Source organism: Prenolepis imparis, unplaced genomic scaffold (assembly GCF_030444845.1).
Source record: "Prenolepis imparis isolate NDT839.2.m4 unplaced genomic scaffold, iyPreImpa1.0 SCAF_6, whole genome shotgun sequence".
Classification (NCBI taxonomy): Eukaryota; Metazoa; Arthropoda; class Insecta; order Hymenoptera; family Formicidae; genus Prenolepis; species Prenolepis imparis.
Genome location: NW_028141164.1, coordinates 8936346 through 9008434, shown reverse-complemented (window position 1 = coordinate 9008434; position 72089 = coordinate 8936346). Strand labels below are relative to the sequence as shown.

Sequence of the window (72089 nt, the reverse complement as noted above, 5' to 3'; positions counted from 1 at the left end):
GATTGGAGTGGCAATTCGAAGAATTCGACATTTAAAGATTTTTTGGAAATATATTGCATGTCTTCACACGCGTTTATTATGGAGAATTGTAAGCGTTGTGTTATATGAATTTATATACATTATAATCTGTTAATTAATAATTATTATTAATTTAAAAGTATTATTCACAAAAAATTATTTAATTATTCTAATCGCGTAAGTAAGAAATATATTTAATAATGAGTCTTAGATATTTAATCCGCGCATAAAAAATATTAAATCGTGAAATTTATTTTTCTTTAATAATAATTGCATTTAAATGACTTCTGTAAAATAAAATAATTGTAACTTATACTTTTTTCTGTAAGAATTTATCCTAAAATTGTTTGTTTTCATCTTTCTTTTCTTCTAGATTTGAAAAACTTTGAATACTTAAGAAATATTAAATTAATTTTTATTTTCAGTGAGTTACAACTTTGCACTCGGTATTTTTATTTTTATCATCAGCAAATTGGCAACTTTTACATGGAACTTTAGTGACGTTTTCATCATGTTGGTAATAAAATTTTTATTAATTAGAAAAAGTTTTTAATTTAATCGATTTGATCAATTTTATCATTTTCGATTTTATTTTTTTAATTTAATCTTTTGATCGGAGTCTTCAGGTGGCTACTGGCTTAGCCGAAAGATATAAGACGTTGAACAAGCAAGTAACAACTTCTACATTAAAGCATAGGACAATGGACTGGTGCGGACTTCGCGAAGATTATGCTGCTCTTAGTTGCATGGTGAAGAAGGTGGACAACGATATCTCACCTATAATCCTTTTGTCATTTGTGAACAATCTTTATTTCATCTGTTTGCAACTACTCAATGGATTGTCGTAAGTATATATGATTAAAGAAAGAGTAAAAATTATTATTAATTAAGAGCCACATGAAACACAACTATTGACATTATTAATAAATGCATTTACTTTTGTAAGAATTATATTTGCTCCTTTGTGTAATTCAGATAAAAATAATTATAACAACTAGAAACATTTTTTGTGGAGACATAAATTTGTGAATTTATTTTTTACATTTATTTATCGGTTGCAGCAGCAATATAATTAATATTGTAATAATAATATAATTTTCGGATCATCTTATTTAATAATAAATAATTCCAAGATGTATAAAATTGATACAATGCTATATATAATAATAAAAACATCAATTTCTGAATTTGTTTACTCGATTGTACAGTCAGCCTGCTGCGGGCATCGTGAATGATATCTATTTCTTTGGCTCTTTCTTCTTCTTAATCGGCAGAACAGTGGTCGTCACTTTGCTCACTGCAAGGATCAACGAGCAAAGTAAAATGGTATTGCCGACATTGTATACTTGTTCGAGTTCTACCTATAATGTAGAGGTAAATAACTAAAAAAAAAAAAAAAAAAAAATGATAAGAGAGAATACTCGCTATATTCCTTCAAAATTACCTTATTTTTACATTGGACAATTTATTTTGTTAATCTGTTGCTTAAAATTCTTTATTTATGATAATTTGTTTTACAGACAGAAAGGCTGATATATCAACTCAGTACTGACGATATCTCATTTACAGGAATGCACTTTTTTACTATTACACGAAATTTCATGTTAGCGGTAAGAACACAAATCATATTTTTCTGCTATATTCATATTCTGCTATATTTCATATATAATACACAGAATAAACTTTGCTAAACTTTAATAAAAAAAACTAATTTTATAATTTTGTGACATTTCCTTGTAAAAAGATAGATACAAAGAAGGTATATTATTTTCAAGTATTCTCTGTGTACATATTTATTTATATGTGTATATATTCAATTTAGCTATATACAAACGACAGAAGCAAAAAAATTATTAAAATTTTGTTATCATATATTTTATATTATACATATGTTATGTAATAGATATTTCAGTATCTCGTTATAATAATTATAATAATCACTAAATAATATTTATACCAAATTCACTTACAGGTGGCTGGTGCAATTGTAACATATGAAGTCGTATTACTGCAATTCAATGTCTCGAAAAATAAATGAATACATAATAGTGTAAAATTTTTCATTGAAAAACAAATTATTAACATTTTAAATTATTTTATTCATTAAAAAAAATTCATTAAAAAATATAAAATTGTCTAAACATGTTAATTAAAATATACTTTAGCATTACAAATCCTTGTTATAAAAATTTTTAAAATCTACATGTATATATAATTTATTATTTCTCTGCAATTGTATCTATTCTTCAGAAATATATTTTGTCAGAGAACATGTTTTATAATTCAAAAAGTCTACATTATCATTTATTATAATAACAATATATAAGGTTTTTTAACGTAAGAAATTTGTTGCTTGTTTGCATTATTTCAATAGATTTTATGATACACGTTTTATAATGTACATACATGATTAAAATTTTTCACACACACACACACACACACACATACAAATTACTTAAAAATAAAAGAAAAAAATGCGCTTCTCATCTCTTTTTTGTGTTAGCTTTTTCATTTATATTTAGATAAATTAACAATTAAATGTATACTTAAAATTTTTTAATAAAATCTTTTTACTCGAGTAATTATTTCTCTCTATATAAATATAATTATAAAAAATAATTTTTTATGCAGAAAATTATTTTATTCATACAATATTTGTCTTCATACAAGATTTTTTAATATTATACATATTTAAATATCGCTTTTATATTTATTGTTCATATGTAATGTTTAAAATATTTATTACAATGTAATATTAAACAGAAAATAATAATAATATAGGCAGTTGCTATATTGGATTTTATGGAACACATTAAAACATATTGCAAAATACATTGTATATGTGCTTTCTATCCATTTTTGTAAATGATATTAGTATTATCTCCGCATTTAGATATATATATGTGTGTAAATGTGTAACGACGTTACGTATTTTTTGTGATAACATGATTGAATATTATGATGAAATATCCAGTCCACTTTTCTCCTGTATCTCAGGTTAAAATTAGGAAAACTACAACAAAAAGTAAATTAGAAAATAAAATCATGCATAAATAATACTAACAATAAGTAAGAAATATATGTTGCGCGATATTACGCAGAAAATATCACTAGAAATAACATATTTACATAGAGAAAAATTTATTTGTCATAGTTCACATACTTATCTTACATAAAATGTTGTTGAAAAATTGCCAAAAGTAGAATAAAAATAGAAGATTAAAATATAGCAAAGATATTATTGTGCATATAAATAACTATTATATTATACATCATATATATACAGATTATAAAGTAGTAAAACTCCGTTATGCAAAAGAAAATCATAAAACATTAAAAAGAATATAAAACATATTTAAGAAAATTAATTTAAAAGAGTAAAAAAGAGGAAGAGGCAAAAAGTTATTGGATAAATTGCAACAATGTGTAATGCAGTTTAGGATTTATTTGCAAGATAGCGTTTATAATAGAATTATGCGATTTATATTTAATGCAATAATAGATTTGTCAATAAAATAGATCAGCAAATTTCAAAATAATTATCTGAAATCGTATTACAGTTTCCAAATAATATAAACTGTTTTACATATAATAATAATAAAAACTGTTTTATACTGTTTTACAAAATATAAGATTTAACAACAGTCAGATTTAATTTTTCATGAAACACACAAATTCCATTAAATTGACTATTAAACGTGAGAATATTGGAAGAGATTAAATATATAAATATAAGTGAAATATGTGTGATGTGTAAATGTGTAAATGAGTCAATAAATGTGAAGTCTAAAAATTGTGAAGTGTAAAAAGAGCGGGCTAAAACAGAGTTGTATTTACAAGACTCTATAAAATATGCCTATTGTATTCTTCACAAAACTTGCGTGATTTGCAGATGTAGAAGCAGATATAGGTAGTCGAAATCCTTAAAAATCTTTTCGAAAGCTCTCTACCTCACCTCGCAAATCGTAACATTCGATTGAACATCCACTTGCTGGACGGAGTTGAATTGTACCAGAACCAGTTCGTAAGTCACGATGGTTCCAGCAACCTAAATCATTATTTGTAATCGAATAAAGATACATTAAAAATATGTCCAATTATAATTTAGAAATAATCTAAATTGCTTCAATAATATTTTAAAAAGAGTTTTTATTTTTTTTTTTAATTAAATCTAAAATTATTATATTAAATAAAAATATTTTGGAATTATTTTAAGAAAATAAGATATAATAATTAAAATAGATATAAACATTAATGTCTCGATGTGAGATTACACTTACGGTTAGCACGAGGCTTCTCGTTACTGAGAAGAACTTCATTCCTGTCAAGCTTATATTATCTGTCGTTACTTGTGTCAAGAATCTCGAGACCTGCGCGACATTGTGCAAACTTATGTACGAGTAGAAAAAAGATGAAAAAAATTATATTTTAAATAACATGCTGCTATTTTCTTTCATTCGCTAATATCATTAATATCACACGTAATTTATTAAATCTTTCTAAATATTTTTTGACCATAAGCTAAAACTTTTATTTAATAAAATGTTTTTTTTAAATTTAATGTTTAAAGACTGCTGTCAATTATGAGATAATAATTAAAATTATAACAAACAATTATTTTATGACAAACCTCGCTGCTGTAACTAGAACCAGAGACGCTGTACAAAATCGGTGCTGGTAGAAGAGATTCATCATGAACAGAAGCCGCATATAAGGATACCGCCGTTGTTCTTGCTAGTAAAAAGCCGAAGGAGAAGCAAAAATAGATCTTCCGCACAAGACCCCGTATTGGGCTGTTAAAAAAATAAATGCACAACTTTATGCAAACTTATCCGAAATTTTTTTCCCCATAAGCCTCATTTTTTAAAGCTATCTTGCATTGAACAAAATTAATATCAGCACAGAAGCGATAACAATTATAAATAGACATAAACATAAGTAAAAAATTAGATTAGTTTTTAGGAAAGACTATCTGTTCAAATAAAAGGTTTATGAAAACGTAAAAGTATATTAGCAATATTAAAATGGTACATATATGTTAGATATATACTTGAAGGAAAACAGCAGTTGGATGCAGATGAAATATAAGTCGGTAGCAAAGGAGAGAAGCACGATGCTCGAAATGTGAGAATCCACCCTGCGTGTCAGAGTCGCCAAGTGATTATAGTCACTCCTTGCTTCAGCCCACCACCACTCCGGCATCGCCTTAACAACGATATGATGCTAAGTTGTTAATAGCGATGAGAATTATTAATAAAAGCAAACATTTTAAATTCGATTTTTCTCGTAAATATTTATAATATTGTACGTTATTTAAATTAATAAAAATATAATATACACGCGCGCATGCGACAATATATTATATATTTTTTGAATAAAAAATATAAATGTTAATAACTGTTTATTTTCACAAAAGAAACAAATATTGTTTATTATATTTCGCATGTATTTTACCTTTCCCCGTATCGAATAGAGACGACTATTCAGTTGCCTGAATTGATCTGTCAGAGCTATGCTAATAAGAATAAGAAATAAATCGACGAAGTTCCATGAAAATGTACTGAGAACATTTAAAGTTTCAACCAGGATTCCCTTCCAAAGACTGTAGGACATTCTTGTGAAGACCTATATAAAATTTATATGTAAAATATAAAAAAACCTGTACAAAATTAATAATCAATAATATTATACGTTAATTTTGTGATAATTGAATTCACACACGATAATCGCTTTTTATGCAGCTTTAAAGGATTTTTTTCAGTTTAGTGTAATATGCAAATAAAAATTAAGACTTTAATGCATTTAAAAAAAAATTTTTAATTATATAAAATGGAATATTAAAAGTATAAATCAAATAATCTATTGATTATATATCTATTTATTATATTACCTGAGGGAATTGCGATTGAAAGTAAGTACCGATGATATCTGTATCGCCACGATAGTTGGCACATTCTACTGCATTAATATATGCAGAAAGCACAGCAGCGCTGTGTTCCACTATTTATAAAAATATTCGATACAACATTCATTATATAATAAACACAATATTTATTTTAACTAATTTTGACGTCAAGTAAACACAAAAATGTATGAGTAATTTATTAATAAGATATTCGGCGATAAATGCATGTAACTTTATTTATAACAAATAAATTATCTTGATATCAATGATAATTAAAAGTGGCTGTAATCCTTATTTTATTTATTAGAATAGTACTCACCTAATGCAAGCAACATGACAACAACAGTTACGATTTTGAAACGAGTTGCGAGAGTGGTCTTTGAAATTTCTCGATATCTGGGAGTGAGTTCGCGCTCAAGTTTCTCCCAAGTTAACGCCAAGCAAGGCCATTGCCATGCCAATCGTACGAACATGACAGCAGTCACAATAGTTGTAGAGTAGAAAAGAAACGTCGCTGATATTCGAGACAAATGTCACTTTTAACACTAAGCTCGATAAAGGCAATGTGTATCAAAGTTTTTATCAAAATGACTTACTCATTTTGGTAGAATTTAGCCCTGTAGAGAACAATCGCAAAGTATTGTAAACCGACATGAGGAGAACTCCCAGGAAAACAATCAACGTGTAGAGAATCTTCGGACTTCGCCATGTAAATCTGCGAGAATTCGGAGCACGTGAGACACGCAAAGTTCACAACTGAGAGATCACCATATTAAAATCGAGAAAATTAACTCACACTGTTGTTTTGAAATAAATATTCTTTAAATAATTTAATTATACACTGGCAACGTTTATTTTTCTACCTACCGGAGATACGAAGCATCCGGTTTATTGACACCGCACACAGGAAACATAGAGAAACATTGGGCCAGCATGATGATTGGCCTTATCGATGCATATAAACTATCAGTAGAAGGATTGAAAGTCTGGGACGGTGGTACAACAGTCGCCAGCACTAAAAATCACGGTGGTTAATAAATTAATCCGCAAAAGTGCCAAAATAAATCACAAACAGTTAATGCAAAATAAATCCGAAATCGAACTTACTTTCGGGTGCTACCACGTCGGTTTTTATAGGATCAAACCTACGCAAGTTACTCTTGGGCGATCTGAAAAGAATTGCTCTTACACTTTGGACATATATCATCTAGCAAAATCAAATAATCCATATTCGAGATCATCCGAGTATTTTTTTTTTTTAAACAGATCGATTTCATGAATAAAAATAAAACACATTTTCTTCAATCTCTTTTGGTAGTGAATTAAGAGCGCGATCTCTTATTGTCTTTTCAGCTAAAAATCAGTATTAAAACTGACGTTTAAATCTGTAATTTAATGTTGAAACAAAATTATGCGGATAATTTATCCAGATCTGTTGTAAAACAATTTTCCAGCATTGCAACAGATTTAGACAAATATGAGTTCTGCTTCTTCTCCTCTGGTTTAACTTTATGCTTCATTCTGATATTCATACAGCACAATTTTTTAAAACTTCTTTCTTTCAGTTTAGGAATTTTTTATCACTCGTTCTCGAAGACGCACCTTACACAAGGCACGCTGCGACTAACGTTGTGTACGCTACACGATCGCATGACGGACAGAAGACAGAACTCGTTATTTCTAAGCTTTATCATGCAGCGAAGTGACAGGGCGGAGGGCGCTTTATAAACATCGGAGACTCAATAAATGTCCACTTCGGACAGCCAGTGGAAATTCGAGACTGCTGAGGCCTCATGCTCGACAACGAGGCAAGAAACTTGCGCACAAACGAGAAATAAATGTGCCTCCGAAAAAAGAATTTGACGTCATCGTGATACACGCGGTGATAAAAGGCAATTAAGTTTATAATTCGCTGTTCCAAAAATAAATTTAATTTTCAAGAATTTTGATGTTTAAAATTTCAAGAAAATTGACTTCTCTTTTGAATAAATTAAATTTATAGAACATTTTGAAAAATTTATCATAAAAAGTAATTTCTATTTACTCTTTTCCGATATCTTCAATAATTTCAAATTTATTAAAATAAATTCGTTTAAAGAAAATTTTAAGAAATCTTTCTATCTTTGAAAAGTTCAATTTTTAAAATCATTGTTAGAAGCAACGAAAGTTTTATAAATTTAAGTTTTATAAATTTACAATAAACTATATAATTTTATGTTATATAAAATTTTGGATGTGTTACTGAACATGCACTTCCGTTATTCAAATATTATATGACATATTTTGTTTACGTAATTATTATAAAGTCAAAGCGAAAAAATCTCGGCATGCAAAATGTGCGAAACAATTCAAGATAATTTATATCACGTAATGTTTATTCACTTGCACAAAATTGTAAAAAAGTAACATATATATATAATAATATTTATAAACTCTGCAGAAAAATGACAAAATTTTTAATTTATCTTTGTCAGGAGAGACTTCAAAAAATCTGTATAATGTTAAAATTAAAAAAAGAACAATTAATATTCACATGTAAAAAAGTCACATAAGATCTGTGCAATAAAAAGATTAGTTACAGCTAATTCCAGGACAAGTTTAGTCGCAAACTGCATGACTATTAGCCGAGAATGCCCTGTCATTATATTGAAATGTTTGCACGCAGCAGTCTTTGTTAGAGAAGGCGTTTATTTGAGAATCATAATTGGTAAATCGATTTATATTATATAGAGTGCTTGTTCGTTCAGTCTTGCCTTTCTTAAGCGTTTCATCATATATATTGCTTCGTTTTTCCTATTTATTAAATTAAATAAAATCGATTAAGGCACATCCAATTAAATAAAAGTATATATGTATATTAAATATCATACTTGAATGTCTAAGAGTTCAAGTGTTAAATGATGCATATATATTTCTTGTTTATTCTCCAGTGACATAACAAAATTTAATTCTGTTTTTATAGAAATATTTTTTTATAAATCTTAATATAAAATAAATGTATCAAGTGTTAACATTTGACTTACTGAACATTAATCATAACAGGATGCCAAGGTTTTACAGGGTTCCATCTTGAATAAGGCATTTCAGTGACACTTCTTTTATCTTTGCTCATTTCTGTTCTGTTATGTTATAATTTTCTTAACAATAAATCGCACGATTTCATCAGATGAGTTTCTTCGCATTTTTCAAAAGTTAAGTCAGCAAATATTTCTAGAAACTTCAAGAAATGTAGTTAAAAGAATGGTAAAAGTATATTCTTTCACATATAATTAAATAAAAAATAAAATCATGTATAAGTCGCGGGAAGCAATAAAAAAATATAGAAAAGAGAGATAAAATTGAAAAAAATCGGCATAAATTTGTTCTGCGAAATTGAGAATTCCCAACTTGTAAGAAAAATTAAAAAGTTTTTTAAACCAGTCTTCACATATTTCGAATTAAAGGCGTGCTATGTAAAAACGAAGTATATGTCAATTTTTAAAGACTGAATAATTATAAATTTTATAAGATTTATAGTTATATCATTTTTACGAATGCCTTAAATTTTGCCAAATAAAATCTTATCGATCACTTTTTTAATTCACACGTCTTTTGCAAGGCAGTAGCATGATACGTAACTGGAGAATACTTTAGTATGCAGAAGATTAAAACAATGAAGCATGCGTATGTCGCAAAACAATGTCGTCTGTCGCAGTACGCGTTTGGATGTACACTGACAGTTGTGGAGGAAACCACTATAACTTATGCGCTTATTGTTTCTATCCCGCGTCTAATCTTTGCTTGCATAGGCCGGAAAAATAACAGCTTTCCATGTGGTTATAACAATTCGCACCTGTGTGTGCGGCGATTTGACACACTTGACACGAACCGCATTCATTGTCATTCGTAATAAAGAGGTACTCAATTCGTGTGCTTGCACCATTTGCGATTTACATATCTGTAGTATTTTCTGTCTAAAATTTAAATATGCGACTAATATTTGTTTCATACAGCTATACCTGATTGTTATCATTTAAAATATATAACAAAATATTTTTTAGAAATAATTTACACATTTTAATAAGCAATAAATAGCAAATATAATAAATAGCAAATATAAATATTCTTATAACTAGATATATCTTTTATATTATTAATCTTATCTAATAAAATCGTAAGATTAATTTTGTTTTAAATGAGATTTATACGAAACAAATTTAGTGTCGAATAATTTTATTTAATGTTAAATATATGTGCATTGAGAACACGAGGTCTTAGATAAAAACTATTTATCATCGGCGATAATAACCGCTTCAAATGTGAAAGACATCACCTGCCAGCTCTCAGGATTAAATGCATATGAAACGCAAGTTTTTATGCTGTTTACTCAACGAGCCTAACGAGCTGTTTTATATGTATATATATATTTTATATATATATAATATACAATAAAAATATACATCTATCACTCCTTTTCATTCTCATTTATTAAGAATGTACGAGCTCGTGGAGCTGAGATAAGATCTATGTCGATACAAATGTCGACCGCAATTATGATACGCGAAATCTCTAAACAACTAATATATATTCAACAAATCTCGACTACAGGTGAAAATATGATTTGCAACATAACACATCAAATATATGATCACTTGCAAATTCTATTTATAACATTCAGAAATATACATCTAAAAACTGAATTTATAAATCACAATTATTAAGATCGGTATATAAGAAATAACTTTTATACTATAGTTATTTAATTAATAAATCTATAAATGGTATAAATAAATAGAAAAAAGAAAAAAATATTTAAAAAATTTGCCGGTTATTTATGTAAATGTTAAAAAATCAAGTTTAATCAAATTTATACGAGACTTCTTTTTATAAGAGATGCAGTCTGCGTTTAGTATGATTATAGATTCAGACTTTATAAATATGTTTAGAACATATTTATGCGAACAGCACGTGTTAATATTATAATAGTTCGCTGGGTAATGTTGAACTCGTATCATTATAAAATGAGTCACTCTGTGCTTTATATGTATACGTGTGATAGAGCCATTTCATCTTTATTCCAGTCTTTCATAGGCATTTTCCGGGACGATGCACGTGTGGACAGTCTTGTCTTCCTGACAAGCTGTGCAAACGGAATTTTTTCAATGTCACCACACACGCACATACATACATATATACACCTGCTGCTCTTTCTCTGATACGTACTTTTCGCATGTAAATGTATATTGCGACTTGTCTCGCATAAACTGGCGGCCTACTTTAATATCCTCCCTTTATATTATGCGCGCGTATTAATGACATCGAATCGAAAAGAGAATGGAACTATTTAATCTTCATTAGTCTATTGTAGGCTCTTTTAGAATTTTTATTTTCTTTTACTCAAATATTCGTTATGTTATGGAAATTTCGTCCTTTTTATATCGCGTATTAATTTTTCTGTAAAAAAATTATATAAATATTGCCATCCTTGGTGATCTAATGCAAACTTTTCGATTTTTATTTTATGTTTACATCAGATTTTATAAAAAGACACTCTGTTTTTACAAAAATAAATAAATAAATAGGAATATAAATGCAGCACAATAAAATAATAAACAATCTGTCACTAAATTTAATAATAACTTCATTTGAATAAACGAATAATTGAATTTCAAGATCGCAGTCAAATTTTAGACGAAAAAAAAAGTTAATTCTAATTTCACTATATAAAATTGCAAGAATTATAATTTTAACAAATTAAATGTTTGCGTGTACAATGAGCTTATAAGACACTAATACTCTCAATCTTTTCGGAAAGGAGATTACGACGATCGGGTTGTGTTGTAAGAAATTTGTACGTACGAATCAAAATTGTGTATTGTGTTCCCACAGGTAGAAGTAATGTACACATCGTTTTACAATCATGTCAATCTTCTTCGCGCGCACAAGTTCTCTACACAAGAGACACTATACCATTCACGCACAAAGGCCATGAGGATACGCGACTCAGCCATATTCTAATGTCGCGATCGATCTATTATTTTTTAACGATAATCGCAGCGGTATCATAGACTGTTTTATCGGAGCAATCGCGGGGGAACGATCTCATTATCGTATCAAATCGTTGATTTACATACTCTGAATCATTTTGCGTCGAAAAACACTAATCGCTTCGAATAAATCGAGTCCATTAAAACTCGCATTTATCTACAAATCCACAACAACCACCGTTATCTCGAAAGCGTAATTACCATTATTGACTATGAAAAACAGGTACGCGTGAAAAAAATATATGGTATATCATTGATGCTCGAATCCCTGTTTATGAAAACGCGGAGAAAAATAACGCGCACTTGACTTTTAAATTAAAGCGTCGTATGATGGAATAGCTCGGTACGAATTTCTGATTAGAGAGATCATTATCAATATTGTTGTCTATCACATGTGTCTCCACAATTCTTAACGTATTTATCGAGAGCTTTATCCGATAGTATGGCTGAAATATGAAAAGCGATAAAGCCACGCCACACGTATGTTCTCATTGTCAGATTTACCTTATCGAGAAAGAGATTACAGATAAATGTCGATTATTTAATTGTATCAACAATTTTGGTTAAAAAAGCGTTTTATAGTTATAATTATTTTCTCAACTGCTCTCAATAAATTCGTAAAGATGCTTTGACGTTTTCAAAGAATTGGTACATACAAGTCTAAAACCATTTTATTTCACTTAAACAGACCATATTCTCATCGCGCATATACTTTATGTTAAATTCCTAGCTCTTTCTAAAATCTAATTTTTTATCCTTAATTTTATCTCTCCAACATAAAAGTTATTATATTTGAGACACAACAAATGCGAGATGAGAATCAGACGGCCGTATTTAGTGTAAAATGTACCTTAAGAACACGGACTAAAATACGATTACAACGCAATACGTGCCTATTTACAGACTTAATCGTATCCTAAGAACATATCTTATTCATTGATTTAACTAGTCATGCTCGTGTTCGTAAAAATTGAGGACAACGCCGAAACGATATCGACTTGAAAGACGAGTGAAATATATCACCCTCAATATCTATACGTATGTACACATGTCCGCTATCATGCGCAATTACACGCTATTAATCACTTAATTCCATCTGTACAAATATCTAATCATGTGTTTCGGCCGCTAGAAACATCTCGGGGTTCGTATGTCGCTTCTATAGTTGTATTGTATAACGTTAATGAGAAGGGACACTCGTTAGATAACGAGTCTCAAGTTAAACGCGCAATGTTAATGAAATTATGCGACGATATTGTATTTCATAATTAAATGTTACAAGCGCTTTCGTAACAGTTTTCGCAATAAACGTATAAAAAAAGTTATGACCGTAACTCCTCGGAATTAATTTTACTCGAAATATCACGTGCAAAAATAACATTCTATATTCATCAAAATTGTGTCAAAAAAAATCACCTATCGGGACTCGAATATTTTCTCATTTTGCGAAAATCTTTGCGATAGAATTCACTAAAGGAGAGATGGACATTTAATTTCAAAAGCGTATAGAAATTCCGGCCACATTAAATTTTAAAATTCTCTTTGATATTTTGTCGATGGAAATTTCGAATGAGATCATCGTTCGTTAAAACCTAACTTCAACTAAATTAATGAATAAATCTGAATTTAATGCGATACAATACACTGCATATTGCAGCGATATTATACGTAAGATGAGTACATAAGTTTTAGGAGAAATGCACTTTCTATTATGTATTTCGTACTGATTTATAATTAATACTCGTATTATATCACGGATATTATATTAATAATAATGCCAATATCGATGCCGTTCTCAATTATTAAAAGCGTAGTTCTCTCGCTACATTATCCATATAGGGCGGAACTTGTAAAATTTAATAATAGCGCAAAGTTTAAACTGGTTCCAAGAGACCTTTTTGATGGCACATGTTTTTCATTGGCTCCTTTCTCACGGAATATTAATCGATAATGGCATATAAAATAAAAAGGCTTTAAAAAGTAGAAACTTTGTTAAAATTACGCTATATTATACATATATCACAATATTACTGTATTTTTTTTAAACGGTATCATTATTTAATAAAGCCAAAGCCGAGTCAAGCATTACGCATTTAGTGAATTTAACTGCCTCAATATATTTCGATTTTAATATATGCGCAATATATGCTCCAAGCACTGTGTAGAGAAATACATAATAAAAATTTTCAATTACTCAACAGAGAAAATATTTAATTGTTCAATATATAAAATGTGCAATATTTGAATTGATACTCAATTCAAACTCCTAGCTTAGTCATTTTTATATTTCAAAAAGAGAAAGGAAAAAAATTAAATCTTTTATATCATTTACTGTGAATCGAATCGTATCTTTTACTTTTATAATCTGAGATACTTATAATATCTGAGATAATTATAATATATCACACAAGCTGCTAGGATTTTCTCTGTTCAGCGAAACTAATTTTGCCAATATTTCGTTATCAAATTGTGAATCAATCTTACCTTAATAACGAAAATTACTGATTTCCTTCAACCAAAAAGTGTTTTGAAAAATTCACTGCAAGAGTAAAATAAATTTATAATTTGTAATATTTACTTACAAGCTAACAATTTATATAATAAAATAATAGAAATCGTATTAAAAAAAATTTTTAGACTTTAGATCTCTCCCGCAGTTAAAAGTGAAAAAAAATTACAATTTAGAATCTTACATTCTTGCGTTGAGCCCTTCAACTTTAATCTCCTGTCTTATGATTTTCTTTGAGTCCAAATTTTACTTTTTTCTAATTAAATTTTAACATGTTTTTGCAGAAACAACGAAAAGCGTGTTCCGTTTGTCGTTTACACGCGTTAGTCAATATATTCTATCGCTACAACGCGAGTGAAGAAGCATAAAAGAGAACTTTGTTCACAAAAAACCGTACGTGTTTTCATCATGTTCTCGTCGATGTCATCGATGATGATCGGGAAGGCTCAGTGTTGTCACGATAACGAAATTCGCTATGAAGCCTTATGGGCATGTCAACCATGCTGTTTCGAGGTACCTGGTATGCTCGGATCTTGTCCACTGTTATTAGAATGATCTGTAACATATGGGGGGATTCAAGTTTCCTCGGAACATACGTTCCGAACAATACAAATGTCTAAAAAATATGCAGACATCGAAAAATCTAAAACATTTTTTTGCGATATATATATATTAAAAGAATTGCGATGTGCGAAATATTGTATGTTACAATATTTTTGTAAATCATTAAAAGCATAGTACATAGCACGTAGAACCGAGAATGGTCCACGAGAAGCATAGTCACAAATATTTTATATATTTTTCTTAATCGTTATTTATTGTATACAACTATTTTACAGTCTTTGAGCGAGATCGTGAGCGGTTAAGGAGCGTGAATTGACACCTGTGTCAGTGGACATCTCCTCAAACCGATCAGACAGATCAGAGAGGCCGGTCTCGGCGTGTCGACCGAGGATGTCCGGTAACGCGTTTCTCCTGCCGGTTCTCCCAGTCGACAGAAACTCCTTAGAGTTATCGCCATTCTCGTAGGAACCGCCTGGAGTGACCGAGCCGCTCGTCACGTTGCTCGAACTCTTGTCGTCGGGCCCGTCTCCGATCTCTTCTGGACCCACCGGCCCCGCTCGTCTCGGTGTCAGCATCCTCAGCACTGAAAATAAATGGCAATCTTTTTTCACGCTTCGCAACTGTTGCTTTTAAGCTCAGTTAAATAACCCTTCAGCGCATATATGATACTCTACTAATTATTCAAAATCTTCAATAAAAAAAGTCATCTAACTTTTATTAACTTTTATTAATTCTATAACAGTTTATTATTTCTTTTAGAATTATATGCTGTATGTTTTAATATTTTAGGGATATATATGTGCATACGCATGAATAATTAAAAATGTTATTCTCACATATTCATTCGATGTTATTACCTTTTCCCTTTACATATATATTAACCTTTTCATTATATTTATATATTTATATATTTATTTATATATTTTATATAAAAATATAAAAATAATCATAAAACTATATCAATTAAGTAACATCATGCAACTAAATAAATAATTATAAACAACATTCAACAACGAAATAAAAACGAAAGAATAGAAAAAAGACAATTATAAACAGTTTTATAGATAAACAGGTTAAAAATTAATAATATATTGTTAATTAGAAAATATATTAATAATATATTGTTAATTAAAGATTTCAATATAACTTACCAATGTTAATTTTCACAGAATGTAGCAATTTATAATCCAGTGTGTTAATTATGTTTCACAGACTATAACAATCTACAATCTGATCGACATCGAAAAACTTGAAATATGATAACAGAGTCAATTGAGATTTGTAGCGCCAGTTATATGTATAGACATAAGAAATTTTAATGCATTCAGTGTGTGTATTAAAATGTACATGTACGTAATTAATTAATATTCTTTAGCAATTATGTGTTTACAAAACTTAACTATTCTATTCTACTCTCTACTATTCTATTCTCACAATTGTATTGAATAAATTATATATATTACATATAATTATATATATTATATATAAATTATATATACATATATATATATATATATATATATAATTATATTATATACATACATTAATTATAAGTTATATGCTGTGATATAAAGATTTTTTTATACGCGATACAATAATTTATTTTTAATTTTAAACTGTTGTGTAAATTATAATTTCGAAAACAAGTCGTTTTAGACTCTTATGAAGAATGTGCGCGTTGAAACGCGTCAAAATTAATTTAATATCGTTTCCAGGTCTTGTGTATTTTTTTTGCATTTTTCTCCTATTACATCAAAACATGAGCTTAGCTCGAGAATGTAAATTCTCAATTATCGACGCATTTTAATTACATTTCGTGCTTTATGGCACAAGTACACGCGAGATCGATCATGAGAAAACATAGTATTACACAAATAAAGAGTAGAATCTTGAATACTTTTATGTTATAGTTATTGTGTATTGAGTGATTGGCGATTAACAAGAAAAATATTTCAGTATCTTTACAATGTTTAAATCGATATTAAAGGAATATTAAAATTTAGAGATTTGTCAGAAACTGTAATTTCAAAATTATTAATTTATATTTTCTCATGCTTCGAAAAAAGGAGATCCAGGTTTTCATAATAAATTATTTTTGTAACAAAAATCTCCCTATACATAAACATACGAGAAAAATTAATTTTGAATGTCCTAATCTTTATGTTATAAAATTTTGTCGTGGTTTAAACAAGAGTTGAATAAAAGAAAATATAAAACGATATCGCGATGCATGAAATTGTGCGTCCTTATTTTATGGGGGTTTTATGGAGTGAATCAATTCTCTGCGAGCACTCACCCGTGTCTAAACTTTCCGTCCGAAAAGTTTCGCCGAAAGTTCGAGTGTATACACAGCAAACAACTAATAAAACGTTACCTTCTTCGTGAAACGACAGGTATCCGCTATCGAGAACTTTATCAGTCTTCTCACGAGGTTTACATATCGCAAGGTAACCCATATCTATGTGAGATTCGGAAACCGTGAGTCGCGATAAGCAGATTATGATAGGGCGATGGTGATCACGAAGTCCACTGCGCGAGACTATAATACTACTTCGAGAAGAAGCTCGATGCAAGAAAGACCCAAAGTGCTGACGTTTAATCATTAATGACAACGTCAGTATGTACACAGCTGACGATATATATAGAGTGTATCAAAACTATTGTCAAAATTATTTTAAACATATTAATTTGAAGTTGATTTAACGAAAATTTGATTGACAAAACATGTTCTTTCATCATCTTACATAATTTTCATTTTTTTTTAATATTAAATACTTCGATAATTAAACTATAAAGATTTTTCATTTAAATTTTTATTTACACTTAACTAAAATAAAAATAATAATATTAATATATAATAGTTTAAGAACTTCTAATTCTTAATTTCTAGATTTTTATAGACTCATGACTATATAAAATTATTAATATCTCGAAAAATTATTTTTTGAACTCGTCAAAAGTTTTCAAAATAAAAATAAAGCACAATATAATTCTAAAATGCTGTATGTATATGTAAAAATATACTGCATATATCTTCATATTTGTTGTTAAAATAAACTTTGGTGAAATGATATCGCGTATAAAGTCATCAAAGTCGTATTTGTTTCCCTGTTATTTTATTGCAACGTATGTAATTTTTATCTCAAGTGCGTAATTTTTACGTCATCAATACGCAAATATCTCACAATGCGCATGTATAATACAAGTAATTATAATTGAAATAGAAAGTATTGATAAAATGTGTCACGGATTTCAGAAAAAAATGTTAAAAAATAAGAAATATAAAAATAAAGTTTAAATTTAAATTTAATTTTTATTCTTTAATGCGTGCAAATTTTTTCCACATTTATAATTATAAATTTTAAAAGAAAATTTAATTAATTTGTTTAAATATGCTATGTTTGAAAAAAAACATGACAATCAATTTTATAAAGAAACAATAATGTTATGTGCTCTTAATGCACTGTTAGTCATTTTTTCGAACTATAATAAGCACTTCAATTTGTTTCTATATACATATATTCATATGCAGTTAGTTAACAGTAGATATAATGTATTTATATCGTAATAGCGGTGCAAAATAAATGATTTTATGAAGTACTTATGCGCGTTTTACCTAAAAGTGCGGCCATTTAATCTAATTGCTGGGAAAAATATGCTACTACTCAAGTAGATATAATTGCTGCAATTAAAACAATACATACGCTCGACTTGAAAATGCGCATGACGTAACAGGAATTTTACAAAGTTAATACAGATATAACATCGCATGAAAATCGATAAACCATCATCGCAGCCTCTCGTTTTATCATGAGCCTCGTCTTATCTTATTCCACCTATTTTAATAAAGATTACGCTGCGACAACATTATATTACGTAATGGTACTTTTGCACAAAAATACTAAAAAATATATATCCTATATATTGCATATAAAATTAATTTTATTTACAAATCACCATTTACTTGTAATCAAACCGACGTAGTTATTAGAAATTAGTAATTTATTTAGTAGCGTATTATATATCTCATATAATATCTTTATACACTACTTTTTTAAAGACACGCTATTAATTAGACTCAACTTGTGAGGTGTATTATCGATTCTGCCTCGAAATTATTTCCAGAGTTAATAGAGGATTTCGCTGCAGAATGAAGGTCTTCAGAGCGAAAAATTAGTCGAAACGTTAGTGCACGAGATGTCGAGAGAATTTAGTTAAATTAGTTATAAGGAGAACACGATGTGTGAGCAAACGGTACCTTGTACACGTGTAAGATGTTTTCTCCGATATCCTTTGCGCGACGTATAGCCGGAAATGGCAAGGCAATCTCCGGTCGCAGTGAAGAATCGCAGCCGCGAGGAACCGCTGCCATCATCAGGCACCACTTTGCGCAGCTTCACCTAATCGGACGTTTTTATCATGTTACAGACTACTCCTATCCAACGTCGGAGATGAATTAAATCTGAGCGATTTAACGTTCCATCGCGCGTACGAGCTCGGCTCGCGTGCCAAGATTTATCGAGTTTACGGAAAAATATTCTCTCGTTCTTTTCTGCGCAAAAGTAAGCCGTTTCCCGAAAGCTTCAATGAATTCCAATGGATGATTCATTTCCTGTGTGAATTTTCTTTTTATGTTTTGAAAAATACAAAGAGACCTTTTCGATTTAAAAGTTCTCTTATTTAAAAGTTTTGACTAAGATTAAAAAAAAAAAAATTATAATATTTTAAAATAAATATATATTTATAGAATGCCATATAATGTATGAGTTTAAATGAAACAATCTATATATAATGTATAAAAGATTTTTAGAAATCTAAACGTTTGAGAGTATACGAATAAAAAAGATACTTATCAAACTGATCCTCTCGCGTAGTTTAATCATATTCTTCAAACTTTTGTAGTTTTTTTTGCTGTTAATAATAAACTTACAAAATAATTACAATTGCAATTAGTTTGCGAATTTTTACGTAAATTAAATAAAATTAAGTTTTTATATCGTGAACGACAAAATATTTCCACGGACTTAATATAGTGTATATAGTCGTAGAATTTTTCATTTAATTGTAAGTCTTGAAAAAATTCATGATTAATTTTTTGTTTGTCTTTAAATTTCTCAAAGTTTAAAATACATTTTCAAATCATAAATTTGTACCTATGAACGCAGGATACATTTCCATAAACCGTCATATCCTCGTGATGCACATCCAACCTTGAAAGATAATACTAGTCGTAGCAATACACACATGTGGAACGAATGCAAGTGAAATACATAGACAATCGCACATTGGTGCTTTATGCTCATTCATGATTCATAGCACCCACACGAAGCGTTCAATATACATGATAAAACTGTTTATATTGTCAAAGCTCAGAACTCTGGCGGACCAATGACAGAGAGGAAGAAAAGAACAGAGTTGAGCAACACAAACGAAAGAGCTAAATACATTGTCATCTGCATCAAAAGATAATGATGCAATCATAAAAGGCAATGAACGATAAGTTGGACGCTTTTACAATAATTTCAGGTAAATTTCTTCGAAGAGAAAACTTCCAAGATGATAATTAGATAAAATAGATTTTTCGAGATATCCGAAATTATAAAAATTCTTTCTCGCAAGAAGCGAGAAATCGTCATAGTTATGTAAAAGATAATTACCTCGAGAATTTTAATATACAGAGATTCTCAATTAGCTAATTACCTTGAGAACTTTAATATACAGAGATTCTCAATTAAAAAAGTTCTGACACTTTGAAAAAATTATTTTTTAAATTTTTTTTACAAATTTATCATTTCTTCGACAAAATTCTTTCAATCAAAATTTTAATTTTCAAGATTTAAATTTAAATTTTCTTTTGTTTTTTTTCTCATACTTGACAAAGAATAGGCTTTAATAAAATATTGATCATTCATATAAACACATAAATTTTTAAAAGATTGGAAGGGAAATCATTATAGCATTAAATCATAATTTTGTAAGAAAAATTATCTGCACAGGAAATAATATATTATTTCCAATGCTCATAAAGCAAATATTTACGGATTAATATACGCACAATTTAAAACTATTGTACAATATATTGAGAATTTTGCGTACGCGAATGTATCTTCGCGCGTTCTATATTCAACTAATTAAATATACACTATATCCTAAAGAAGAAGCCTAATTCTAAGAATTACCTAAAAAAGAAAGAAGACAGCGCATCACCGGAAAAACCGGTGACGCAAATCAAACTTCCGCTTTCAATTTATAACAAGTATTTGCTTACATAAACAAATAGTGGTATTTCCGATATCTAAATACTTATTATACCACAGTGACAATGATAAAAAATACATTAAAGATATTTGTGCGAAAAATTTCGCTTTTATATTTCAGTAAATCTTATATAATCACGTAGATTTTTAATTATTTATGGATAAAATATCTATATTATTACGAAATTTAAATTTTGATAAAAATAAAATTCCGAACAGAAAAATGATAAAACCTAAAATATTTTTTTTTATTTTACACATAAAATATTGTTTTAAAAAAAAGATTCAGAAATATCTCTAAAATTACTTTGCGGTATTGTTAGGGAGATTAAATGCAAATCTGAAATTTTAATCGCATTGGTTTCCATATAAATTTACTGCCTCTAACGACATCTGGAAAAATTCGGCGATGAAGCAAAAAAATATATATATGCTTGCAGTGAAAATTTATCACAATAAAACAATCTGCTAGAATAAAGAATTACACGTGCATCTACGGTATATGTATATGCATCAATGTCGTTGATATTGCATGTCTTATTTAATCACCGATACAAAACCAAATTAAGATCTAATCATAGCAGAATCATTAGATATAATTGAGGGGTAAACCGCTGAGGGCATTGCGGTGTACAGATTTGGGGAATTAGTGGGCATTAGTGGGCATTGGTGGGCATTGGTATACATTAATGGGCATTACTAGCCGGGTTTTATTAGCTATTAATTAACGTCATTATTATTTTTTTAGAACAGAAATTGTTTTGTTCGAGCTTTTCGTCCAATGCGCCTCATAAATAATATATTTTTTATACTTGAAATTTAGAGAAATTTTCATGTTTATTATAAGCGGTTAGGGTTAGGTTAAGTTAGGCATTATTACGCATTACTAGGATACAGTAATGCCCAATAATTGGGCATTAGTAGGCATTGGTGTACACAATTTTGGTCAGCGGTTTAGCCCTCGGATATAATGTAGAAAAAAGAAAATAGAAAAAAGCGACGATTAAGTCTTAATTTTTTCTCACAATATATTCAGAAAAAAATAAGCTTTTTTTCGAATAACGCGTACAAAGCATTTTATTTAAGAGCTAAAAATTAATTATTGATATTTATCAGTTTTATAATTTTTTTATTGTTTCATGTATATTTCAATGTATACTACAAATGCATGTGATTTTCCGCATTTGACATCATAATTCGATATAATTTCAGAGACGAATTAAAATTTAGAGCTTCAACACAATAATAAAAAAAATCCAAAAGCTTATTTTTCAAATTAATTTTAATTATTTTAATTACCATCGATTTTGATACGAAATGTCTTTTAACATTTCTTCATTTCCCTACATTTTCGAAACAAGGTCTATCATTCGAACAAATGTAAAGAAAGACGCAAGTATATCGAAGTATTTTTAGCGGGTCAGGTAGGTCCTTCGAGTGATATATACGTATTTTCTTCGCGACGAGGGAGCACAGAGCGCAAGCACAAAGTGTCGTCACTCGAAAGAGAACCGTTGTATAGGTAATTGGCGAATCGACCCTTTATTTACGAATCGTATATGTAAAGTCACGTAACGAAGAAAACCCTTTTGTACTAATTGAAACCTTAGTGCGTAGGTGAAAAGTGAAGTCATTTATAATCGCTAATACGTATTACTATTTATAAGTAATGTAACAATAATACAGAGTGACTTAATTTTTTACATTTTTTATATCAAATTAATTTAATTAGCAGATTTATTTTTAATTCGCGTTAATAAGAGAGTTTCTTATAAACTCTATGTTGGTAAAAGAATGTGCTAATACAATGTTGAACAATTTTAAATTACATACGATATTGTATATAATTATTTAGGATTATATGCATACTTTTTTATTTTTGGGGAAAACTTTACTACTTATTATTAATTGCAATAAAATGTATGTAATTTTTCTTTCTTAATTATAAGCTTTTTAACTGTATTTAATTCATCGTGATGTTAAATTATTTCAGATAATATTCTGCGAAATAACATAATATCACGAGTGATATTCTATAAATAGATGTACGTAATAATATATGTGAAATTCGATCGAATACCATAATAGTGTTGTTTTAGATCAATATTATCCGTCGTTATATCACGGCAAAGCTAGTTAGTCCTCCATCTGGTATAAAATAGAAAAATTTTGTATCAAAATATCTCACGATATATATAAACGAGAATTTTCTGTGCTATTATAATACCAACTTTAATACTGTACTATTTTGATGCGAAGTAAATTTTATTTATTCGGTTATATAATCTGTGAGAGATCAAACCGAGGAGAAGAGCTTCAATTTCGACTACTAATAGCAATTCACAAGCAGGGAGATAATTGCAATCTATGTCACCGGAATAATCAATTCCTTCCTCTTTGACTTCTCGGAATCTTCGTTATTATCCGCATAACATGTACTTGCGTTTCAGTTGTTAATCGATACTCTGACAAAGCGAGAGAGAGATAAAATGAGAAAACTTACTTTAGATAATAAGATCTAATCTCGGGAAACTGGAGTATTTAGGACTAGTATATATCGATTGTGTCACGCGCGAGTATTTTTGAAACAAATGTTATTTTTGGCATTTTGGTCAAAGCTTTAGTTAACGTATTCTGTCATCTATTTATTCAATCTATTAAAAGTTCAGCAAATTGAGATGAAAATCTCTCTTAATTACTCGCATAATAATGACAAAACATGATAAGCAACATTCTGCATATATCATGATTTCTATGGAAATTATAATAATTGTATACATAGGTATATTGTAAAATCATGGGAAAAAATGGAAAAGACTGTAAAATATATTGACCGCGAAATTTAAAAAAATTCTAACTTATTTTAAATTGTTTTACAAGCTAATTTATAAAAATAAAAATTCGGTCACATAAATTTCGATCATATGATGAAATTCATCGATAGTCAAAATATTTTACGCATTTAGTTGTTTGACCTCGACATATATACGTTCACGTAATTTAATCTTTGCAAAATAATCAACCAATCAAGCCTGCAATATAGATCTGATTGACATCTTAAAATGAATTAGAAAAGGTTTCCCTTCTGATTTCTCAACCACTATGTCATACTTGCATTTCGATATGTCTAATAAATGGAAAAAAAAAACAGCAATTATTTTAGTATTATAAAGTATAAGCCCTTGCTCCAAAACTATCAAGTCATTTTTTTAATCCAATTTGGAGCCATTCTTTTCCGAAACGAAAAAGCATATTAAAAAATTAATAGTCTTGAAATTATAATATAAGTGATTAAAAAGCTTTTTCAAAAATTAAATTTTAGAAATGTAAACAAATAATAGAATATATTCAATTTTACCTAATTATTTTTAATTCGGAGATTAGTAACAAAGATATTAGTATAGAATAGAAAAAATTCTTTCGATTTAAGAAAAGATTAATCTTAAAAAAAATTCACAGATAAAAGACAATTTGTTAAACCTTATTGTTAGGTATCATGTATAATATTAAATAGAATCTCTAATATATTGTATATGTACATATAGTTTTGACACAGTTTTTTTTGTAATATGTATATTACTTTCCCATAAGATGTTCTCACAATCTCTTAAAAATGCATATAATTTTAGTTTCGAAACAACAAGAATTATACGCAAAGATAAAAATTCATTTATTAATTTAACACGTTCTGCATCATCAAGGGAAGCATGCATTTCTGATGTAAGAACACTGCTTGAAGGATTACAAGTTACAATAAAATTCCTGCTATAGAATTGCAAGCAAGATGGCGAATAGAAACTACGCCAGAAGTCTAAGAATTTCGATCGATTACAAACTCCAGTTCGAGCAGGATTGAGAATCAAATGTCTGGAGACATTTGGAGAAAGATAAAATGTGATATAAGGATACAACTCTTTCAATAAACTCTAAAATTAATGAATTATGTATCGATATTCTAATTGTAAGATAAAATGATTATGCAGATAAATTCTGCATAAATGTCTTGGGCAAAAGTCCATCAAATTGAAAAACTTATTTTTATAACACTATAACACAATAATAAAGAAAATAATTGAAAAGATAAACGAAAAAAGTGCAATAAAATATAAAATAATATTCTGTGTATTCTAAAAAAAAAGTGTATTGATATCACAAAATAATATATCAGATATTGAATTAATTCACCTTGTGTGTTACGATCACACATAATGGTATCACATATTGTATATAATTATATAAGATCATCAAGATGCATTGTCTAACAATAAGTTTATTTAATATCTACGTCTTATGTATTTCTCTTCTAATGAATATTTATTGATGAATATATTCATCTAAAATTTAATCAAATTGACACTATAGCGCGATAAATCATCGCTACAAATTACTGGAAAACTTTGATTTCTAATTTTTGCTCTCGATAAAATCTGATCCCAAAGAAATCCAAGTCCATTTCATTGGAAAACAATAAATCGTGATCGCCGCGGAGAATGCATTTCTCGTTAGGGAGGACTTTGTGGGAGGATGAAGCCATATCTAGTATATTGCGCATTTTGTATTCGAGTCACGATTTTCGTCTTCCGTCTCGCACTCGCGCTCTCACACGAGAACGGGGAAAAAAAATATATTAAAAAATTGAGAAGCCTTGAATGGGAGAAGAAAGAAAGAAAAGAATAAAAAAATAAATAAAAGAAAAAAATGAAAACGCAACGACCTTGCAAACTCCGAATCCGAGAAAGAGAAGACGGTCTTCCTTCCTTCCTTTCCCGACAGTTTATATATTACGCAAAGTCGTCGTCGCCCAAGGCCATAAATGAAAACGCGCGCAAGGGAGAGAGCGAGCGAGTCAGCCGTGCGTACTCGCGCCGTGACGCGCGCGTGACGTCGACGTCGATTCACAGACTCACCATCGAGATGTGACGTTGTCGTTGCGGTGTGTGTGCGTCTCTTCCGTGTGCGTTATCGCTGCGATCGTGCGTCAACAATCAGCTGTAGACGAGTAGTATGGGCCGCCGTCTCCTCGCCAGTTATCGCGGCGCGATCGGCGCGATGCCGCCGGCAGGCGGCGAGGAATACGTGTGTTTACGCGTTTAGCGAGGCTTCGTGCGTCGCGACGCGACGCGGCGCCGCGCAGAGCGACGCTTTCGCACACGACGCTCTCTTGCTCTAATAAGTCCCTTTCTCTTCTCCGTTCGCGCTCAAAAGAATCGATACCTCGTCACACCGACGGTGACGTGCACGTGCGAAGGATGAACGTCGCGCACGGCCGTCCTCAATCGGAGCAACACACCAGTTAAATCTCCCTTCCAATTTTACAAGGACGGCGAACACGGCGTCGTCGTTGTTGTCATCGTCAAAACACGACGAACGTAATAGACGGCCCGCGCACTTACTGCGGGCTCGCGACTGCTGGAGGAGGTAATGGTCGGCGACGCGCGCGAGAAAGACGGCGACATCGTGTCCCGATTGTCAACATCTGACTTTGATCCGCTCCGGTCGGCTGCCGACGGGTCACAGCGTTGGCGGTCGGCGGCGCACGCTTGTCGGCTGAGCCGCCGAATACTGCCGAGCGCCGCCGAAAATAGCCGAGCGCCGAACCGGCGTGTATCAAAAGCAAGAGAGAGAGAGAGAAATACAACATAACAAATATATTATATTTAATATAAAAAACAAACATTTATACGTAAACTATTTCTCCTGTTGGATTATAAACCATTAATGTAAAATAATATTTCAATCGTTAGATAAAATTCTATTTTATAAAATATTCAGCTGATTTATTATGAATCAAAAATAATAAGAGATTTTATATATATGTATCTCTCTCGGATGCATTAAATTTGACATTTGACGTAACACAGCGACGCACGTGTCACGCTCTTCGAATACAAAATTCTTGAGAAATTTCTTTTGAATTTACGTAAGATTTATGTAACACTCTAACAAGATTTGGCATATATCCACAAATAAACCAACTCGTGAGAGAGATCACAATGCGAAACAAAAGACATTTTGATTTGTTTATGCGACTTTGCCATCTCCAACAAAGTCCAAGAAATTCGTCGTAAAATAATGCTCGAGAAATAGGACACCTGCAGCCTCGCATATAGAAATGTAAAGAAAAGTTCGTGAAGAGAGCTCGTAAGTAATAGATCATAAACTATCAGTCACGGCGCGGTCATATTTGCGGTAATCGTGTGCTTACAGTATCCCATTGTTAACTCTTTTTTATCGTTGTCGACGCGACGCGAGAAAATAGATCGGTCAGGACATTAAACGCGTCGTCGAAGTTCAACAACACATGCGTCCCGTTTACATTCAATACAAAGCGAGACCACATCTCATTTAAATAAACGACATATCGCACGTGTGTCATGAGTTCACACAAGGCGTTGCGCTAATCCTCGATTAATTATTTTTATTTTTTTTTATCGCCGGGAAATCGATTCGTATTATATATATATATATATACATATGTATACATGAACATTGACGAGTAAGTATTTCTCTTTCATTCAAATGTTTTTTTTAAAAGAATGATCAAATAAAAATGGTTTTCAATCGTGTCATATTATTAATCCTCTGATGTCGATCTTTCCGCAAAATGATAAAAACGACATCTTTTAAATATAAAAATGTATATAAAAATATAGTAGATATTAGATATATTAAAAATATGTGTAATAAATTAAATATATATATATATATATATATATATATATATATACTCTTGTATTTTTTATATTATCTATAATTTATATTTAATTTTTACGACGATCGTTTATCGCATAATTGGGATGAAAATCTTTATTTAAAAAAAAGCACAGAGTAATCCTTGTTTAATTTCCTGTACTTCTTACTAATGGCATAATTGAATTGATAGTATAATGGACATGATATTACAATCAAGCTAATGTCTTTACCTCGAAAATAATATATGTTATAACAAGAATCTCGATGGAAGAAGTGAATTATCCGCTACCATAATGAAGTTCATTGTGTGATCCTTGATAAGATTATGATGCGCTCATTTGCGATGGAAATACATAGTATGCGATTTAGCAAACTCTATTTCGATCGTTGCATGCGCGATTTATTTACTAATTGTGAGCTACATTAGCTTCAAATTAATATTGTAACACATTACGCACAGTGTGCCCAAGCGAATAGTTGATTAATTACTTTTGCGCCTGCTATAATTAATACCCATACATATCTCTGTCTGTTGAATAAAATTGAAGTGTTTAGTCTCTAAAAATGTAATTTTAATCTGAATATATGTACATAAATGTCATTTAGAATAAAATCCACAATTCAATTATAAGATCCATTTTAAATATAATTTTATATTTAAAATAATTTATAGATAATGAATTTATTTCATACTTCTTAAAACAGAAGCAAAGATAAATGAAAAACCTAATGAAACTAAAATAAAATCTCGAGAATTTTCTTAAATTTTAAAAAGATTTTTCGAAGACATCTATCGATTCAATAAAAAATCGAGTGCCCTGATTATAACGCTAGAATATTTGCCAAATCGATACAGCCATCGAATAGACGAAATGATGCATATATCGATATAATTAAAAGTATACGACAACACAAACAAATTTGATAAGTAAAGGAGATTGCGATTCAAATTTGTCGACAACACTCATTGTCAACAAGTAAACGTGCACTATTCTTTAAAGAGAAAGACAGTGCGCGAAGAGTGTTGTTAATACTGTTGCAACAAGATTGTTGCTAAAGAATGCAACTCGCGGAAGTCCCCGACCCAGTGTCCCTCACGATTACGTATGTTTGTCTAGAAAAGTTTTCGAACAATTAGAATGTATTCATACAAGTAGAATGCATTCGATCTTTTAGAAATGTTTTGTACAAGAAAAATGCATCGAGAGACTCACGCAATATATTCATCAGCTTTGAATTGAGCTGATAAAGTTTTCTAAATAAGTTTTAGCAAGTTAATTCTGTCATTAGTTAAAATCAATTTGTTCTTTAAAAAAAAATTTAAGCTGTAAATTACACGCTTATATTGATTATATTGATGTATATATAGTATATCTGAGAAAATTGCACAAATATTAATATTATAAAATATAGAAATTCTTTTAATCTATTAATAATATAATAAAAATTATAATAAAAAAAAATATTAACTAATAATTCAGTTTATTAATTACTTATTGTAATAAATAAATTATTACATTATAAATAACAGTTTTTTAATGTTCAAAAATAGATAATATTTAATCTAGAATTCTATTCTATACAATCTATCGTTTAAAATATGTTATTTCACGAAAAATAAATCTATAACATTTCTGATATTTTCTAATATTCGTGATATAATTAACACATCAAATCATGACATGTAATGCAATACATTAAAGTCATAATTCTGCAATGATGATCAAGTTTCTGCAACTTGAATTAGGTTAGCATTTCGATTAGAGGATGTTTGTGCAAATATATGCATAGTGCAGTGATAGCACGTGTCGCGAGTCAATTCAAATCGTGCCAAAGCCTATATCTTTATATATAGAAGAAAATGGAGTACATGAATATATATGTATAATTTGTAAATGCAAATAAGATAATTAACCTATAGCAATAAAGGATTTGATTATTACCAACGAAAAGTTTTATGTATATTTCATGTACAAATTTTTTAAAGAAAAATCTCTCTTTATACCATGTGAAATATATTCATATATCGATATTCATTTTCGTAATCATTAAAATTATGTTGTAATCATTAAAAGACCGAACGTTGAAGTAACATATATAATGAATTCCGTATTTCCAGATAGAGATGGGTGAAAGTCCACTGACCTTAGTTAAAGGTGATCGAGAGTTGAACCGATTGACAGGTCGAACACCCAACATCCAAGGCTAAACAGTCGATTGCCTTCGAGAAATAATTTTCGGATTTAACTGGTACATATCTTTTTATAGGTATGATATGTTGTATACGATATTGTATGATTATTATTGAGCTTAAATGGAAATTTACATACAATAGTTTCTAATATTCTTATATATATATATTTTACGAAAATAAACGCATGTAACTTCAATGCTTTTTAATAAAGCGATATAATCATTTTAGTGATGATAATTCATTTCTCAATTGCGCGTCTCGAAAACATCCTATAGTCCTATATAATTGAATCATATACAATATTTCATATTTATCTTGAATTAATCGATTTGAATAAAAAGTAAAGAAATTCGAAAGAATCAAATATCATACGATGCTTGTCTATCGCGCCTATTTTTAAATCAAATATGGTTTATTATTTATTCAGTTATTCTCATATGCGTAAGCAGAATTTTTTCATTGTGACATTGTTGATTGTTCGATACAATAAAAAATATTTGAATAATATCAATTATATAACCAAAAATAAAGACTCATTCTCTGATCCTCTAATCTCATAAAAAATTTATTGTTTAGAAAATAATCAACTATTATATATATGATCCTTCTTTTTTAAAGATATTTTAACCTTTGAAATCGCCAATTTTAAACATAAAGTAAGAGGGGAGGATCTGTTTACATATGATTCACGGTTATACATTAATCTTTGTTTGACTTTGCGTTATTTCTTGAAAAAAAAAAAAAAAAATTGAAAATCTATTTTGAAAAAATAGCTTCTTATACAACATAATAGTTATACAAATTTTCTCAAAAAAATTACCTTTCTTTATCTATTTTCTCTAAATTTTATAACGTTATTATTTCAAAGTACAAATGTTAGTTACATAAAACTTTATTTTGATGGGCATTGAGAGACATTGAGAAGTATTTAATTTATTTGATCGGAAATGTTTCTTATACGAATCGAAGTTACATAATAATATATATATATATCTGCTCGTTTTTTTGTTTCTCAAAGACTACTTTGTGAAAAAAGCTCTTTTTCTTCTATGGTGCACCTTATATAATGAAATGATCAATCTTTGATGATACTCGCGGTTTTCCAAGGTCGCGACTGTTAATAGAAATTGTGGTCGGTTAACAAAGACGGTAACGGAATGCGCTTCAAGGATAATTTTAATTGTACGCTGATCTCGAGTCATCATCAGCACTGCTTCGCTTATGAATGACCACACTAAACCACCGTCGAATCTTAATCAATGGCTGTCGCGTAGAACAATATCGAATCTAGGCGCGTGTGCAGGCTTCGTTGCAATTTAATTTTGCAACGATATATATTGTATCAGAAATATTTTCTTTCATCGATAGTATAAATACAAATTATAAGGAATTTATTTTTATATATAATAAATATATAATAAATTATATATATTATATAAATCTTTTTATAGTCTTTTTATAAGTCTTAATTAAAATATATTATATTCCATTTGTACGCTTACGAAATATTCTTCCGAATACGAAGCCCATCGCTTTAAGACGCGTTCACCTTTGTGTGAACGTTGCAGAGATATGCAATTCAATTTTTGATATACGAGAAAACAATGTCAAGTATGCAATTGCAGCAAGGCAATCGAATGAATATGCCACTGTAGCGGAGTCAATAATCAATTTGTTAGTTAAATGCTGATTTTTTTCTTGTAGAAAGATATTCTTGTGAACAAAAATTGATCTCATTATAATAGCGTCTCGACAGGGAACAAGTCCGGAATATCGACTCAAATCTCTGTTATTATCTTCACGGTCATTCTTTTACCTTCTCGAACCCACGAATCAGATTTTTTTTGTCGATTTATAAGAAATACTTTCACGAGGTTACACCTAGTCACTTTTATTTCACCGACGATCGAGGTCCTTCTTGGTACAGAAGAGTGGGAGAGGACGAGCATACGTGCGACACGGTATTCAACCCCTCTTCTCGGCCTCCCTATTGGCAAGGTGGCACCAGGTGACTTCGTCGTTACGCGATCGTGTCGCGATCACTTGTTAAACTCGCCTTCGGACAGCCGGGCAATTCGTGAAACACTCAATATAGGCCGTGATTCTTTCAACCGATCAGATTTTACGACTCGTCATTCCATTCTTTTCTCAAGAGGACGTTTCCGGTGACTCGAGTGAATAGCGAATTTCCCGGCTTCCAAAGTTTTAGTGAATATTTTCGATGGCGATCGCGTAAGCGCGAACATGATCCACGATTAATCTTGCCACCCCGATTCTGTCAGATTCATTTGAAAGACACGCCAACGATATATCACGATATAAAAAATTAAACTGTGCGATTCATAAACTTCTGTGCGTGTAATACTTTTTGGTCTGACAATCTTGTTGAAGGGGAGAAATGGGAACGGTTGTAAGAATTTGGGCGATTCTCAGCCTGATCGGTCTGTCGCACGCAAATAAGTCGCCAGTGAACATCCTGACGCCTTCGGGCAGTTTAAGTGCCTTCGAAGAGGAGGACATACTACGCGTGCTATCGCGCAACAAGACTGACACGACGAAGAACTTCACTTTCGTTGAGCTAATCAGTAGCCTCGGCAATTACACAATCGACGCAGAAAAGGATATATGGAGCGATGGCAGACTGGAAATGCATCACACGAATCCGCATTACGGTAAGTGCAGAATGCTGTGCATTCACATTAGAAATGAGAAATACAGTATTCTCTATTAATAGCTCGTAATAAAAAAGTGAAGTTTCTTCGAAGAATTTCGTATTATCGTTAACAAAACTAACGTTTTTTATTATTTCAGTAATGATTATCAGTAATGATATATAATCTATATTATATAAAATAATATATTTTATATATAAAGATAGAATTACATTTCATAAAGATTAAATAAAATAAATAAAAAATTTGTTAGATATAATTGTCGCTCTTTTGTCTATTAATTAATATTAATATCCGTAATTGTTAGATTGTTTGCGCGGGCGTATTTCAAAGAGAATTGCATCGTAGGAAATCGAAACATACTCGAGTTAAACAAATAAATAAATTACTTCTCTCGGTATGTGGCACATTTTTAATCAAGCGGATCGTACTCAAATAGCGAACGGGTAATCGGACTCGTTGACAGACACGTTGACAAGTTGCCCCATGCTACAAGAGTTTCGTATATACATGGAAAAAATTTTATAGTTCAAATTATATGAAAAATACGTTCCCTTTTACACCATTTATTGTAATGCTGGAATATAACGACATTAAGATATTTATTACTATAGAAATTGTAAATTACGCATTTTTGTTATTTATTCGCATGATTATACATTTGTTTGTGCATCAAATTATTTGAATAATTACATTATTTCGTTGTAAAATATAATACGTATGTATATAATATAATTAAATAAAAATATTGTAATTTCTCTTATATATGTTAAAATGTTCTACGATTACAAAAATTATAATTGTAATTTTTACTATATTATTTTCTCCATGTAGAATTTGCATACTCGCGATGCACATATCGCCATTTATTTTGCAATGTATACTGACTTCATCTTTTAAACATCAATCGTTAATTGTAAAATCCACTCGCAACAATTTCAAATGTGGACATTTTCGCATTGTTAATTATCTCGTAATTAATCAAAATACCATTAACCTTTGATCAACTACAAATGAAGTAAATACAGCTTCATTTCCTTAACTCTCAGCATCTCATTATTAACTAACTTTGACGATCGAAATTAACAGGATAAATAATAACAAAATTCTTTACGTATAAATTGACATTGCAGGATCTGCATATGTTGCTGTGGCTCGCGAGTTGTAAAATGTCTAACTTCTGCACTCTTGTTGAAGGACATTCGCATTTATTCAAATCGCGTAAAGTACGAATCCTATTATGTTGATTCACAGATGCGTTTTAAGAAAGAGTCGGCTCTCTTTTCTCGATTTCAGCAAATGTTTGAGTAAACAACTCGAGCAGAGAAACTAATATCATATACCGAGAAGTCGTTTATTTATTCATTTAACTTGAGTACGTTTTGACTTCCTATAACACGTTCCAATTCGTCTTTAAAATATGCCCGCGTAAACGTCTAGTAATTAATATTAATATTAATTAGTCAAAAACTGCTAGTTAAAGACGTATAATTAAAACTTGTAATGAAACAATCTTTTTGTGTTTTTAAACCGAGATAAAATTGTGATGACAAATATTAATTGACAAGACGAAATTTGCCATCAATATTTTTTATCGGAAATCGATATAATTTTTCTTTAACAAAAATATCCAAATATAAGTAATTTCTATGACCGAAAAATTCTCTAAAAAAAGAGTTCTTTTTAATAAATGTAAATCGCAATTTACATATGCAAATGAATAACACTAATCTTACCTTTATTTTAAGTAAACTTTTATAAAATCTTTCAAAAGCATTGCTGTTATACATACAATACGTATAATCATGAAACTATGAAAAATATGATTAAATTTTTAAAATTAAATCTGAATAAAAAAGAAAATTTTGGTTTTCAACAAGAAATATCATTAATATATTATATTCATCAAATGTATCTATGTATAACCAAACATAAAACCAGGAAAAAGTATATATAATAAAAAAAAAATATATATGTATATAAAAATTATATATATATATATATATATATATATATATATTTGTCTATATATAATTATAGTTTTATATATATATATATATATATTTGTCTATATATAATAATATAGGCAATTTTTTCTTCTTATTTAATTATATATAATCATTTGTTTTTATTTTTTCATTTTCTTTAAAAAAAAATGCAAAAATTATTCTTCTAATTATTTTTTAATTATTCTTTTTATTATTTTCTTATATATACGAACTGACAATAAGAGAAAGAATAAGATAAGAGAAAGAAAACATAGATATTTTATTTATATTTTTGATTATATATAGACTTATATATAGACTTTTTTCCGCGGTTCTCTCTTCATATAATGAAGATAATACTTTAATAAAGAATGTTTAATCGAAATCAGAGAGAGAGGTACTAAAAGTGCACATGTCTGCAGAAAATGCGCTGACCTTAATTATGGCATTGATTAAAGGCACTTGCAATATTTCGATGAGCATTATTATATATATGAACATTATTATATGTATGTAGATTTGGTCACATACTGAAAAGTTTTAGCAAAATCTTCACGCATATTAGGCTCATGCAACTATCAAAAAAATCAAAAAATGTTTCGATACACGCACGTTATTCGAAAGTGATTTTAATCGTAATGTTGTATATATTATGTGCCGATGCGTCGATAAACGCGATTGCAACGAGACATAACAAAAGCGACCAAATATCAAACATTTCAATACAGAAAATCGATTTATAAATATAATTTCGACATAATATTAATGCAAGAGTCCTCGGCTATACAAAGCATTAATAATATTAATATTTCCTCATTACTCTCTCATTATATCTATTATACTACAGTCTAAATGTAATATAAAATAATTTTTATATAATAATATAAAATCTCTCTATATAAGAATCCAATATAAGATATATAACTTATGTAATTTATGTATAAATTTTTAACACATTACTTAGAAACGATAAATTACATCAAAATGTTCTTATAATCCGAGAATTAAGATGTAAAATAAAATCTCTACAAAGTAATGAATTATTACGCGCAAAGTATCTGATATATAATCTGATAAAAAAAAAATTACTACACGAATCCGGATGCTCGATGAATTTCATTATGTGAGATAGATTATATAAATCCAGTATGAAATGTTACAGATTTGCTCTGAGAATATATTGCTCATTGAAATATTAGCGTGATAATACGTGTATTTAATATATAAAAATTCATGTATATATATATATATACATGTTTTAAACTATTCATTATATAAATTCTTGTGTACTTATTGTTAGTGCTTAATGTATTTAATACACATATTAAAATCGTATGATGGATACTTAATAATAAAGTATCTGAAATATATTATTCTAAGTAATTTTCTAGATAAAATTCATAATGTGACACATATAAATCCGGGATAATCTCTGCATAATCCAAACTCTCTATCTCTTTCTCTCTCTATATGTGTATGTGTATGTGTGTGTGACACATTGGACATAATATTATAATTTTACGACATAGCTGTGTGTCCTACTCTATTAACTACCTCAATAAAAATATATATTGCACTCTCATATCATTATGCCCGCCGATGGATTCGCTCGCGTCTATTAATAATAAAGACTATTATTTTTTTTTATGCGGCGAGACTGATTTCGTTGAAGTGCAACAAAAGTGCATACAATTGCATATAATGCATCAATCTAAAACCGGTACCGGTTTATTTGATGACCGTTCGTGAATTAAGGACGTATAGTTGCATCGATACAGCATGGAAACATGATCCAGTGATATTCTGGCCGTAGGATCCTTATATTATATTTTGACAAAATATTTTCAATATTCACAATAGAATACATTCCTACAAGTTAAACTTGGTTTTTATAAAGAAAATTTCAATCAATTATACATTTTTATGTCCGACTTTTACTCCAGTATATATATGTGTATTAAATTTTTTACAATAATTTATATCTGATTATCTTTTTCTTTGTTCGTACTCCTTTTTTAAAGAGAAATATTCAATAATATTATAGCATTGACAAACATTCATAGTTTTATTTAAACTCAAAAATAATTATTGTTATTTTAAAAATTTATAGTAATGCTATAAATATCGCGTGTAATTGGATAATGATGTTAACAAATACTTGACTTATGATGATATGTTTTTATTGGATTTAGCTTTTTTCTATCAAACAATCCGCACGTGTAATGTCAATTAGTAGTAGAGTGCATGATAGAACCGTATGCATATAATTGAAAATAGAATGTATGTAATACAAAATTATACACTGCTATATTAAGCAGATGAGTCATGAACGCGATTATATCCGTTCAGAGAATATGATTTATACATAAAAGATTTGAAGTTAAAAAAAAATAGCTTAACATCATCATTTATCAAAAGATAAAAAAAATTTCTCGTTTATGTATATATAATGTATGTGCAAATTTTGCCTAAACTGTATTTAAAATAATTTCTCTTTTCATATTGGATTAAAATACCTGCTCACAGTTGATGATTGACATGTTTCTCAATAACAAACTAAGAAAATGTCGGCTTAAAAATTTGCCAACATATTTATGTATCGGATTAGAAGAATGACATTACTTCTCGATCGTGCAATATCGTATAAGTCGATGTTGCAATTTTATTCTTACATTCAATAAAAAATTTATTGATTCTGATAATAAAAATATTATAAGAAAAGATATAATAAAAGACAGCTAACAAAATATTAAAAATTTCTTTTAAAGACATTATTTAATACAATATTTAAATATATTTACCGACATAATGAATTTTAAAAACGTCACAATATATACGATAAAATCGTATATGAGATATGAGATAAAATGATATATATATATAAATTATAATATATGTAGGTATAATATAATATATGCTTCTTTTATAAAACATGTGATTTCTAATAAATTAGCATTTCTAACGATGAGATTTATAGCTATTGTTCCGAGAGCCACACACACACACACACATAAATTAACAAGATCTGGTTAGACCTGGATCATTATATATCTACTATATACAATCTAAAAAAAGATATTTCCGGTTTTAGTCAAGTTTCAACCGCCATTATTAAAGAAAGGGTTTTTACTCTGAAACTGTCAAAGAACAAATTCTTGGAAACCAACCTTTGTTACTTTTTATTTACTTTATGTATCTTCATATGTAAATGTGTTTTATATTTTTTTAAATTTTTTTCCCGCCAAAGAGAGAATATAATTTACCTTAAATCGCACTTTGCTCTATAGTTTGACAGTAATTGAGGGGATTTCAGAAAAAAAATTCGGGACTGACCTCAGTCTTAATTTATCATAATGCTTCAATTTATACTTTTTAATTCACTTTTTAAAATTAAGTTTTTCATGTCTAAAGGCTAAAAAAACAATCAGGTGTCTCGACGTGCTTAATTAAATTACAGAATTATAAAAACATCGATAATTTTGATAATGTTATCACGAATAAAAAGTAACATTTATGATAATAATCTAAGAAAAGAATAAATAATTTTTTTATTGGTTAACTATAACTTCAACTTTCGTATTTTATATCATATCATGTACATTATCATATTAATCACATTTTTAATTACATTTTCTTTTATATATTTTTTTCCTCTTACTAATATATATATTTTAATTTTAGTTTAGACATGTTTTGTTCTTTTTTTAGCGCGTTTTCCGTAGAGATAAAAAATAAACTCTTTTGATTAATAATAATATTATTACTATTAACATTATTAATTGTTACAACATTTAACAACATTCACTATGAAACAATAATAAATTAATCTTCCGTTTAACAAAATTTATCGTGTTCTTCCTTAATAAATCTACTTATAATCATAAAATAGGGTAAGGAGGTGAATTAATCAGAATTAGTAGCAACGCAATTGAGCTTTGTAATCCGTTGTTTGCAACGCAACCTCATTTATTGCCACATCATGCGTTGTTAATCGATGCACATTGCGACAAATTTCGCCTCTGACTGCCACGACTTTGTTCGCGGCTCTTTATGAATAGGTACCGTAAGGAAAGTAAATATTACCGCATGTGAATTACGCAATGCACGTGGTACACGACGCAGCATTATTATTACCGATGGACCGAAGGAAGGTCGTGAATGCGGTAGTCTGATGATTCAGGGTCATTATTATTAGAATAGCTATAACGATATACCTATATATGAGGTGCTAAAACAAAATTAGACAAATGACATTTTGTGAAAAGATTTCAGTTAAGTACCGACAAAATTCAGTAGCGCGCAGATATTTCAGTGAAAAGTTTTTTTAGGTCTCATATAAATATTATTCCTGTCATTTCCTTTTGTTACTTCTTCTATCTCTGCCTTCTGTTGTCAGCGACTTATTTAATAATTAGCATATATGTTAATTTCAATGTAGCACTCGATTTTAATTCATTTTTATGGGACAATTTAGAAAATTGCAATTAAGAAACTTGATGAAGTTCTTAAACCTGTTTAATCATTCAAAAATATATGTAAATTATTGAGGAAAGATTAATCACAAATTGTCGAATTAAGGAGGTTGATTAAAATTCAATTAAATTTATTCACAGCACATAATTATCTCTCTAACGACCATGTGCTGCATTAATATTTCTAAAAAGGAAGGAGTTAAATTAATGCAATCTACTCTTACATATTTATAATTCCTGAAATCTCTAATATTCTAACAATAAATATATTTATAATTAAAAGTTAAATTTATATTATATTAATCATACCTTGCCTTTACGAGAATCGAACTGTCTCTGTCGAAGATTGAAGATAACAGATTGATATAATTAAAATTTATCAAAATTTTCGGGAGAAAATAAAATAAAATAAAACATAAATTAAATAGAATTAATATTTAATTAAATAAAAATATAATATAATTAAATGAAGAATAATACTCGAGTTTTAAATACTCGAGAATGAAATATCTCGCGAAAGGTCAAGATTTTGAGCAGAATATATAACTGATTCGTAATTCTCTCGTAATTTCTCTCGTAAGTTCCGACAAAAGTGTAAATTGGTACGTGACCTTCGATTAAAGATGTCAATTACCTCAGGTTCATGATTACGTATACTGTTTATACGTGAAAGTGAGTGTAAACCGATAAACAAGGACGTCTCTGTGCGATTTTTATGGAATGTACACATACATAATACAATTAAAGGAGAAGAGAAGATTCTCGTTCAATGTGCGTGTGTTTGTACAATGTTTCGTAACATGGCTTCAGTTTGATAAACATTTCGTTTGCGATATCAGATATATATATGTTTTTAATCCTTTATCTGAATAAACAGATGATAATTCTTTTTATAAATTCTTATCGTTTGCTATACGCTGATTTGCCGAATTATCAAAAAATTATATAATATATATTAATACTCTGAATATAATTTCCATCTAATGAAATACATTTTAATATTCATTTTTAATGGATAGAATGATTTAAGGCATATTTTGTTGTAGAAAATGATGTACATGTTGCATAATAACAAAAAAGGATACAAATATAGAATTAATAAGTTATCAGTAAATAAAATTTAAAAAATATTTTCTCCCAAGTACGAATAAATTTTTAAATTATATTTTTAAACCAGTTAGCAACTATAGCTATAGCTATAGAACACGTTTAATAACAAGCTAATGAAGATACATAGATATGTATCCAATCCTTCTTGTCTACGCGTTAATTGCTTATACAACAAGACATCGTAAACCGCGGTAGAAGATGTAATATGTAATGTTACTGCATTTACATGACAGAGTTAACGTTGCCGATTTTTATCGTGCATTTCGAAACATAGGTAATTTTTTGTTTATATATATATAGGATTTGTATGTAAAAATATTCTCATTACGACGCGCTTTATGTCATCGCGCAAAAATACGAGATTACCTTATCACCTATTTCCCTCGATAGAGTCAGCAATTTACCAGCAAAACAAATAAACACTTACAGTTCAACGCTTACGCAATGGTTGTCATTTATGTAGTGATATATTGCTCTGTTCAAATTCTCAACTTACAAATTTGTTTCACGTATGTGTAAGTAAAAGAATTTATAAACATAATATATATATAAAACATTAAATAACGTGATAAGATAACGGTGGTGTACGTGCATATATGCGCATTATTTGTTTCCCTGTACTGTATATACTTATGCGTATTGTATTTTATGCGGTTACACAGTTAATTAAGCAAACAAACCACGATGCTAAGTAATTCCATTCGTTCTGAGACCGTCGTCGTGATTTCGACATCGCGCCGTTCTCTCTAAACGTCCGGTTTTATTTTGAGTTTAATTGCCACATATTATCATGAGAAAATGTATCACATTATAACAATGGAAACTAGGTCGATCATTCGCTACGAAAGACTGACGATAAAGCTCAAAGACTATTGCGGGCTCGCGATTCTTGGTCAAATGTAATATTATTTAATCGATAATCGATAAATATGACAAAAAAAAATATAATATCAGAAATATATATATAATTGGAGAATTAGAAAGACATAAATCATATACCATTTACAGTTCATTCGATAGTCTTTCGATGCAGAATTTATGCACCCATGATGCAATAACTGCAATAACTATGCAAGACGATGATGCCACTTTCTACAGACAACCATTGTCGCGCATGTCTGCTCTTTTGAAATCAATTCGATCTGAGTTCACAAACGCAGTATAATGCGTATTTGCCTTATTGAAAAAGTCTATAAGTATCAGACTTTAAAAAATCAATTTTTTTCAATATTTTATAATATTTACAAAAAAATGTGGATATATAATTTTTAAAAAATCGTGTCACAGTTATTTTATTCGCAAATTCCTTTTAAAATTGATGTGCATTAGTCACCTTTTTTATGTGCGAATAATTAGAATCATCCAGTTCTAAATATTCTTGTTCTAATTAATATTATTTTCTATACGTTTCTCTAAAAGTTGATATATGATTTTTTAATAAATGACATATCAATTTTTAAATTGGTGTCATTTATTAAAAAATCATACATCAACTTTTAGAGAAACGTATAGAAAATAATATTAATTAGAACAAGGATGATTCTAATTATTCGCACATAAAAAAATGACTGATTAATGTACTATTAAAAGACCTTTTGTTTGCAAATGTAACATAAATGCGAATAGTGTGTTTTTTATGACACTAAAAGTCCGATTCTTATTGTCAGATTATATGACATAATGATTCTTTTTATGCTATAAATTTTTAAGAATTCTTTTTTCAAGCTAGCTAATTTTACATAATACCGGTTCAATAACATTTTGAGTTCTCTCGAAAGCAAAATCCGTTAAGCTTCTCTAATTTTATAACGAGTTGTGAAGTCATTCGATGCAGATCAACGACCTTATATATATATCCTTACTATATATTCAAATTAATTTTGTCGAGTTACTCATCGTTTCTTCTACAAAACGAATTTTCAATTCATCGTAAAAATCTTGCTTCGTGAAATAAAATTTTTTTGCTTTATATATATATATATATATAAAACAGAGAAAGAGAAAGATAAAAAAGAATAATAGAATCTCGAATTGAAAAATCAATCTATGTTACGAGTAAACATTGAGAGATCGAGTCATATTTCAGACACATGTCAGGGTTTTTTATACATCAATTGAAATTATATTGAGCAACGCATATGCGTCTACCTTGCCCGAAAATTTTGCTTCCGTTTAATCGCAAATTACAACGTCGTTTGCGAACGACAGACACGCCGGGAGGTATCTTAATGGCTCTCTCGCATTATCATGTCAATGTCAGGCGCGCGGAGTTTTACGTCGATAAAATTTCTCATTCACGTTTGAACCCGAGGCACGTAGCAGGTTTCATACGATTTACGTGAATCCCCGATACGATATATTAATTCGAGAAGAAGAGAACAAGAGGCCTTCCTTTCACGAGTTTTTCTTGAATAAGTGTGAACATGTTTTAACAATGAACCTTTAATATGCAAATATTCGAGTTTCCGTATTGAGAATATTAAAAAGATTCTTTTCTTGTCTTTCTACAGAGAATTTCCCCGAAGAAATCGATCTCGAGGCACGCAGATTATTGCAAATCCTTCCTGCTTATGATCCTGGTGCAGGTGGTGTCAGCGCGGAATGCAAACGACATTCCGATGTCTTTCACGAGGAACTCGCAAAGTTTACACTATGGGCTCTCAAAAGTAAGTCAATCTTTGAGTAAGTATTAGGTTGTTCGGAAAGTTCGTTTCAAATTTTCTATGTAAATTCAGAGTGCAATATTTTACACAAATCGGAACTTTATTGAAGCAAATATGTACCGTTTTGTTCGTTGTTAACAAAACGGTACATATTTGCTTCAATAAAATTCCTTTTTGTGTAAAACATTGCAGTCTGAATTTATATAGAAAATTTGAAACGAACTTTTCGAACAACCTAATATTATCTCAGAAACACAATCCACATAACATTAACCAGAAATTAATGCTTAAATTAAATTATGGGAGAGCAATAGTTATAGACAAGTTGCGTTATATTTAAGAAATTCTTCCTCGAAATATAATTGCAAGATCGAATTCGTATATGCTCTGTGACTAAACTTTATGTGATCAAACTTGAAATGATTAAAAATGATCGAAAACTTAATAAATGTATATTTAATGATCTTTCAATCAACTCGTATAATTATATAAAGTGTTTGTCAATGAAGTGTCAGTCAAGTCACTATTCATACGATATAGGAGATTTGGCAATAGTTACTTTGAGATATTCATCATTAATAATCACCTTATGATATATGTATATGCGCATCGATATTAGTCTATAATTGTTTCTATTAACACTTCAGCAAAAGATGAATATTTAGCTTCGAGATATTAGTCTTATAATCTGAATTTGATTAAAGTAGAGTATTTTATATGCAATTTTTAAAATGCAAGAGATTAAAAATAGCTCATGTAAAATGAAATTATTAGTAAATCTATTATATATGAGATTTTCTATAAAGAGAAAACTTAATCTGTAGTTACTTAATTTAATCATCTGTAAAGAACTAAGACTAGCCCCCTCTGAAACTCGTCCTCGTAGTCGGAAAAAGGCTCGTCTAGATTTTTCTATTTTCTATTTTTATTGATTCTTTAGTGTATGACGCAACTGCAAAGATACCTTCCGGCCTATTAAACGGAAATATTAATCAATTCGGCGATTTCGACGAGTGCGTTGGTGTCGAGGGCAAGGATGGCATTCGAGGACAATATTGTCTGGCGTATCTACAGTTGGATGTCGATCGGTCCCGACCGGATCTCAAATACCTGCATCGCTTGCTACATTCGCACTATGCATTCCGCAGTAACATGACCGACGTGAGTATAATGTACATTTTTGTAATGCGCCACGTGAATTGGCTTGATCGATTGCAATCGTTTTGCAATCAATCACCGCTTCGCGATATCTCACGTTCGTGAGCGAAACAGGCGATCGCTTCGGCACGTAGAATATCAAAGTCGTGTTGTCGTACGAGTCATTTAAATAATATCCATTCCTTACTTTTGATAAGATAACATCAGATTGCGATAATACAAGCAACTTGTGCAAATATTCTGATAAACATTACGATACATTCATACGAAAACATTTTACGAAAGCCATTTATCCTCGGATAATTTATGAATAATGTTGAATGACACAAATGAGATTCGTATATGTAATAAAATTAGAATCAAATTTAAAAAAATCTAAGCCTTCTGTGTGAAAAATATTTTTTTCTTTCTGAACGTAATGCTCATGGCATTTTAATGATTCGACGGCTCATCGTGTACGTTTAATCCCTAATGAATATGTAATAGACACATAAATCCGTGCCGTAGAATTTATGTAAATCGAGGGAGAAAGACAACGACGCGGGCGGATGTCGACGAATAAAAGACGTTCAGTTGACGAATAGACACGATAAAGACGAATGGCACAGAATGAATTTTAACAGAACGAAACGTCAAAGTACGTACAAAAAAAGGCAATTACTCGCAAAGAGTTACCCTCGAATCTTAAAACCTATATAACACAACTTGACTTAAATCCAAAAGCGACAAATTGAGGAATAAATTTGTAAAAGATAGATATATCATAAGAATATCTCGTAAAACTATATTGTAGCGATAGATATTACTGATATGTAATCAGATTTTATAACGCTTTCGCAATTAAATAATAAATCTAATCGCATCAGAATACTGTAGATTATATAAACTGCAGAAAAAAATTGTTTTTTGCTTTGATAATCTCTGATTGACGATGATAATACATCATAAATGGATATTACGACTGTGCTCTGACAATCACTTGTAATGTTGCATGCTGGCTTAATGCTAATGTCTATATCATTGTTTATCTTCCGTTTCGCGAAACCAAGCGTATCAATTATTATTGTTTGCTTAATGAGACAAACGCATCAATTATTTTCTGAATGAAATTACTTGTTCCGTCTTTATAAAAATCTTGTAAATGTGATTTATGAAACATCTCCATTTTTAATCATACATCTTTCATAATCAAATGCTTTAATAAACTTCCGTAAATACTTTTAAAAGCACTTGCGTGATAAGTATATTAAGATTCTCGTTGCTACGAAGGTCGGTTATGAAATCAAAGAGAATGTTTTAAAAAAATATCCTATTATCATACTATTTATATATGTAATCATGATAATAAATATCGAGTTTTTCCTATATTTTTTCAAACAATATTCTTTAGAGTTTACGCACATATGTTTCAATATATTATAAATATTTATCTCTTTTTTTTCCGCCAATACTTAATGATAATTTTTCTTTTTTACAAGCGCTTACAAAAGGGAGGAAACGTGTATACGAAATAATAGAGATGAGTTTAAATGGCGGAACAGAAATGTTGTGTCAAACAGTGAAGAAAATATTATTAGTGATGTGTAAGAAACTAATTTATCAGCTTCATATTAATTACGACGTTTACAAGATTTCTATATCGCTTATTGAATGTGTTTTCGATAATATACGTATACATATATAATTCTAAGTATCTGTTTGCGTTTGTGATGCAAATTTATCTTTGTAATCTGACTGACAGTTTTGTACTGTAATGCAAAATTAAAACTTGACATTATTTATTTTGATATTCAGCCTGGTCACAGAGTACCGCGTTTTAGCACCGTAAATTGGGCCGTATGTACACCCGCATCATGTACAGCCCAAGACGTGAAAGTCTCTCTTCAACATGCTATCTCAAAGTATACGACTCAAACTGGTCTTAAAATTACGCTACATGTGGACAAAGAGATGTGTCAAGTAAAAGAGGAACTCGTTCTATCAAAAGCGACCATCGCTACTAGGTAAGAAAATTGTACTTGTTTTAATTATGAAAAACATTTGCATTATAGTACGTACTCTGTAAAAAATAAGCGAATATTAAAGTTTCCGACAGAAACTTATTTAATTATTTATAATAAATTTTTGCCAATCTTTCTAAATTCGCTTCTTTTTAACTGGGTATATAATTACTGCAGATTCTTAATTAATCTTTCGGAAGTTACATAATTTTTACATCACTTTTCACAGTCTTCTCTTTGCTACCGTAATCATCCTGACTCTCGTAGCTGCATACTATGACCACTGCGAAATATCGACCAATGAATTGCTTCTATCATTTTCTCTGAAGCGTAATGTCCAGAAACTTTTCTCATTGGAAAGACCGCAGGGCGACATAGCTGCGCTTCACGGTATCCGATTTTTAAATAGCGTTCTACTAGTTGTAGCTCACAAGAGCATGGCAGCATTTTTTACTCCCTACGTGAACCGGACTTACATGAGCGAGGTACGTCATTATCAATTTTTAAAGACAAATCACTGAGAGACCACTCTCTTAGAATTTACCCTGAAAATCATGGTAATCGTGGAATAATATGGTATGGAAAGAATTTTATGAGAATTTCTCTGATTAATATTTATCACAATAAAAATAATAATATCTATCACAATAAAAATAATAATATCTATCACAATAAAATATAAAACATGTTTGATTAATTTGACTAAACTGCATAGTAAAATTAATCAAACATATTTTATATTTTATTATAATAGATATTATTATTTTTATTGTGATAATTATTAATCAGAGAAATTCTCATAAAATTCTTTCCATACCATATTATCCCACGATTACCATGATTTTCAAGATAAATTCTAAGAGAAAATTCTCTCTGTATATGTATTGTAGAAAACAAAAAGAAATATATGTGTATGTTATTTTACAAATAAAATATAATTGCAGAAGATTGTAATCTACTTGAATATGAAAAGAGAAATAGAAGATTAAAAATAAAAGAATATACAATTATTAAAATATACAATATATAAAATATTATTTCATAAATATTAAATTTATTTTGTACACCGAGAGAATTTTCTCTTAGAATTTACCCTGAAAATCATGGTAATCGTGGAACAATATATGGAAAGAATTTTATGAGAATTTCTCTGATTAATATTTATAACAATAAAAATAATATCTATCACAATAAAATATAAAACATATTTAATTTTACTAAACTGCATAATAAAATTAATGAAACATATAATATTTTATATTTTATTGTGATAGATATTATTTTTATTGTGATAAATATTAATCGGAGAAATTCTCATAAAATTCTTTCCATATATTGTTCCACGATTACCATGATTTTTAGGGTAAATTCTAAAAGAAAATTCTGTGTTTAAATTTTATTTGTATACACACATACACTATAAATCGATTATTATCGATCTTTGTAATAGAATTTATTTTATTTTTTTAATTTGGCAAATTATTTTGATTTGAAAATATGCGACAATTTTGGCGCAGTTTTTAGGTAAATCATGGACCGTTATAGGAAGAGCGGCCAGTCTTTATACCGATCCCTTCATCATGTTGTCCGGTCTGTTAACGACATATTCGTTCGTAGGCAGATTGAATAGAACCGGAACGTTGGATATCAAGAACGAATATTTATCGCGCTTACTGAGGTACTGAGTATGTCTTAATCAAATAAATGTGAAAATATCTAATTTTTTTAATACTCACAATGTCCAATTGTAGACTAGTACCGACTTTAGGAGCGCTGATATTATTTTGTACTCACATCATGCCGTACATCGGATCTGGACCGCAGTGGCCGCTGGTGGTGACCAATCACGCGAACATCTGCAAAAAAACGTGGTGGCGAAATTTTTTATTTATTCACAATTATTTTGGATTCGAAAATATGGTAGGTATTTACATAAAATGTATATGCAAAATTGTTTTACACGAAAGATAAAATCATCTCTCCGAAATATAAAAAAAACGACTAAAAGACTTCTAAAAAGATGTCTAGATTAACGTTTTTAAAAAAAAATTGCAACCAACATTTTGATTATTTTGCATATGTATAAGATCTCTTTAATCTTTCCCGCTTTCAGTGTCTTACGCACACACATCATGTGGGAATAGACACGCAATTGTTTGCGATTTCACCCGTGATGGTATTGCTCCTATATAAAAAACCAAAGATTGGCGTTATTGTACTTGGTGCAATAGCCCTGATATCTACGATATTGAGATTTTACGTCACATATACTAGATATCTCAACAATTATGTATACTTTGGCACGTCGTAAGTAAATCATATGCTATATTAACATTGAAAAAGAATTGACTCCGATATGCTTTATTATTCGCATATTCTTTTTCTTCTTGACAGAATAAGACAGTTATTCGATACTGCTGATTTTTCCTACACATTACCATCGCATAGATTAACAGTTTACATCATAGGCGTCTTTGCAGGCTACTTACTTCGGAATATACCTAAGGATTTCAAATTGAGCTCAGTGAGTGACATTACAATAACTATACAATATAAATTTGTGATTAATATATTAATTTTTTCGACATGCGGATTTCAGACAACTCTCTATACAGGTTGGACTGTGTGCATTATAATGTTCTTGGCAGCTTTTATTGGACCGTCTAAAATGGGATCAATTGATTATGTGTACGATCCGATCCACGCAGCTGCTTATAACGCTTTCGCTCCTATCGGATGGTGCGGATTATTTCTTTGGATGGCTGTAACACAGCATACTGGTAGTTCAAATGGTAATTACTGGAAAGGCATATTAATAATATTGCAAAAAATTGGCAATTTGCAAAAAAAATTGTTTGAAAGTAATGTCGTATCAATCACAGGATTCTTAAATAAATTATCCTCTTGGCGAGGATTCCTCATTACTACGAGGATTAGTTATGCCGTCTATTTAACACAGTTCCCGATATATTTCTTCAATGTTGGACAAACCCGCACTGCAGAGCAATATGAATTTTTCAGGATAATGGTAAGTCTTCGAGATCTAAAAAAAAGACGTGGAAAAAATCTTTTCAAATAAATTATTAATTTACTCATAAATTTATGAAGTTATTTGATTATATGTAATATTAATTATCTCTAATGCGTATCTTTAATTTCTTGTTTCAGATAAATCTGAAAGAAATAATATGGATTCTTGTCACGTCCATAATTCTCACACTGCTATTCGATTCACCTTTCCAAAATCTAAAAAAATATTTATTAAAGAAACCAGTGTTGCAACAAGATAAGACAAAATCATCCAAAATAGAATAGATCTCTTTTAATTTGAATGATTCAAACTAAATGTTTTATCTTAATCATAACAGTTTAGAATTTTGTACAAAGCGTTTTTACTAAGGTTTTAATCCTGTTGATGTAATTAATGTATAATGTATACGAAACACTGTTAGATAGAAAAAAATTATCATGAAAAATTGAATCACAAATTTTTTCTACAAAAAAATAATCAGTGAAATGAATTGTTTTTTTTTTTTTTAATTCTCCCTTCTGTTCTTAAAAACCTAGATATGCATTTTAAATAATTAAGAACATATTTACATAAATTTTTTTTACTTCTGCATATGTAGCCCCTTACAAATATAACTGTAAATATTAGTTTTTCATTATTTTTTGCACAATTGATAAACTTAATATGTTTACAAAAAATATTATACATTTTAGGCACAATCCAATGCTATATAAATTATAATCCATACAGATTGACATTGCTGACAGGCTTTAATTTTTCTGGCCTCGTAATAAAGATTCTGAAAAAGTATATTTAAAAAAGTAAATAGCAGTAACGAAAAAAAATTTTTGTTCTTATAAATCAGATGAAAATTAGTTAACTGAAAGCAAATAATCAGCTATATAATTAATACTATAATAATCAAATTATATAATTTATTATGGCTAGCACAACATATCAATGAGACATAAAATTATTAACAATATCTCGTAATTGTTATGTATAAATAATTAGGAATATATTGCGCTCAGGAAATTTTGGACAATAAAATATAATTATTGTTAAAAATATTATAAATACACATTTCATGTATAACTTTTATATATTACTTGAGAAATACAGTTTACACATAATCTCTTGAATACAATCTTCGGTTATTACATACAGAAGATCATAGTGAAAATAAAAGAAATGTTTGCATTATGTTATACGTACAGATACAGAGATAAAATCCGTTATATATGTTGCGAGCGTCACTGAAAAATATTTTAATTCTTGCCAAACATAAAATATAATAATGTACGTCACATATGTATATCATCATACATATATGATATATAATTGTTGCAATACATTTTGTCAAATGAATCAAGTATATTTGCAACATCAAAGTAGACTTATAAAGTTGGCTTACTGTAATCTATAATAATTTTATTACGCGATATAACTATTATATAATAATTATTAAGTGTATTTACATAGAAGAATATAAGAATATACATATACATATACATATACATACACACACGCACACATATATATGTGTGTGTTTCTTTTATTAAAACAAATGAACGTACGAAAGAGAGTATTTTGAATCATTTAAATATTAACAAAAAGTTGTAATTAATTGATACATATACTTACGTAAATGCTTTATAAAAAAAATTGTTTGGAATATTTTTCTTATATATTGTAGAACGCTAAAGCCATATCACATATATATGGCAATTATCTAATCCTACACTCTTAATAGTACTTATTCATGAAATCAGTTGTAACTAACTTCTTTTATAGACGTTGTTATGTACGTTTTGCAATAGACAGATGATATTACAAGAAAGTTCTAAATTGAAGCTGTGTGTGCTTTAGCTGAAAATGAAAGCATAAAACAATGTAATTGAAAATAACGGAGGAAAAATAACAGATGTATTAATACATGTAATATAATAAATTACAGTTTTGATTATTATTTCCTACAGTTCTAATAAATTCTAAATACTATAATTTTTAATAAGCACCATTAAAAATGTTTAATTATGCCATATTACATGTATGAATAGGATCATATTTGATAAGAATATATATGCAATTTATATATATCTCAATAACGCATAATTATGCGTCAATTTCAGTTATAAACTAGTTAAATGCATCAGTGGTACAACAATATTTCTTGAATACAAATGCAACATATTGCATAGTATGAATAATTGAATAGATGCTGAAATAACTTTTCAAATAATATTGTAAATTTTATATATATATATATACTAGACATATAAATATGTACTTTTGTGTCATATTTTTATATGTACTGTAATTTTTCATATATACGTATTATTTCACACACACATATATATTAATAAAATGACTCTCTTATAGCATATAATAAAAAAGCATGTAATAACAACATAATTAGTTTCCCAGAATAAAGCACATTATTAAATTGAAAGTTAAATCAATTTGCATAACTTAAAAGATTGGTTAATAAAAGTTTAGTGCTAAAATTACATGCAGCATATATATAACACACATATATATATATATATATATATATATATATATATATATATATTCTCTGCAATATAATATCTCTATATCAAAGATATTATTGAGGAAGCAAATTCGCACATAAAATATCTATTACTTATAATATATTAATATACTTTTAATATGCAATATTTCAAATTGCATTATTTGACGTAAATAATCGTGATTAGCATTTCAATGTTAGATCATAAGCAGAGAAATGTCTGTAACATAAGATTTTAAAATTGTATTTAAACATATTTAAATATTTATTTATCGCTTACTATAATTCTACATTATACGACATTGAGTCATAGATACCTGTTTCACAGACCACTGGATTTTCGCTTATAATAAGTTCAGAAGCTTAAGAGAAATCTCTATTCGGAAAAACGGTAGGGGCTACCAATGACCATACATAAAGAGACAAACACATCCATGAAGAAATAATCTTCACCCACATTGAAGCAGCATTGGCATTTAAGGTATCGAGACTGGAGTTTGGTCTATGAAAGTAATATAGCAATATTGATACATATCAAAACAATATTGTATTGTACATAGTAAATTAGTTTAATATAATAATACAGAAATAATAATACGTACTTATACCAATTTGTAAGAGTCATCATAACATACAAAGTAGCGAGAGCAAACATGAGATGAAAGAAACTCCAATTATATGCCACTTTCTCTTCTTCGTTATCCCAAACTTTGACATCATTCCCACCTTCTGCATCGGGATTGCGTCCTTCTACTGTAGTATAATCTGGTTACATTTAGGAAAACGAGAAATAACAAAAGAAAAAGCGAACAAAAAGATTGAAACAAGCATAGCTTTTCATATAAATGTGTTTTCAATGATAATCTGATATAAAGTGCATGCATATGTGCATAGTTTATCAATGTTATTTTCTCACATATATATTAAAATCATAGTTATTAAAAATATGGCAATTAACCTGTACCTTTAATTTCAATAATATGAAAATGATATAATACAATTTTGTAAAGCAACCATATTTATATGTACAAAAAATATTTAATAATAGCAAATAAAAATAGACTGGCACAACAAATAAATGTAACATAAGCAAGGGAATAAAGATAAACACACACTAATTACTAAGCAGATCTATTCAATACTACATAATTATAAAAATAGAGAAGATATTTTCTATTACACGTATAAATAAATTATTGAATAAATTTTGTCTGTGCAAATATATAAAAACATATGTTGATATGTATTTTTTAAAAATGGGAATGCATATAATCAGAATGCATAATCAAAAAATAAATTCTACTTGTAACATGTAGTGTGTGCCTACCTTCACCGCCAATAAGAGACTGCTCTCCTGCATTCCTAACTATATAAAAAGATTAATATTTAATACAACTACCTTAACTTTTATAAAATTAATTATATATAGGTGATGAAAATATACTACTGTCAGTGCATTAAAAAAGAAATATTTCTGTGAAGATATTCGATAGAAGGAAAGCTACTAAAAATGCATGATTACAAACACAAGCAGATCTTAGACAAGCAGATATTTACCAGCTCCATTATCCTGAACCAGTACATTTTCAGACATTGTAATCTTTGATGATTTAGATGCTGTACGTAAGGAACTGTATAAAACGCAACTAAACCAGATTATAAGTCCAATAATACTTTCCTTGTCAAACGTGACACGATTTTGTGCATCATTACCAGCAAATATACCAAGGAAACCAGGATTGCACTGATGATCTATAAATTAAAGTAATAATGATCAAGAATAAAATACAAATCACATATTCTTGGCTTACTTTGAATCACTTATATTACCTGGACTGTTTGATATACCACTCCATGTTAGATATACCACATATAATGTTACCACAGAAGATTGAAGAAGTCCTGATCGTGGTTGATGTTCTTGTACAGTGGGCAATATTGATACAATACTGGTAATGACACACAGAATCAAATTAAATGAAATAAAAAATTTGTTAAGGGCACATGTACTTTCCTGTAAACCAAATAGATAACAATATACATATATCCTTGAAGCCGATCTATGAATCTGTACTAAGATAAAAATAAATATTAATAATCTTACATGTGTATAATATACATAAAGTAACACCACCCCAGTGATAGAAACAAAATAATTGAAGAAAGATGCACCTAATAGCGCGGCATACCTAAAAATATATATAAAAAAAATAGTTTGATAACAAGAATGTCTGTTGCACAATATTATGCATTTATATTATTATAAAAAGTATACTTACCATCCTTTTGATTCAGTCTCTTCATAATTTCCTATCCACGCATCAGCCCAAGAATGAGCAAAATCAACAATCAAAATCAACTGAATAATTATAAAGAGAAAACCTCCTAACATCCCAAAATACATCCAAGTAGATCCAAATGATTTTTCCGGGATAAAGAAAGCGCCAATAATTCCTCCAATGATCAAAAGATATTTAATTGCCCAGAATCTGAGAATTTTATATAAATATTACAAGAGTCGCGATTTTAATCAGCAAGATGTATGCTATCTCAATTACCCATTTTGTATCGGTGCTCTTGGATCATGTGAACTTTTCACTCTGATCATTATTACAGACATCAAGAAGAAATACAGAGAGAGAATAAAACATATTCTATAGACTGCTAAATAACCAACTGCAGAGTCGCAGTCGAGAGTAACGTCTGATGGAATATAATTGGTAGAACTATTTGCGCAGAATGGAACCTGTTTAAATATAATATAATTATAAGACGTTTTTAATTATTAAGAATATTTCTTTACCTTTTTAAGAACATTCTGAAGTCCAGGAGCTAGAGTAATGCAGGCTGCGATAGTTCCCAGCAATAAGAGCAATGCATACATGATGCGAGTACTTGTACTGTTCCTGCACGTGGGACATTGAGAACAACAGAAACTGCAAGCTGTGCTTCCGCACAAGCACGCAAGCTATACAATAAAAGAGAACAGTATAGCAGACGAGTCAATGGTATTTATAAATAGATAAAAGAAAAATAATAATCATTTACAATAACAGTCATTTCTCATATGACATGACTTCTCATAGTAATATTTCAACATTTATTATCATTAGTTTTATCATACCAAAATATCTTTAAAAATAGCATCCTAATATATGTATATATATGTATATGTATGTATATGTATATGCTACAATCAATATTTCAAAGATATATATATGATCAAAGTACAAGTGACGCATATAATATCTGATCATTCGCGCACATAAATAAATTGATAAAATTTCCTATGACACATAACAAAATAAGATCGAAATTAATTCAACTGTATTTTAAAAAAAGAATGCAGTATTCAGCTTCTTTGTCTATAGAGATAAAATAAACACAATCAGCGACTATTCCAACAATGGAATATAACTGTAATCATTGCATAATCATAAATATCTCGCTGAATAAATAATGCGTAGTTCTTTTCACAGTGAGAGAAAAGGAAAAGTCTATTTCTCTGGAAAGAATAACCCAGACAATGGATTATCTCCGAAACCTTACCTGAGCCGTGGAGCACACGAGACCCATGATGAGATTTTCTCGCCACTCGAGTTATCGAAGGAAGACGGGACGATGCTTCGCGAAAAACTGGAAGAAGATTTTCACCAGGGAAACCGAAATAGAATCTCGCCGAGCGGGAACAGCAAGGAAAATCTCCGCGAGAAAGTCACTGTACTACAATAATAACAATAACGGACTACAGCGACACAGCTATGTTGCAGGCAACTTCACGCGATCAGCTGACCACGACGTCACTCGCGTCACTCGCGCTGTCTCGCAGCACTTCGGGCGATTCCGGTTCAGTGGTTAGGTCTTGGTTAGGTAGTAGGGAGCAGTATTGAAGCGGTAATCCGCATGTTCGCACGCGTGTTTGTCGTTTTGTCATCATCGCTAAAAAAAAGGTAGAGCACGAATACGCACATATATATATATATATATATATATATATGTTGTTCTAATATGCTGTAAGCGAATTATTGCCTTAATTGCTGCAAACAAAACTAATGCCGTACGCTGATTATCTTATTATCGTCCAACCTCTCGAATGTATTAATTCTTTTGCAAGCGAATTTTCTGAAACAAACGTCTTACGATATGGGCGAGGAATACAATACATAAATTAATGACGTGTACCTAATTTTCCATCGGACGTATACGCATTATTGATTACCTGAGGAAAAGGTTTGTGAAAAGGAATATCGAAACTCAACTTATTATGACATCTATGTGACACGAATTATAGAACATAATTTGTGTTACGATAATTTACATATATAATAAAATTGTATATATAATTGTATATACATCGTATAATTACACATGCTTTTAATTTTATCGCTCAAGATACATTCGATCAAATACAGATTCGCGTTCTTTTGTTTCTGCATATATATTTATATTTCTAACAAACGTTGCATTTCCAATTGTGAAATGTGGATTAAAAAAAAATGCTTATTATAAAATTTAATATGTCGCGATGTTACTCTGGAAGGTCAAATCCATTCCATTAATAGAACTGACGACCTTGTCAACCTATACGAGAATTAGTTATGGCTTTTTCCTTTCTCTCTCCGACTCGAGAATCTTTTTTTAACAAAAATTTTTAAGACTTTCTTTTTTAAAAGTTTGCTTAAAGAAATTTTCTTGTTAAAAAATATGCAATCGCTTTTATAACGCTTTGCAATATTTCTTTTACAAATGATATTTATTAGATGATTGGTTTATGATAGCAAAATTTGATTGCAAACTTGATATGATTTTATTACATTTTATTTTTTCTTGTATTAAAATGGTCTGTGAAAAGTGTTAACTACCAAATACTACAAATTCTACAAATTCTACAAATTAACTACAAATACTACATATTAACTACAAATACTACATATTAACTACAAAATTACATATAAAATATTTAGAAAATAAATTATTTAGAAAATCTGAAATTTTGCACATATTGTGTACAGAACTTTGTATGGAAAAAATCATTTATTATATATTTGCAATAATTAAAAAACTAAATAAATAATTAAATAATTTAAAAATTTCTTTTATATTAAATATTTCGGTACTAAATTTTCATTAAAGTGTTTATTTTTGCAAACAATTGCAAAATTAAATTCTTTTTTATTTATACATTTATAGAATTTAATCATATTTAATCATTAATAAATTTTAACTTTACTGCGTCTTAATTCTTGTTTATACGAATCGTTCAGAATATTTGAATATCCATATAATGTTAAAATGGAGCATCTGTAATAACATGCACATCTCACTGTGCGTGAGAGATTGAGCTATGTTTAGATTCAGCTAAGTGCTGTTTCATAAGAAGAGAAAACAGCAAGTTCTATTTCCTTGTGTTTGGAGAATCGATTTTTATAATTGTTATCATTTCGCAAATACGGATCGCATTTCTACCAACACAACTGCAATTGCCGTAATTAATATTTTATCGTTGTGTGAATCATTTTGCAGCGATAAATGCGAATAACAACTGGATTGCTATAAATCAGAGATTGGAGCGAGTTACAAAAGAATTTGTTTCTCACGTTAATCAATTTTAATAACTTTTATACATTCGTGTCGCAGTATGATGATTAATGATTACGTTAATTGCATTTTCTGATTTCATTCTATTTCGTAATGAACTTTCAAAGAACGTATTATCTTTTATGATGTGATAGAAAAATGTAATAAAAGATATCTATAAAAGAGCTTACTTGTTTTCTAGTCTCATAAAATTCGAATTAAGAAGTTGTTAATAATTATAAGATGACAATAAACGTTTCCTAAAAATATGAATATAATAAATAGTAATAATAATATAACAAATGATAAAAGAGATGAAATAACTCTGAAATAACGTACATATAATAATACAATAAATAACATAAAATGTTTAATTCTGAGCACTATAAGTTGTATTTTTAATTATTTTTAATTATATTGATAAATATATATGTCTGTAAATAAAAGTAAATATTCTTATTTTGTATGTTGTAATAAAAATATTGTATAAATGTGAATCGTATGTTATAATAAAAATAGGATATTTTGATTACGACATACATTTATCGCGTTTGATATTTTGCATATCTTGATTAGCAAGGTTGATACATTGAGCCAGTCTGTTTCATTAAAAAATTGTTCTCTCTTTCTTTCTCTCTAATCTTAAAGGTCACCGTGAATTGCGTTGATATAATTTAATGTGCGGATAGAGCTCCTCTCTTTTGTAACTATACGATAGAGCAATTTCAAAGTAAAATCTTTTTAAGTTTTGCAGCGATCTTGATAACGTTATATTTATGTTAATAATCAATAATAAAATATGATTGTATATAATTATTTTGTGTGATGTTTCTCAAGTCTAATATTTATTTTTGTATGTAAAAGTAACACTTCAAAAAGTTAATTAATTCTGAGATAATTATTTAAAAAGTAAACATCGATTTAAATATGACTCGTACATTTGATGTTTTATGTATAAAAATCTACGAATAAAGATATTTCAAGTTATTTTATAATAAAATAGATTGTATATTTTTTTGTTTACAGAAAAACTGGGACCCGATTGATAATAACTAATAATAACTGATCATGGAAGGAGAATCAGAAAATAATATTCCTGATAAAGTTTCTAAACCAATTACTTGGCCATATATGAATGTCGGCTCGTTAACTATATCGTTTTTATCTAAACTGGCAGCAGCCGGCATCATCTGGGGATGGGGATATTTTAATTACAGCATAGCTTGGTTAATTATGCCAATCGCATTTTCCGCATGGAAAACAGAATATAAAAAAGATAACGAGCTGAGAATGCTTACAACACAAGCAAGTGCATTGGCCAAGGAAAAAGTATTGATTATGGGCCGAATAGACGAATTACCATCATGGGTGTATTTTCCTGATTTCGATAGAGCTGAATGGCTAAACAGAGTATGCGTTATAATTTATTTATGTTATTTTATAAATGGGATATATAATCTCATCTTTCTATAATAAGAGATAAATTTCAAATTGTTTAATTGTTTCAGAAACAAAAATCAATTGAAATTCTCATGTTTTCTGCATTTTCAGATTTTATATAAAGTGTGGCCAAGTATGAATCACTTTGTTCGTCAACTATGTAAACAAAATATAGAACCATCAATTGTTGCGAAACTGACTGAATATAAAATGAAAGGCTTTCAATTTGATCGTCTAGTTTTGGGTCGCATTGTAAGTTTATATTTTTAATTTAGCCACGTTTATACAACTCATTTTTTAAATATTTATGCTTATAATTTTATATATATATATATATATATATATATATATATATACGTATACATACATATATTTATGTATCTTTTTCACTAAAATTTACATAAGTGATCTTTTACAGCCACCAAAGATTTATGGAATCAAAGTGTATGATAAAAACACTTCACGAAATGAGATCATTTTAGATGCAGACATTATGTACGTATCTCATTGTTTTTCATAATATATTATTAAAAAAAAATATGTATTTAATAAAATATTGTATTTTTATAGGTATGCTGGTGACTGTGATATTACCTTTTTGGTTGGAAATATTAAAGGCGGTATTAAAGATTTTCAAGTAAGCATATTAAAACTCGATTGTATAGAATATTTTCTACAATTTTTTTAGTAAAAATTGAATATTTTCAGATACGTGGTTTGGTACGAATTGTTATGAAACCTATGCTATCTGTAATGCCGTTAATTGGAGGTGTGCAGATATTCTATTTGAATAATCCTACTATCAATTTCAACTTAGTAGGAATGGCTGATGTATTAGATTTACCTGGATTCAAGTATGTATGATTATATACAAAGTTATATTTGTTATTTTGAATTTTTTATTCTAGATAATTAAATAGCATCACTGTTAACTGAACGCAATTTAAGTAAAAAACACGGTATTTTTTTCAGTGAAATCTTAAGAAAGACGATTGTTGAACAAATAGCAGCTATTGTTGTATTGCCAAACAAAATAATTATACCACTAAGTGAAGAAGTACCACTAGAGTCTTTAAAGATGCCTGAACCTGAAGTAAGCTATATGTATAATAATATTTATAGCAAATATTGTCTAATGTTATATACCTATTATTTTCTACAAATATTTTCATGTATTTCTTTTTTTCTTTTTAATTAGGGTGTTCTGAGAATTCACGTTGTAGAAGCAAAGCATTTGATGAAGAAAGATATTGGAATGTTAGGAAAGGGCAAGTCTGACCCATATGCCGTTATAAATGTTGGTGCCCAGGAATTTAGAACGAAAACTATTGACAATACCATTAATCCAAAATGGGACTTTTGGTGTGAGGTATGTACAATATTTCGTATTTAGTTAAGCACAAAATATATATTAACAACGTTTAATGCATGTGCTTCACCGCAATCTATCGACATGTATCTTTCAAAAAAATACAACACAAGGTCTTCCACGTGGTAAGAAAAAATATTCCAGCAATTTACAAAGCGAATTTTTATAAGAATTCCCTGTACACATTTTATTTCATCGTGTTAATCCATTGAGTGATAATCCATCGAATGATACAATTGGATCTATCACAACACTTTAACTTTCTTATAAATAGATAAGTATTTTTTATATACTATTCAAACAGCCAACCCTTTTGCTTTCTTATATAATTTTTACATACACACAAATAACTTCTAATCAATCGCAGACATTTATTTCAAAATGATTTCTATGACAATTTCCCATTTTCTCTTACTTTTAATGATTTGTTTACCTTTTTCGGATTGCAGATAGAATATATATATTCTAGTTTATGTTAATATAATGTTATTATATAATTTGGTATGTATGTGTGTATGTGATGTGCATATTATATGGGACTAGTGTGCCGTACCTTCAGCCATTGCGCAGCAACTGACTATACTGCTATGGGACTATGATGACACTAAGGGCGATGAAAGTCTTGGAAGGTATAGTTATACACAACATTCTGCACCTTTTTTCATTATTCATTTAAAATATTTTTGATTGTCATCAATTAATCGCACAAAAACAAATTTAAATTAAAAAAAAAAAAAAAGAAAATTTCAAATAAAATAAAACATACTTTCAAACAATACTCTTTTTAGTTAATATATTTTTGTTATATAATTTTATATATAATTTATTTTATTGTACATACATAATTTATCTGAAATTTATTTATTTTAAATTTATTGAATTTATTCTATTCATCCATAAAGAAGCTTTTATTGCATGATGTCTCATGTGGGTGTGTGATAATATTTATAATTTATATTGTTGATTTGGGTACTTTCGTGATATCTATGTGGATGCATGTTGGTTTCATTTTTAAATTTATTAATTTACTAATGCTTTACACACATAAAGTTAAATCATCATATTATGAAATATACAATTTTGACCATCATTTATCTATTTAGCGACAGTTCCAGTATTCAGATTAAAGTATGTACATATTATATTTGAGACACATTTATAATTGAGATAGAATATGTTATATTTATTTTTTATGAGAATTTTATGAGAATAATAGTGTACATACATTTAGCATATATAGTACAGAAACTAAAGGAAAAATAATAAATTAATTGAAGATATATTATTATATGGTTGTTATTAAAAGACTGTCATCTTTATATTTGTTATACGTCATAATATTGGCATACAGGATACAATCAATTTATACAATATACAAGAAGCTGTGGTATCTCTTTGGGATTGGGATCCAAATGTCCCTGGGGTACTATGTGATGATTTCCTTGGCAGGTAGTAATGATTTGTGAATGAGGCAATGCTTGTGCATATGCACTACTAACTAGAAATTATAGATATATGCACTAAAAATCTATAAATGTTAATTTTGCTATTATTGTCCGAGTATATGTCGTTTTCGTAATATAAAATATGTTATTTGTTATAATTAAAGAGACTTCTTATCTTTTCCCTTTTTATCATTGTTTTAAATTATTTATTTTTACTAACGCTGTACAAATATTATAGCTTGTTAAACGCGTGCTGCACGAATGCATTTTTTATTTTATTTTTAAAATTCTTTAAAAAGAAAAATATATATTATTAATTAATTTTTTGGAATTATTATTATCAAAATTAATTTTTTTTCGTACTTTTCGTATAGTTGTAGCAATTTTGAGTATTTCTAATATAATCTATGTGTAAACATTTTATTAACTTTTTTTGTTAAAAATATAATTGTAATTAACTTAAATATTTTATTTTTTTTAATGTTCTTTTTAACAAAAAACATCCTATATTCTAGTTCGATCATTGTGTTAATTAATCAGAGTAATCAGGTGACTTAAGAATAATTACTAAAATAGACTATGTGGTGACAGTTTATAGTGGAACAGGGCTTGGGAGCCTACAACACGATGGTTGCCCAGCTCTTTGACAAAGACAACGCTGCTCAAGATGATCCACTTGGCAGGTATTGCTGAATGTAGCAAGTACATCAATTCTAGATCAGATGAATATATGATGCATTTTATAAAAGACTTATATAGAAATGTGAATTAGTATATGCGCGAATACTCTGCCATTGATAGATTATGCTTGAAAGACTGCATTTTCTTATTATATGAATTATTTCTGTGAAATACTGTAGCATATTTAAAATATTTTAAATGTAAGCATTAATCATGTACCTGTGATGTGCATGTTTATTCAAAATATATACGGAAAATCTGGTACATGAAAATTTGAATAAACTTAAACTCGTTAAGAATAAATTCTCGTGTCACCACATTACTCTCATTATGCATTAAATACGTCCATTAAAACATCTATTTTATTTATGCAATAAGTTAATACTGTGAAATGTTGCATGTTTTATAAATGTATATAATATTATGTGCGATGATGCTTTTGTATAATTATTTAAAGCCAGAATTATATAAAACTGCATCGGAAGTAATATAATTTTTGCTGCACGGAGAAGTAATATAACTTTTTGCTGCATGAAAGCTTTATAAAAATATCACGAATATACATTATATTGTATTTTGTAAATTAAATGACTCTATACATCATTATCACCAAAAACATTCATCTCTAAAACTGCTGAATTTAATTTTGTATAATATTCTTAAAAATTAATAAAATTTTGTATATATGTATATACATATATATATAATCAAAGATTTTTAAAAATCTGTTTATATTTCAAATTGTTGACAGAGCTACTATTGAAATTAACCGAGTGAAGAAAAAAGGCACAATCGATACAGTGAGTATAAAATGTATCTCATGAAAGTATATATATAATCATTCATATAATCTTAATTGATCTTATTTTTATAGTGGGTCTCTTTAGAACAAGCAAAACATGGTATGGTTCACTTGCGATTAACATGGTTACAACTTTCAAAAAATCCTGCTGATTTGAAAGCTGTAAGTAAAAAAAAATACAAATGTATTTTTCTATGTTAATGCTTATATTGTATATACGACTTTTAATTCTTATGCAGGCTTTAATAGAAACTCAGGAACTTAGAGTTACATCGATGAGTACAGCCCTTCTTATACTTTATATTGATTCTGCTAAAAATTTACCAGTACGTAAACTATGATATGTAAGAAAAAGTTATTTGTTTTTAATAAAGTGATTAATATCGTATTATATGTATGCATAGTGCATTCGAGGGAATAAACAACCTGATGTTTATTTGGAAGCAAGAGTCGGTGGAAAGAAAGAAAGAACACCTACTATACCACGTTCTTGTGATCCAGTATGGGAACAAGGATATACCTTTTTAGTCAGCAATCCTGAAACTAGCATTTTACATATAAAGGTTTCCTATGCACTTTTTAAAAGAATATGTAAGAGAAACATAAGATTTATTATTATTTAATAATCAATTTTATTTTAGATTACAGATGAGAAAACTGCCATGATAGTTGGGGAAATGAGTTATAATCTTTCCTTGCTTTTGGAAAAAAGTAATTTAGAAGTAACCCAACAGCCATACGATCTACAAATGGCTGAAGCGGATAGTAAACTTGTATTGTCAATGTCATTAAATGTAAGTAATAGAAAACTTTATATGTAATATGCAGAATTTAACAAAGCAACTATCAATCGCATAAAACAACTTGCTTTTACAGATTTTGAAATACGAACAACCTGAACCTACTTCCGAAGAAGATGAAGATGATCATGACATCAATCAATTAAATAAACGAATTGAACGTCAGGAATCTAACACTAGTAATGTGTTATCTTCTAATGGTGAGTAGAATCACATATTAATATTCCCCCCAAATTTTTTTTACGTTCTTAAATTGAATAGAACTCAATCTTTTCTATAAAACACTTTTTTTAAATCCTTATATGACAGATGTAACATATATTATTTATACTTATTTATACTATATTTATATTTAATATTTATATTTAATTTTCTTACAGTACCTCCCAGCCCACTTAAAAAACAGCCTTCAAAAGAATCAGTCAACAGTCAATCTCGTAATGTTGGATCCGCGCTTTTATCTGAGGAACCGGTAGCAGTAGAAGAGCAATTAATAGTTAGCACTAGCGCTCCGTCCTCTTTGACCGGAAGTCCTCAGCTTATTCACAGAAACTCAAGCATAACATCCTCTCAGGGCGAAGCAAAATTAGGCAGAATGCAATTGACGTTACGTTACAGTGTGCAGAGACAGAAACTTATTGTTGTTGTACATAAAATTGCGTAAGTTAATCGATATCTCTTCGTCACAATAAATTTAATTAATATTATCTATTACTAAATATATTGCATATTACAGTAATCTACCGCTCCCTCAAAATGATCCACATAATATACCGGATCCATATGTGAAACTCTATCTTTTGCCGGACCGACACAAAGAAACGAAGCGCAAAACTGCTGTAATGAAGGACAATTGTAATCCAACATTCGACGAGCAATTCGAATATGTGGTTTCGCAGGGAGACTTAAACACGCGAATATTAGAAGTGTCTGTATGCACTCAAAAGGGTTGGCTGTCGACTGGAAGCAATGTGATGGGACAACTTCACTTGAAATTAAGCGAAATCGACGTTTCAAAGGCCATTACTACTTGGCACGATTTACAACCGGAAATTAAAGACTAGAAGAAAAGGAGAAGTAAGTGGGGTTTCGGACTTTTATGCGGTTGTCTAACAAAACAGCCGCTTAAATTCCCACTGAACAATTTTTACAAACGATGAAAGTCTCAAATGTTAAAATTATAATATTCTGTTAATCATGTTATGTTGTTAAACTAACGATTTATATATATATATATATATATATATATATAATATATACGAATATATATATTAAAATAAGTTTCTACGGTACTATATGAGATCTCTTATAAAAATTTTATTAAATATTTGTACTTACGCCGTCCAATGGTGTAGAAACGATCTGATTTACGGTGTTGTTCGTAACTTTCAAACAGAAAGAGGGACTGGCTTAGTAGTGTAACTTGCTATTCCACACTGATCTGTAAAATGAGTAAAACAATATCTGTGAAATAATACGCAAAAAGAAATTGAATTTCAATAGTTTATAATTTTACGAATTTTATATGTTAAATTTTTTATATATATTCTTTTTTTTTAAATTTATTTGAAATGACCATTGGATATTTAATGAAATGCTCCATTTGTCAATGTGTATTATATTTGTGAATCTCAAATAGTATGAATGACTATTCTGCGAGAATACAATTGTATAATCGTAATTGTAATTACGATTAACTGAAATGCACATAAGAAATATTGAAAATTTTTCCATTCCATTTCTCTTCATTCCTTGATATTGAACACATATACTTTCTTCTGCTTTATGCTTAAATTAATGATTATATTGTTTTAAAAATACACAACATTTATATGATATTATTATAGTAAAATAGATATTACAGAATAATCTAAATATCACCAGTATATATTATGATTGATTTGCACGATTAATATTATCAAAAGTTAATTACGGAAATTATTTTATTATATAAATAATACAATTGTGTTCTCTCGTTTTTTCTTTATTCTGTTTCAATACTATTTCAATACTGTTTTAATACTGCTTTGTTACTATGAAAGTTGAGTGTATTTACTAATTGCGATATTTAATAATAAGCGATTAAATGATTACATACATTAATTACTGATTAATGGTTCATATTTTATAAGATATATCTTATCAAAGCTGTACAATAACATACTTTATATAGTTTTAATACGGCATAATTTTTGAAAAATCGAAATATATATATGCTTTATATTTGTATCGTAAAAAGATTTTGCTATATCACACACAACACACACACATACATACATACATACATATATATATATATATATATATATATATATATATATGTGCATCTATGTATGAATATATTCGGTGACGCGTTACAGTCTCACAAATTATTAAGAACAATAAATATTATATGCATTATTATTATTCAATGTACGCTTTATAATTATATTTTTATAACAATTCCAATTTTGTTACAGCATATAACTTTGAGAAGATATGTGTGTACTTATATATATTTCTTAATTATCATAAAAACTTGTCGCAAAATTATTTGCACCTATACAAAATATGTTGTAATTAAAATAAAAATGTTATTTCTATGTTTTTAACAATTAAATAAAAAGTGATTATGTTAATTTAAATAAAAAGTCATATCTCTTTCTATTTCTCCATTTTCCGCAATAAATCGCAAGAGATTGCGCTCTCTTCTTACATATTACACTGTATAGATCTAACTATCACCAAGGAAACTCAATGATATAACGTAAATATGGTACTTCTTATCGGTGATATTCTCGCATGAAGAAACTTTTATATATAACGTGTACATCTTCTCTGTTATTTACAATTAATTTAATATGATAATTTAATGGTGAATTGATAGAATTTTGTTATCAGTATGCATCGGACACCGCGAATATTACCTTGCCTTCCAGGTTTTAGTTTTGACAAGAACGTAAGTGCTTTTATATTTATAATGTATGTAATTAACCAAATGTCACATTATTTACTAATATCATAATTGTAAAGAGAAGCATATAATAAAATATAGCTATTCAACGTAAAATATATAAACGCAATTTATAAATTATTGAAATATCTGAAAAGAAAGAGTTTTTTATATCAAATATGCGCATATCTTGTGCAGCTTGGTAAAACTAAATTTCCCAAAAGCCAACATTTCGACAAGATACACGATGGAGTATATTATTTATCCGAAAAAGCAGATACAAGCGTTTATAGTCGTTATTCATCCATTTATCCCCGAGGAGAGATGCCAGAAATTCCACCATGGCTCGCATACGATGGCCAAGTATAATTTTAACAGTATATAAATGCATTTCATTAAAATAAAACTTTATTTTTTAACTTTTAAACAAATAAATTTTCTTTTAAAAGTATGTGACGTTATAATATAATAATTATAATCAAATGTACAGTAGATGAATAAAATTTTAAAACTTTTTTTGATTTAAAAATTGTAAATTGATTTTAATTAACATTGTTACTTTTATTTTGATTGCGTTTTTAGAGACTCATGTTTAAAGCGTTTTTCCAAGAAACTGCCCAAGAGAAGTGGAAAACGGCCTTTCACATTCGCGTAGTGAACATCAGTTTTTTTCTAGAAGATGGAACGATGAAGATCGTAGAGCCATCTGTGGATAACAGTGGTCTTGAGCAAGGTTCAACGGTGCATTTCATTTATATAATTTTTCTCTGTCGCAATTTTATTAGCAGCAACATTTTATATAAATTTAATTCTTATTTTTATATTTATATTTGTATTTTATTACATCTAACGCGCACAGACATCGCGACGAAAAAATAAAAGTAGAGATAAGCATTTGTAATTATTATAAATATAAAAAAATATATTACAATTGTTATAATAATTTTTTTGCAAAGGGATTCTGGTTAGACGTCAAAGGGTACCAATACCCGATCAAGTAAAGTATAGATATTATGACATACTTGATTTAAATATCGGCAAGGAACCCGAGATATACGGACGAGTGTACAAAATTGTAGATTGCGATAAATTTACAAGGCAGTTTCTTAATCGCATGGGAATACCAGTACCCGATCCTATTGATATACCAAAGGATCCGTATTCTGAAGTTCGAAAAGTTGTAAGTGCAGGGTTTCTAGCGCACGCTTAAAATAAATTAATATTTTAAATACTATACTAAATCACTATACAAAATATGTTTCTATTTATTTTGTTATTATATTACGACTATGTTAATTTTTATTTATATCAAATTTATGTTATATATTTTTATTTACAGGAAGTGTTTCCAAAAAAACCTAATCGCATGGTGGATACTCTTGGCACTTTTTTAAAATACGACAGACAAGTGCTCCGATTTTATGGATATTGGGATGATACTGAGAGTTTATACGGTATCGTCCATGATCTCGAACTGCATTATTATCTCTCTGATAATACAATGGAAATCAAAGAAAATGTACAAGCAAATGCTGGCAGAGACTCGGGTCCCATGTTTGTTAAAAGAATGAAAATACCGAAAGTATGACACGTCGACAAGTATAATATTATCACGAATTTTAACGCAAAACATCAAATATATTATTAATAAATTTTTACGCACTGTTTTACACTGAATATTATGTTATTAATCATAGATATACTCCAATAATTATCTACACATCACAAATTTTCTATTTAAACTTTTTAATTAAATTAATTTAAATTAAATTAATTTTAGTTTTATACTGGATTAAAACCGATCGGCGCAGAAGATCGGTTTACGATTTTAAATGTCTTAGGCGAAGATACAAGACAGGGCTATTACATGGTCGATTCTCTAAACACTGGCCAAATTTCTGCCGATTATTATAAAGATAATGAATTGAGTATCGGAGCAGAGATCAGCGTCTTTGGTAGAAAAATTGTTATCACGGACATGGACGCTTTTACGAAGGAATATTACCGGTAAAGTGACCAGAGAATTTCTTAATAAAACGTATCGTATTTTCATCAAAAACTAGTTTGTGCATTTTTTAACAATCTTTTTAGGAAGAAGTATGGTTTGAATGATTTCACGCCTTTAATACAACCTCATAAAGATGATGAACTATATCAGACAATAGAGAAATACATACCACCCTACAATGGGTTTGGATCTTACGAAGATTCTCTTGGCAATTGTTTTACAATGATACCAAAACCACCCAAGACAGACTTCATAAAGTTTTTGTATCATGATAAGTAAGTAAAAAAGTAAAATATTTTGAAAACATTTTTTTGTTTAACTCTATTTTTTTATTTTATTATTTTATTATTATTTCAGGCAAGGTTTTAATAGTCACGTCTTGAGATTTCGGGCGAAAATGATATCGAAAATTCCAGATAACGAAGATAGACAATTCATTATAAGAGTATTTCTCATGGACGAAACAGTATCTATATTTGAATTAGCCAAACGAAATTCAGGTATCTTCAATGTTAATAAAAAGCTTGAAAAATTTTAATATAAAAATTTATACTAAATATATTTCAAAATAACGTTGAAAAAAGGAAACACTTTTTTAATCTTTATAATTAAATAGAAAACTAATAATATCAAGTTACTATAATATTAATAATCTTGCATAAAAGTCTTGCATAATATTAGAATACATATAAAAAGTAATATATCAAATAAGATTAAAATATAATATAATATAAATCTAATATATGACCAAATTTATAATATAAAAATTTTTAAAATTTAAATTAGGCTTTCAGAGATCCCTGTTTCAAAAACGAATGCTGATAATGTTGCCTGATCAAGATATTTTTACGAGTAAGAAACCGGAATACTATAAACCACAAGATTTTTACATAGGAGCGCGAGTAAACCTGTATGACTTTTATTTCGAGATTACGTCTGCGGATATTTATGCCCTTCGTTATATGGAGTTACATTGTGACAAGGTTTGTGAAAATATGCATATCCAAATTTTAATATATAAATAACAACGATAAGTGTAATTCATTATAAAAATATTTCTTATGAACGATACAATATATCTATTTCTGAATTAGCCAAACAAAATTCAGATATCTATAATTCGCAAAGAAAGCTTGAAAATTTTTAATATAAAGAGATTTACTCTAAATATATATTTCAAAATAATGAAAAAAAGCTAATTATTTAATTTTTTAATTAAATAAAAAACTAATTATCAAGTTATTGTAATTAATTATAGTGAAAAATTGTGATTTAAACTTTCTTTTTTTAACTTTTTATTTTTAAAATCTATTTAAAATTCTATTTAATTCTATTTAATTCTATTTATTTTATTTCACTCTATTTTGATTGAAAAATAAATAATTATCTCTTTATTGCAGTTTCCCAAAGCAAACAAAAAATTGATAATAAAAAAATTTCGAGAAAGTTTACAACCAGTCTATAATGAATTTATTCAAACATATGCTCCATCTAAAGATACGAAAGATGATATTCGGATATTAAAATATGAAAAGCTTAAGTGCGTATATAAAATAATTTTATATTTTTATATGCGTTCGTGATCTGTTCATTTTCTACGATTTAATTTTTTAGAGAAGCATTATATCGGTATATGGGGGATAAAATTACAGAACATGAAATTATCACGATTGCTCGATATTATTCGTCTCACGAGAAAATCGAACATAAATCCAGAGAATATGTGAGGTACGTGTGTGAATCTTATCTCAATGAAATATTTTAGAATGTATCAAGATTTTGTTATTATTCTTCTGAACAATAGTTATACCAAGAGATAAAATACGAAGAATTTTTTCATTGTTAATTATAAAATGTCGAGAATTTTTGAATTGTAAGCATTTAAAGATTAAAAAAGATAAATAAAGTTAAGAAAATTATTTATAATTGTATATAATAATAAAATTATTTATGATTATTGTTTATATCTTTTTTTCTAGACAATTATTACACACGGAATTACATCGATTTCTGTGGCATGATTTCGATCGCTTAAAAGAAGATCTATATCATTGGGATAGAGATAGAACTGGATTCTTACCTCGAGAATTCCTGTATACGATCTTGCGCGGTTGCAGAATTCCTGTCGACGTAGAATTATTAAATTCCATGCTGGATCAGTAAGTTGTTTTTTTAACGAATTCGCAATTTCACGATCGAATTTAATAATGTGTGTGACATTACGATTCTTGCAAGTTTACGTAAAGCCGAGGACGGTAAAATCGACTATAATGACTTGCTGCAATTTATGAATGTGAAGATCGATCCTCTACCACCTGCTGCACCTGTGAATATAAAGGTATATTGAATGATCTAGAGAGAGAGAGAGAGAGAGAGAAAGAGAGAGAGTATGTGTGTGTGAGAGAGAGGGTATATGTGTGCGTGAGAGAGATTCGCTATATCTTATTTTTTGAAATATTTTATCTGTATTGATTATTGAGGTTATTTTTTTCTAACAGAAGAAATTCAATGAAAAAGAACTGACGCATACCATTTATTGTTTGCAGACAGCACTCTGGTGGGCATCCGAAAAAGAGCCGGATTGCGGAGAGGGAATAAATTGGTGCGAATTCGTTAAGGATTTGAATATAAAGGCAGAAGAGAGCGTGCCGGAGAACGACAAAGATATAGAAACGCAACTCACACACATATAAAATATTATGTTATACCATAATATCTAATAATCTTGTAACATGGAAAGCTCTCTCGTGATTGGACACAATTTTGTCCAAAACGATCGATAGCCAATAGAATTCGTTCTTCAAAAGTTTCTAGGAAACATTTTTTTTTTACACGTTGGTACGTCTGGCTGAGTTTGCCACTCTTTTCTTTTCTGCCGGTTGACAGACCTGAAATTTGCCGCTATTTCTCCTGATACTTCGAATATCGCAGTGCCGCGCCGTTAATAATCTTTATTCTAATTGTGAGAAATAAATTGTGGAATACAATGTGAGACAGATCGCGTACGTATTTCTCATAATTGTTATTGGGTAAAAGTAAATTCTGTGCTCTCTCGTGAAAAAGTCTCGAAAATATCTCGCAAAGTGTTCTAATCTAGACATATTGAGCCGTATAACCTAACATATGTCGCGTACAGTCGTAATGGTATCGTGATTTCGTTCCAAACATTTCGGTCAAAAATGTTCTCGTGTGTGCGCGAAATCGATCGAAATCATCTTCGATTATTTCAAGGTCTCGAAATGCGTCAAAAACACAATAGCTCC

The 72089-nt window shown here is 29.0% G+C and overlaps 7 protein-coding genes across 28 annotated transcripts in view; 4 read left to right on the top strand and 3 right to left on the bottom strand.

Annotated features, from left to right (window-relative positions):
- Positions 1–2067, top strand: part of LOC145937157 (gustatory receptor for sugar taste 64a) — an 8093-nt gene extending 6026 nt beyond the window's left edge. For 2 of the 3 annotated variants that reach the window (XM_083040052.1, XM_083040050.1), the window contains exons 5-9: positions 1–88; positions 444–535; positions 645–862; positions 1227–1392; positions 1539–1743. The exon at positions 1–88 is cut by the window's left edge and continues 115 nt beyond it. In XM_083040052.1, the coding sequence (XP_082896178.1) occupies positions 1–88; positions 444–535; positions 645–862; positions 1227–1392; positions 1539–1709 (735 nt within the window). In that variant the 3' untranslated portion in view covers positions 1710–1743. Of the gene's footprint in view, positions 89–443; positions 536–644; positions 863–1226; positions 1393–1538; positions 1744–1990 lie in introns of those variants that run through there. The other variant, XM_083040051.1, reaches the window with a different exon arrangement.
- A 655-nt stretch (positions 2068–2722) lies between these two features.
- Positions 2723–14940, bottom strand: LOC145937499 (gustatory receptor for sugar taste 64f). 6 transcript variants are annotated; one of them, XM_083040548.1, is made up of 12 exons: positions 7526–7971; positions 7031–7092; positions 6791–6938; positions 6520–6638; positions 6243–6437; positions 5909–6018; positions 5473–5643; positions 5069–5223; positions 4649–4811; positions 4299–4388; positions 3974–4066; positions 2723–3031 (listed from the first exon to the last, which is right to left on the bottom strand). In XM_083040548.1, the coding sequence occupies exons 1-12, from the start codon at positions 7615–7617 to the stop codon at positions 3023–3025; spliced, it is 1407 nt and encodes a 468-aa protein (XP_082896674.1). In that variant the 5' UTR covers positions 7618–7971; the 3' UTR covers positions 2723–3022. The 6 variants fall into 6 exon arrangements, with proteins under 6 accessions (XP_082896674.1, XP_082896679.1, XP_082896677.1 ...); XM_083040553.1 differs by lacking the exons at positions 2723–3031; positions 7526–7971 and adding exons at positions 14434–14488; positions 14856–14940 and having other exon boundaries at positions 3049–4066; XM_083040551.1 differs by lacking the exons at positions 2723–3031; positions 7526–7971 and adding exons at positions 8947–9140; positions 9542–9987 and having other exon boundaries at positions 3049–4066.
- Positions 14504–17747, bottom strand: LOC145937501 (uncharacterized). The gene is made up of 3 exons (XM_083040560.1): positions 17397–17747; positions 15342–15623; positions 14504–15014 (listed from the first exon to the last, which is right to left on the bottom strand). The coding sequence occupies exons 1-3, from the start codon at positions 17623–17625 to the stop codon at positions 14953–14955; spliced, it is 573 nt and encodes a 190-aa protein (XP_082896686.1). The 5' UTR covers positions 17626–17747; the 3' UTR covers positions 14504–14952.
- An 8443-nt stretch (positions 17748–26190) lies between these two features.
- LOC145937498 (nose resistant to fluoxetine protein 6) lies at positions 26191–50337 on the top strand. 8 transcript variants are annotated; one of them, XM_083040544.1, is made up of 14 exons: positions 26191–26697; positions 30092–30240; positions 32558–32838; positions 42919–43074; positions 44012–44232; positions 46024–46232; positions 46459–46714; positions 47747–47907; positions 47981–48149; positions 48343–48536; positions 48624–48753; positions 48829–49021; positions 49112–49257; positions 49398–50337. In XM_083040544.1, exons 3-14 carry the CDS (start codon positions 32565–32567, stop codon positions 49542–49544), a joined length of 2256 nt encoding a protein of 751 aa, XP_082896670.1. In that variant the 5' UTR covers positions 26191–26697; positions 30092–30240; positions 32558–32564; the 3' UTR covers positions 49545–50337. The 8 variants fall into 8 exon arrangements, with proteins under 8 accessions (XP_082896670.1, XP_082896669.1, XP_082896668.1 ...); XM_083040543.1 differs by having other exon boundaries at positions 26191–26962; positions 30096–30240; XM_083040542.1 differs by having other exon boundaries at positions 26191–26962.
- Tms1 (serine incorporator TMS1) lies at positions 50323–55515 on the bottom strand. 5 transcript variants are annotated; one of them, XM_083040554.1, is made up of 11 exons: positions 55322–55515; positions 54576–54740; positions 54331–54518; positions 54052–54261; positions 53877–53961; positions 53603–53786; positions 53330–53524; positions 53100–53138; positions 52375–52537; positions 52090–52274; positions 50323–51108 (listed from the first exon to the last, which is right to left on the bottom strand). In XM_083040554.1, exons 1-10 carry the CDS (start codon positions 55346–55348, stop codon positions 52136–52138), a joined length of 1395 nt encoding a protein of 464 aa, XP_082896680.1. In that variant the 5' UTR covers positions 55349–55515; the 3' UTR covers positions 50323–51108; positions 52090–52135. The 5 variants fall into 5 exon arrangements, with proteins under 5 accessions (XP_082896680.1, XP_082896683.1, XP_082896684.1 ...); XM_083040557.1 differs by having other exon boundaries at positions 52375–52525; XM_083040555.1 differs by lacking the exon at positions 50323–51108 and adding an exon at positions 51795–51992.
- A 117-nt stretch (positions 55516–55632) lies between these two features.
- On the top strand, positions 55633–66400 carry Esyt2 (extended synaptotagmin-like protein 2). Of its 4 annotated transcripts, none has more exons than XM_083040537.1 (17): positions 55633–55722; positions 58376–58759; positions 58901–59041; positions 59208–59284; positions 59360–59426; positions 59498–59643; positions 59762–59882; positions 59988–60158; positions 62195–62286; positions 63036–63084; positions 63159–63248; positions 63326–63412; positions 63491–63649; positions 63728–63880; positions 63963–64086; positions 64267–64546; positions 64623–66400. In XM_083040537.1, the coding sequence occupies exons 2-17, from the start codon at positions 58418–58420 to the stop codon at positions 64948–64950; spliced, it is 2427 nt and encodes an 808-aa protein (XP_082896663.1). In that variant the 5' UTR covers positions 55633–55722; positions 58376–58417; the 3' UTR covers positions 64951–66400. The 4 variants fall into 4 exon arrangements, with proteins under 4 accessions (XP_082896663.1, XP_082896660.1, XP_082896664.1 ...); XM_083040534.1 differs by lacking the exon at positions 62195–62286 and adding an exon at positions 61510–61607; XM_083040538.1 differs by lacking the exon at positions 62195–62286 and adding an exon at positions 60702–60787 and having other exon boundaries at positions 55635–55722; positions 64623–66396.
- A 295-nt stretch (positions 66401–66695) lies between these two features.
- Positions 66696–71619, top strand: LOC145937256 (EF-hand domain-containing family member C2). Its single transcript, XM_083040191.1, has 14 exons — positions 66696–66824; positions 67017–67181; positions 67401–67551; positions 67775–67998; positions 68158–68400; positions 68599–68825; positions 68910–69101; positions 69184–69326; positions 69613–69809; positions 70227–70366; positions 70441–70554; positions 70806–70985; positions 71062–71164; positions 71373–71619. Exons 1-14 carry the CDS (start codon positions 66768–66770, stop codon positions 71517–71519), a joined length of 2283 nt encoding a protein of 760 aa, XP_082896317.1. The 5' UTR covers positions 66696–66767; the 3' UTR covers positions 71520–71619.
- The last annotated feature ends 470 nt before the right edge of the window (positions 71620–72089 follow it).

Bases quoted from the DNA above. Each gene is read 5' to 3' on its own strand.
- LOC145937499 (XM_083040548.1), bottom strand. From the start codon at position 7,617: ATGATAAAGCTTAGAAATAACGAGTTCTGTCTTCTGTCCGTCATGCGA. The intron at 7,093-7,525 runs GTGCGTCTTCGA...AATTCTTTTCAG, and splicing joins CGCAGCGTGCCTTGTGTAAG to ATCGCCCAAGAGTAACTTGC. The intron at 4,812-5,068 runs GTATATATCTAA...TTTTTTTAACAG, and splicing joins CAACTGCTGTTTTCCTTCAA to CCCAATACGGGGTCTTGTGC.
- LOC145937501 (XM_083040560.1), bottom strand. From the start codon at position 17,625: ATGATTAAACGTCAGCACTTTGGGTCTTTCTTGCATCGAGCTTCTTCT. The intron at 15,624-17,396 runs GTAACGTTTTAT...GCGTGAAAAAAG, and splicing joins CCTGTCGTTTCACGAAGAAG to ATTGCCATTTATTTTCAGTG. The intron at 15,015-15,341 runs GTGTCAATTCAC...CATATGTTACAG, and splicing joins GGAGATGTCCACTGACACAG to ATCATTCTAATAACAGTGGA.
- LOC145937498 (XM_083040544.1), top strand. From the start codon at position 32,565: ATGGGAACGGTTGTAAGAATTTGGGCGATTCTCAGCCTGATCGGTCTG. The intron at 46,233-46,458 runs GTAAGAAAATTG...CACTTTTCACAG, and splicing joins AAAGCGACCATCGCTACTAG to TCTTCTCTTTGCTACCGTAA. The intron at 48,150-48,342 runs GTAGGTATTTAC...TCCCGCTTTCAG, and splicing joins ATTTTGGATTCGAAAATATG to TGTCTTACGCACACACATCA.
- Tms1 (XM_083040554.1), bottom strand. From the start codon at position 55,348: ATGGGTCTCGTGTGCTCCACGGCTCAG. The intron at 53,787-53,876 runs GTAAGATTATTA...TTTGGTTTACAG, and splicing joins TTTATGTATATTATACACAT to GAAAGTACATGTGCCCTTAA. The intron at 52,275-52,374 runs GTACGTATTATT...TTACTTTCATAG, and splicing joins ACTCTTACAAATTGGTATAA to ACCAAACTCCAGTCTCGATA.
- Esyt2 (XM_083040534.1), top strand. From the start codon at position 58,418: ATGGAAGGAGAATCAGAAAATAATATTCCTGATAAAGTTTCTAAACCA. The intron at 63,249-63,325 runs GTAAGTAAAAAA...ATTCTTATGCAG, and splicing joins ATCCTGCTGATTTGAAAGCT to GCTTTAATAGAAACTCAGGA. The intron at 64,547-64,622 runs GTAAGTTAATCG...TGCATATTACAG, and splicing joins GTTGTTGTACATAAAATTGC to TAATCTACCGCTCCCTCAAA.
- LOC145937256 (XM_083040191.1), top strand. From the start codon at position 66,768: ATGCATCGGACACCGCGAATATTACCTTGCCTTCCAGGTTTTAGTTTT. The intron at 70,986-71,061 runs GTAAGTTGTTTT...GATTCTTGCAAG, and splicing joins TTAAATTCCATGCTGGATCA to TTTACGTAAAGCCGAGGACG. The intron at 71,165-71,372 runs GTATATTGAATG...TATTGTTTGCAG, and splicing joins CTGCACCTGTGAATATAAAG to ACAGCACTCTGGTGGGCATC.